Raw genomic sequence first — 72,089 nt, 5'->3', positions numbered from 1 at the left:
TCAGTGATTTTCAGGCTCAGTCAATTAGCGGGAGCAGCGGAAGCAGCGGCAGAATTTGAGAGCGACATCATAGTAAAGAAAATGACGCCACAGCAAAGAGCGTGAAGCCAGTGCAGGGGAAGAGGCTGATTGCTGAATACTGGGTGAGTGCTTTTTTTTCAATTTTCAATTTATTTCTTTTGAGGTATTTCATAGTTAAGTTCGTTCTGGAGAGCAATAATCCGAGAGTTTAAATTTGAGGTAAGTGTTTTTAATTGAAATATGGCAGGGGACCTCAGTCCCATGCATTGCACGGCCTGCAGCCTGTGGGAATTCCTAGACACTTCTTGCCGTCAGGATGACCACATGTGCAGTAAGTGCCAACGGTTTGGCCCACTTGAGATCCGGTTTTCGGAGCTCGAGCGTCAGCTGGAGGCAATGCTGTGTATCCACGAGGCTGAGAGTTACATGGATAGCACGTTTTTAGACGTGGTCATCCCGCAGCATAAGAAAGTGCAGTCAGAGAGGGAATAGGAGACCACCAATCAGAAGAAGGTGGGCAGGCAGGTAGTCAGGAAAGCCCCAGAGTGCATCTCACTCAACAACCATTTTTCTGTGTTGGAAAACGGTGAAAGTGACTGTTGCTCTTGGGATTGCAGCCAGAGTCAAGTTCATGGCACTGTGGGTGGCTCAGCTGCACAAGGCAGGAGGAGTAAGCGTGGAAGGGCAATAGTGGTAGGAGACTCAATAGGGAGGGGTGCAGGCAGGCGTTTCTGCGGCCGCAGAAGTGTCTCCACGATGGTATGTTGCCTGCCTGGTGCCAGGGTCAAGGATATCATTGAATGGCTACAGGGCATTCTGAAGGGGGAGGGCGAACAGTCAGAGATCGTAGTTCACATTCGTACCAACGATATAGATAGAAAGATGGATGAGGTCCTGCTACAAAATTTAGGGAGCTATGTAGCAGATTAAAAGCAGGCCCTCAAAGGTTGTAATGTCTGGATTACTCCCGGTGCCACATGCTAGTGAATACAGGAATAGGAGGATAGAGCAGATGAATGCGTGGCTAAAGAGTTGGTGCAGAATGGAGGATCTGTTTCTGGGGAAGGTGGGACCTATACAAGTCAGACGGGTTGCACCTGAACCGGAACAGGACCATCATCCTTGTGGGGAGGTTTGCTAGTGCTGTTCGTGTGGGGTTTAAATTAACTTGGCAGGTGGATGGGATAAGGACTGGAGCTATAATAGACAGTGATGCACAGCCAAATATAGACGAAAAAACAAGTCAGTCTGGAAGGCAGAGCAAATATGTAACGGCACTATGGTGTATGGCAAGGCTGGATGCCATTTATTTTATTGCAAGGATACTTACGAGTAAGGCAGATGAATTGAAGGTGTTGATGAACACATGGGAGTATGATATTGATGCTGTCACAGAGACATGGTTAGGGGAGGGGCAGGACTGGCAGCTCAATATTCCGGGGTGTAGAATCTTTAGGCGAGACAGAGGGCGTGTAAAAGAGGAGGAAGTGTCGCAATATTAATCAAGGAGTCAATTAATGCAGTAAGGAGGGTTGATATCTTAGCAGGTCCCTCTAATGAGGCCATATGGGTTGAACTTAAAAACAAAAATGGGTCAAGCACTTTGCTGGGAGTGTACTATAGGCCCCAAACAGTCAGGGGAGGTAGAACATAGGATATGTAGGCTAATCTCAGAGAAGTGTTGAAATAATTGCATAATAATAGTAGAGGATTTCAAATTTCCCAATATTAACTGGGATAGTCAGAATGCGAAAGGCTTAGAGCCTGCTGTATTCTTAAAGTACAACCAGGAGTACTTTTTGAGCCAGCATGTAGAAAGTTCGACAAGAGAGGGGGCGGTTCTGGACCTAATTCTCGCGAATGTAGCCAGGCAATTGATAGAAGTATCAGTAGGAGAACATTTTCGTGACAGTGATCATAAATCGGTGAGATTTAAGGTAGTCATGGAAAAGGAAAAAGATGGACCAGAAACAAAGGTTCCAAATTGGGTGAAGGCCGATTTCAATATTGTTGTGTATGTAACTGTTCTACCTTTAAGAGAACTATTGTATGTAACCGTCCCCCTTTAAGAGAACTATTTTAGGTGTGGCACTATTTGATCTTGGCTGATGTATACTGTAATACCGTCGGTGACCACACCGGTATATAAGTGCAGTGTCAGTATTTATTGGGCAGATTCGCCCTGACCTTCGAATAGTAAAGTCCTGTTAAAGTTACTCTTGTAGTCTGTGTATTATTTCGCCATAATATCTACAGACTTTACAGTGGCGACGAGTTCGATCTTACCCTGCGGCAACAATACTTCCGAAGCAGTTAACGAGCGTCGAGAAGAGGCACCCGCCCTCGTCGTTCTGCTGAGAGAAAACTCGAGTCTGCAGAGCAAGGAAAAAAGAAGAATTCAGACACGAAGCCTTCCATCAGCAACAGGCACTGATTGTCCCTTCTGCCACGGTGGTGAGTGAGCTGATCAGCACGAGAAGCAAGTCGGCCACGGTAACTGTGAGTAAAGGGAAAATAAAAAAATAAACGGAGGATAAGGGCGGTGAACTCGACCACGGTCGGGGGGGAAAGGAGCCAGAGGGAAGCCGGGCCCAGAGGCGCTGAGACTGGGGCAGCGTGGAGCACAGAAGCCGTGGTACAAGCGGGCTGGGAGATGCAACGGCGTCGTGAGACAGCTAGACCGTGACCGGCGAAAAAGGCCGGGCAGCGACCGAGGCCACGGAGCGCTGCGACCGGGATCGTAAGGCGCGGGAAGATATAAAAATAAATAAATTGCGGAGAACTCAGCCGCAGCCGGGGAGGAAAGCACCAGACTGCGAGAGGGCTGGGAGGCGCGATTGGAAGCCGCTGAGGGAGAGACAGAGCCTGAGCGAGCGGGAGAGACAGAGCCCGAGCGAGGGAGACTGAGCGAGATCCAGCCCAGCGGCTGAAACTGTTCGCCGTCAACGGGTTGTACCCAGCACCAGTTGCCCTGCCGAGAAAAGGGAACAAGGAACGCTCTGAAGCCGACGCGCAGGCTGCGAACCCCGAAAGCCAGCGGTCGTCGCCCGAGGGAAAAGCTTACCCCTCCCGCCAGAGGAAGAAACGCGGGAAGCCGCCAGTAGGCGGGGAAGAAGACAGAAGCGGGAAACCGCCATTTTGAAAGTGGGCGGGGAAAGAAGACAAGCGCAGGAAACCGCCATTTTGGAAAAAAAAAGTTAAAGAAATATTTCGTTGTTGTTTCTCAGGAAGAGTGTGAAGATGCCTAAGCGTAGTAACATCAACGGTTTCGATTCCGATGTGGAAGATTGGGCCACGTATGTAGAACGCATCGAGATATATTGTAAGGTCAATAAGATAGCAAATTATGACAAAGCTCTAACCTTACTAAACTCAATGGGTGCGAAGACATACGGGTTATTGAAGCATCTTCTATCACCAGCTAAACCGGCAGATCAGTCTTTCGCTTATATTGTTGCTGTCCTGAAGGATCATTTGAACCCCGCACCGCTGATGTTAGCGGAACGATCTAAATTTTACGTGAGAACGCAACTAAAAGAGGAAAGCAACGCAGAGTACCTGGTTGAACTGCATAGACTAGCAAAATACTGCCAGTTTGGGGTAAATCTGTCAGAGGCACTGAGAGACAAGTTCGTGTGCGGGTTGTCGAAGGAAGGAACACAAAAGCGTCTGCTCGAAGAGAACGATCTTACACTTGATAGGGCTGTCCTTATTGCAGCATCGCATGAAGCCGCAGCGAGAGGCACAGCGGAAATGCAGCTGAAGGCAGCAGTACTCAGTGTGGATCAAATTACTTCGGGTACATCGAAATGTTATCGTTCTGGGAAGACAACACACGACCAGAACCAATGCTGGTTTAAAAACCAGGAATGTAGAAAATGTGGCAAGCTTGGTCACATAGCTAAGGTATGCCGGTCAGGGAAGAAGACCAACAACAACAAAAAAAAGTTACCGCAGGAAAAGTACAACAAGGTACACAAGGTGGCTGAGAAGAGTTCAGATGAACAGAATTTGGATTCAGACCCAAACGGCCAGGAACTGGGTAGTCTGAGAATTCACAATGTGAGTAAAGAAACCGACCTACAAACTATATGGGTCATGCTAAAAATAGCCGGAGTCCGAGTGAAAATGGAATTGGACACAGGATCAGCCCTATCAGTCATAAATCGAAAGGATTACAACCGGCTATTCTCACATATACCCTTGAGAGATACTAAGTTTGAATTGCAGACATACACGGGGCATAAAGTATACCCCATGGGAAAGATAAGAGTCAAGGTGAGAGACAGGGGCAAAGAACACCCAGGAATGGATTTATATGTACTACCTGAGGGAGGAGCACCACTTCTAGGACTGGAGTGGATCAAGAAAATAAACATGGAATGGCACTACCTAAAAGCAATAACGAGTGAGGACTCGGTGCAGACAATCAGCTCAGACTCTGAAACGGATGACGATAAGACCAGCCCAAGTACGAAAGACAAGTCTAAAATGGACTTGCTGACTAAGGTTGGAAAAACGAAGGCGTGCATAAATGCTTATGCTCCAGAGGAGAACAAAGTTGCAGAACAGAATTCCACTGAACAGCAACAACATAGTTTGACAGCGAATTCTGAGTCTGTCCAGGTTACAGACATATACATTACTGAGGAACACCGAGCTCGAACTCAACTCCATTGCAAATTACGACAGCAATTAGAACAATTGAGTTGCCGTCTCGAGCAAGAGATGAAAGCAATGCAAAAGTTCTTGGACACCGAATGGGAGATTCTGGAAAGACAACAGAAGCAGCTGAGGGAGAAAAGGGAGCAGGAGCACACAAACCATCTGCGCGAGGAGGCCAAACGAATCAAAGCTGATTCGGGTTCTGAAGGTGCGTGCTCTAATCTGGTGGAACATGATGTTCAGCAACTGAAGGCGCATGTTAGCAGGTTGCAGGCAGAAAAGGCTGAGTTGGTCGACATGACTTCCGAGCTCCTACTGAAGTTGGGTGCAGCATCACCGGACGATTCAATTGTGGAAATTCGAATGGTGGAGGCTGCGGATGATGGCGAAGTAGAAACAGCAAAGGAGCCCCAGGGCAAGGTTATAAACAGCCCTGCAGCTAATGGGAAACGGATGATGGCAGAAGAATTAACAGTCAGCCAACTCCTTCATATGCTGAGGGACAAGACTCTAAAATGGAAAAAACTTGAACACGAGCCTCAATCTTCAAAGGAAATGGGTTCGGAGCTCTCAAAAGTTATTGAAATAGCTGAGGTGGCAACACAGACTGAGAAGACTGCAGCAGAGCAGCCCTTGGATGCCAAAAGTACGCTGACTCGCGTCAATGTAGAACAACGGAATGCTGAAACAGCTACTTCAGTAGAAGGATTGAATAGTCCGATCAATCAATCTCCGAATGAAGTTGAAGTATTGAAATCACAAATGAGGTCATTAGTAAAAGACTTGCAGGAAGCCCAGGAAAAGCGGGATGAAGCTGAACGCATGAAGAAGTCTCTTCAGGAAAGATATCTGGATTTGGAACAAAAGTTGGCTAACGTCCAGCTGGGTAAGGAGGAAATAGAAGACCCTCTCGCTGGTCTAGCTCAGGACGACACCAAATATTACCATGACCTGTTGAGCGACACTGAATATTACGATGACCTGGTCTGCCCAGCTTGTGCTGAAAACTCCCAAAGTGCCGAAACCATGATGAATCACCTAAAGTCTAAGGAATATCGGGAGATGGTGGCGCTACTACGGGAAAAGGAGGATGAGAGGGAGGAACTGTGCATGCAGCTGGCAGCTGACAGTGGAGCCCAGAGAGTCTCCAGGAAGCAGAAAAGGAAAAGACGAAGCAGAAGATGATGACCATCTGAACCATTATCACCTCTACCAGATCACGCACGTGGTCCCTCCGAATGGAGCCAAATCAGTTGGGAAGTAGAGAAACTTCCCAAGGCAATCTAGCTGTTTGTAAAAGTCAACAATGCTGGTTCAGAAGTGACGGAAGTTCAAGCTGTTAAGTTAGGGAAGGACTATTGGATGAGTCACTCCAGCAACGTGAACCGACTACACCACAAGGAACTGCTACACCACGGAGGCGTTGTCCGGACCGAGTCAAGAAGCACAGGAGACGCCTCCACAGAGACTGAATCTGTGAACTGTTTCCTGCAGAGGCTGAATCTGTGAATTGTTTTCCGCAGAGACTAAATCTGTGAACTGTTTTCCGCAGCGACTATATCTGTGAACTGTTTTTACATGAAGTGAATATATGTTATGTTTAATGGGAAATAAGTATGTTGTAAGCTAAAAAGGGAGGATTGTAGTGTATGTAACTGTTCTACCTTTAAGAGAACTATTGTATGTAACCGTCCCCCTTTAAGAGAACTATTTTAGGTGCGGCACTATTTGATCTTGGCTGCTGTATACTGTAATACCGACGGTGACCACACCGGTATATAAGTGCTGTGTCAGGATTTATTGGGCAGATTCGCCCTGACCTTCGAATAGTAAAGTCCTGTTAAAGTTACTCTTGTAGTCTGTGTATTAATTCGCCATAATACCTACAGACTTTACAAATATGATAAGGCAGGATCTGGCCAAAGTGGACTTGGATCAGGTACATGTAGGAAAATCCACATCAGAGCAGTGAGAGTCATTCAGAAAGGAAATAGAGAGACTGCAGCGCAAACATATTTCTGTAAAGGTCAAGGGTGGGACCAACAAGTCCAGGGAACACCGGATGTCAAGGGATATACAAGAATGGATCAGGAAAAAAAGGGAGGCTTTTGGCAGATACAAAGGACTAAACACAGTGGAAGCCCGAGAGGAGTATAGAAAGTGCAGGGGGATATTAAAACAGAATTTAGGAGAGCGAAGAGGCAGCATGAAAAAAGCACTGGCAGGCAAAATAAAGGAAAATCACAAGGCCTTTTATAAGTATATTAAGTGCAAGAGGATTACCAGCGAAAGAGTAGGGCCCATTAGGGACCCAAGTGGCAATCTGTGTTTAGAGCTGGAAGATGTAGGTGAGGTTTTAAATGGATATTTTGCATCTGTGTTCACTATGGAGAAGGAAGATGTAGGCATATAAATCAGGCAGGGGGATTGTGATATAGTTGAACAAATTAGCATTGAGAGGGAGGAGGTACAACCGGCTTTAGCAGGCTTAATATTGGATAATTCCCCAGGCCCAGACGAGATGTATCATAGGCTGCGGTGTGAGCAAAGGGAGGAGATTGCTGGGGCTCTGACACAAATTTTCAGAACCTCTCTGGCCACAGTGGAGGTGCCAGAGGACTGGAGGACAGCTAATATAGTACCATTATTCTAGAAGGTTAGTAGGGATAAACCAGGGATTTACAGGCCAGTGAGCCTAACATCAGTGGTAGGGAAATTATTTGAAAAAATTCTGAGGACAGAATTAGTCTCCACTTGGAGACGCAAGGATTAATCAAGGATGGTTAGCATGGTTTTGTCAGGGGGAGATCATGTCTAACCAATTTGATTGAATTTTTCGAGGGGGTGACTAGGTGAGTGAATGAGGGTAGTGCAGTTGATGTAGTCTACATGGACTTCAGTAAGGCTTTTGACAAAGTGCAGCATGGGAGACTGGTAAAGAAGACAAGTGCCCATGGGATCCAGGGCAATTTGGCACATTGGATCCAAAGTTGGCATTGTGGCAGGAGGCAGAGGGTGATGGTCGAAGGTTGTTTTTGTGACTGGAAGCCTGTGTCCAGTGGTGTATCACAGGGATCGGTGCTGGGTTCCTTGCTGTTGGTAGTGTACATTAATGATTTAGATCTGAATGTAGATGTTATGATCAGTAAGTCCAACACCGCCTTCAGTGTGCCATTGCAGCCTTCCGTCGCCTGAGGAAGAGACTATTTGAAGACTAGGGCCTCAAACCCAGCACAAAGCTCATGGTCTACAGAGCAGCAGTGATACGTGCCCTGTTGTATTCTTCAGAGACATGGACGATGTACAGCAGGCACCTCAAAACACTGGAGAGGTACCACCAAAGCTGCGTCTGCAAGGTCCAGCATATACATTGGCAGGAGAGGCACACCAATGTCAGTGCTCTCAGTCAGGCCAACATCCCCAGCATCGAAGTTTTGACCACGCTCGATCAACTCCGATTGATGAGCCGCATTGTCCGCATGCCCGATACGAGACTCCCAAAACAAGCGCTCTACTTGGAGCTTCGACACAGCAAGAGAGCCCCAGGTTGGCCGAGGAAACGGTTCAAGGACACCCTCAAAGCCTCCTTAAAAAAGGGCAACATCCCCACCGACAACTGGGAATCCCTGGCCCAAGACCGCACAAAGTGGAGGAGAAGCATCCGGAAAGACACCGAACACCTCGAGTGCATTCACTGGGATCAAGCGGAAGCGAAGCGCAAAATGCGAAGGAGCGCATGTCAAGCCAAGCACACCAGCCACCCGCGCCTTCGACCATCGTAAATAAGGAGAATACTTTCCAGCGGCAGAAGTGTTTCTCACCAGAAAACACATATTAAAGTGATTGGATAAAGTATCAGTAATAAGTTTCTCTCGGGCTTTTGTTGGCCGATTTACTGGTAAACCTGGGAATTGAGGGGAAACTGGTTCATGGTTTGTAACACAAGCAGTGCGCGGGGTCAGACCGGCCCGGCTAGCTCAGTCGGTAGAGCCTGAGACTCTTAATCTCAGGGGCGGTTTGTGTTTCAAATTATTGGGCTGGTTTCATAGGCGATCCCCAGCTTTAAATCCCCCGGCACCTCTCATAGATACATAGATACATAGAAGATAGGAGCAGGAGTAGGCCATTCGGCCCTTCGTGCCTGCTCCGCCATTTAATGAGATCATGGCTGATCCTTTAATTCAGTATCCCGTCCCCGCCTTCTCTCCATAACCCTTAACCCCTTTTGCCCGTAAAAATATATCTAATTCCCTCTTAAATATATTTAATGAGTTGGTGTACACTGCCCTCTGTGGCAATGAGTTCCACAGGTTCACCACTCTCTGAGTGAAGAAATTCCCCCTCATCTCTGTCCTAAATGGTTTAGCCCTTATCCTTAAATTATGTCCTCTAGTTCTGTTCTCACCCGCCAAGGGAAACATTCCTTCTGCATCCAGTCTGTCTAGACCTGTCAGAATTTTATACACTTCTATGAGGTCCCCTCTCAATCTTCTAAACTCCAGTGTGTACATCCCTAAACTACATAGTCTCTCCTCATAGGTCATTCCCGCCATTCCTGGTATCAGCCTGGTGAATCGCCGCTGCACCCCCTCCATGGCAAGAACATCCTTCCTCAGATGAGGCGACCAAAACTGTACACAGTACTCGAGGTGTGGTCTCACCAGTGCCCTGTACAGCTGCAGCAAGGTATCCCTGTTCCTGTATTCTAACCCTTTTGCTATGAAGGCCAGCATACCGTTTGCCTTCTTGACCGCCTGTTGCACCTGCATGCTCGCCTTCAGTGACTGGTGTACAAGAACACCCAGGTCTCTCTGTACTTCCCCCTCTCCCAATCTATTGCCATTTAAATAATAATTTGCCCTCCCGTTCCTGCACCCAAGGTGGATAACTTCGCACTTGTCCACATTATAGTGCATCTGCCATTTATCCGCCCAATCGCCCAGTCTGTCCAAATCGCTCTGGAGCTTCCTGGTCTCTTCCTCTGAGCCCACCCCACCTCCTAGTTTAGTGTCGTCTGCAAATTTGGAAATGCTGCATCCGACTCCCTGATCCAGGTCATTAATGTAAATTGTGAACAGCTGGGGGCCCAGGACAGATCCCTGTGGTACCCCACTTGTTACTGCCTGCCATTCAGAAAATGAGCCGTTTATTCCAACTCTCTGTTTTCTATCTGACAGCCAGTTCCCTATCCACGCCAAAACTTTCCCCTTTATCCCATGAGCCTCAATTTTCCATGCTAATCTTTTATGTGGGACCTTATCGAAGGCCTTTTGGAAGTCCAGGTACACCACATCTACTGGCTCTCCCCCATCTATTCTACCAGTTACTCCCTCAAAAAATTCCAATAGATTAGTCAAGCACGATTTACCCTTTGTAAATCCATGTTGACTCTGTCCTATCCTGTCCCCATTTGCTAAGTGCTCCGCTATTTCATCCTTAATGATGGACTCCAGCATTTTGCCCACAACTGATGTAAGGCTTACAGGTCTGTAATTACCTGCTTTTTCCCTACCCCCCTTTTTGAATAGTGGGGTAACGTTAGCTACCCTCCAATCCATCGGCACTGTTCCCGAGTCTAATGAATTCTGAAAAATCATCCTTAGTGCATCCGCTATCTCTAGGGCCACCTCCTTCAGTACCCTAGGATGCATGTTATCAGGCCCTGGGGATTTGTCCACCTTCAATCCCTTTAGCTTCCTTAACACCATATCCTTAGAGATATTGATTTGCGTCAGTTCCTCCTTTGCCAATGTCCCTATTTTTCCCGATATCCCAGGGAGGTTTTTTGTGTCTTCCTTCGTAAAGACTGACCCAAAGTATGCATTTAGTTGATCTGCCATTTCCTTATTTCCCATTATATATTCCCCCGTATCTGACTGCAATGGACCAACTTTGGTTTTCACCAGTCTTTTCCTTTTGATATATTTATAAAAGCTTTTGGAGTTAGTTTTTATATTTTCCGCCAGCTTATTTTCGTAAGCTATTTTGCCCCTCTTGATCATGCCCTTTGCCCTCCTTTGCTCTATCTTAAACTGTTCCCAATCTTCCGCTCTGGCGCTTTTTTTGGCTATTTTATACGCCCTATCTTTGGATTTTATGCTGTCTCTAATTTCCCCTGTTATCCACGGTTGAGTCACCTTTTTAGATTTCCTTTTATGCCAGATTGGTATAAACAATTTTTGCAATTTTGTCATTCTATCTTTAAATGTTTGCCATTGTTTATCTACCTCCAGTCCTCTCAGGAACGTTGTCCAATCAGACCTACTCAGTTCCCGTCTCATGGCATCATAATTCCCCTTGTTTAAATTCAGGACCTTAGTCTCTGAGTCAATTTCTTCGCTCTCCATTTCGAGTGAGAAATCGATCATGTTATGATCGCTCTGACCCAAGGGTCCCCGTACAACAAGATTACTGATTAGTCCCTTCTCATTGCACAGTACCCAGTCCAATATAGCCTGTTCCCGAGTTGGTTCCTCGACATATTGATCCAGATAACCATCCCTTAAACACTCAAGGAATTCCTCCTCCTCATTATTTTTACTGATTAGGCTAGTCCAATCTATATGTAAGTTAAAGTCACCTATGATGACAGCTGTGCTCTTATTGCACGCTTCTCTAATTTCCCTCGTGATGCCCTCCCTAACCTCTATTTTACTATTTGGAGGCCTATATACCACTCCTATTAATGTTTTTCGCCCCTCGCTATTTCTTAGCTCCACCCATATAGATTCTGTATTAACTGAGTTAATATCCTTCCTTTCAATTGCATTTATCCCCTCTTTTACTAGCAATGCTACCCCTCCTCCCTTTCTTTTTTGTCGATCCTTCCTAAATACTGAATACCCCTGTATGTTAAGCTCCCAGCCCTGCTCACCCTGCAACCATGTTTCCGTAATCCCAATTAGATCATAATTATTAACCTCTATTTCCACAGCTAATTCATCTACCTTGTTCCTGATGCTTCTCGCATTAAGGTATAAAACCCTCAGGCTTTTTTTATGCTCACATTTTTTATGAATTAGTTTGGCCCTTTGTTTTTTGTTCCTCACCCTTTTACCATTTATTTCTGTCTGCCTTTCACTTTCCTCTATTTCACTACATAGGTTTCTAGCCCCCTGCCATACTAGTTTAAATGCTCCCGAACTGCTTTATCAAAAATTACCCCGAGAACATCAGTTCCATCTCTCGGTCAATGACTCTTTCAAAAAATGCGATTCAACAACATTATCAGGAAATCTGAAGTGTTTATAAACACCGGAAGCTGACACACCAGGGAAGACCTCACAGTGTTGGTCACAGAGTGAAATACACTGAAGTGTTTATAAAAAGTTACAGAACACAACGCGTGTGTAAAATTCCCCGTTGTTTTCTCGGCCCTGATGAGTTGTGAAGGGAGAGACGGACCGAAGTCTCACTGAGCCGCACTGACCCCGAGCCAAGGTGAAATTAAAGTCAGTTCAAGCTTTACCAGCGAGCAGCTGGAGAGAGACAAGATTCCGGAATCAAGGAGAAGTTTTCTTATTTTGTTGAACAGCATTTACAAGAAACATTCTTTGACCAAGCTGGGAATCGCCTATAAAATCAGCCCAAAAATTTAAAAGGCAAACTCCCCACCGTGGGGATGAAGTATCCGACACTCCACCGACTGGGCTAGCCGGACTGGTCTGTCACAAGGACCCTGCCTGTGCTCCAGTTTCCTCTCAATTCCCCGGTTTATCAGTAAATCCACCAGCAAAACACGAGGGAACCTTATTACTGGTACTTTTGCCAAATACTTGAATAGAAAGCGAGCGGAGGAGAAGGAATGAGAGCTTTTAGTGTGGGACAGAAGTGACATTGTTTGATGGAGAAGTGACACAATCTCAATCAGTGCAGAGAGAGGTGAGTCAGCGGGTCACCTTCTCCCTTAACACATCCTTCTGACTTGCGGCTGAAAATCTGAACAGAGGTTTCGAGACTGTAGCTCGCTTGCTTTGTATGTGAAACGCTTCCGGTTAGGATCCCGGGTGGAAAGAATGATTTTGGAACTTGCTCCAGGTGAACCTCCAGGGGCGAGTTTCCTCCCCTGTGTAAAAGCGGCGACAATTGTCGATTCCTGTTAAATGGAACAACGGCTGCAGCAGATTCCCGGTGTGACAAACACTGAACATTTTAACCAACTCCTCAAATGCCGCCTGTATGAGAACTGGTGAAAATTCATCACAAGCAAAAGAAAAAAGAGATATGAACATGCTGCCTTTCATTCGGTGATCATGTTAAGATTTCCTTTAGTCTGAAACAGAAAGTTGAATCATCAGTTAGAACAATTTTTCAGCATTTTACAGAGTTTACTGAATTTTGTGAAATTCAGATAGTAAAGTGTATAAATAGAGAAGTTAATCCCAGACCTGCACTTCTAGGCCGCAGTCCTCTTCAGTGATGTTCCTGAAGCTCTCTGCAGAGCTGAGCTTTCCGAGTGTAGCGGTTATCACTTTCACCCAACGCGAAAAGTCCTTGGTTTGGAACCAAGCGGCAACATTTTGAAAACCTTGCCCATTAAAATTGAATGAATGTAAAAAAGATGGTAGAATTTATTCGTGGTTAATTATCATTAAAGTTATAAATCTCAAAGAACCCGTTTATTTTCTCTGTACTATTCTGCACAGACTCACACTCAGCACAGATACCGACAGTATCCCTCCCTCACTCCCGCTTCCTGCCCTGACGGTGCAGAAAGCCCCTCTCAAAGCTGCACATTTGACTGGTTTCAGTGGATCCAAAGGAGATCTTTAAAGGATCCTGCAGTGTCACCTCGGCTAATAACCATAGATCGTCACCATATTTCACCCACCGCAGCAACCCCGTCCATTTCAGTCTATGTCCTTTTTTAACGGTATTAATAAGTCTCAATTACTGCCAGCAACCTCTCTGGCACTGAAAATGAACTTTTACAAGCTCGGAGTCTCATTCATTCCGATTTTAATTGTTGCTGGTGATTTTTTAAATAAACAAATGTTCTTTTTACTTTTTTCAGATTTTCCTGTCTCCCTCCCTTAATCCAGTCTTTCTTTTCCATTCTTTATTTTGCTTTATCTGCCTGATTTGACATTGAATTCACTCTTTGAGCTGATATGGTATGGCATCATTGTGGTTATGTTACTGGACTATTAGTGATCCATTAATGATTTAAGACGTGTGAGTTCAAATCTCACCACGGCAGCTGAGGAATTTAAATTCAATTAAATAAATCTGGAGTTCTGACCATGAAAAAACACATCTGGTTCACTAATGCCCTTCAGGGAAGGAAATCTGCCATCCTTACCCAGTCTGGCCCATATGTGACTCCCGACACGTAGCACCATGCTGAGTCTTAATGTTTCTCTGAAATGGCCCTGCAAGATACTCAGTTGCCTCAAACCACTCAGAAAAACATTAATAAGAATAAAACTGAATGGACCCCCCAGCATTGGCCTAGGTACCAGATTCGGCATTTCAACGGTCCACCCAGCCGACCGTGCAAATTCCTCATCATTAACATCTGCGGACTTGTGTCAAAATCGAAAGAGCCTGATATTGTCATACTCACAGAATCTATTTCCCTCGTGTTGGTTCACTCACCACCTGCCAGAGAACCAGTGTGGCAGCTCTGTCCTTCAGGACTCAGCCAGCTCGATCAGCAGTGGTGCTACCGAGCCCACACGGGGTAATTGACATTGTAGTCCGCTACCCAGAGTACATTGTGCACCCTTGCTATGCTCAGTGCTTCTTTCAAGTGATGTTCAACATGGAGGGACACTGATTCATCAGCTGAGGGGAGGACGGTATATGATAATCAGCAGGAGGGTGCTTGCCCATGTTTGACCTGATGCCATAAGACGATGGTCTGGAGTTAATGTTAAGGTCTCCCAGGGCCACTGCTCTCCCACTGGATACCGATGTGTAGGCACATCTGGTGGGTCTGTCCTGTCGATGGGTCAGGAAAAACCAGCGATGGTGATGGAAGGGCCTGGGACGTTAACGGAAATTTATGCCTCTGTGAGTTTGACAAGGTCAGACTGATAGCTCTTCCAATTTGGGCACATGTCCGCAGATATTAGTGACGAGGACTTTGCAGGGTCGACTGGGCGGGCCGTTGTAATGCCGAATCTGGTACCTAGGCCAATGATGGGGGGTCCATTCAGTTTTATTCATATTAATGTCTGTGGTAGCGGTTTGATGCAATTGAATTGTGCAGCACCAGCACCGGGTTCAATGAGAGAGATGCGGAACTGATCTAGCAGCTTTAAAACCGGATATCCATGAGGTGCTGTGGGCCATCAGCAGCAGCAGAATTGTATTCCAGCACAATCTGTAACCTCATGCATGGCACATCACTCACTCTACAATTATCATCAAGGCTGGGGACCAACCATAGAAACATAGAAATATAGAAACGTTGAAGATAGGAGGAGCAGGAGTAGGCCATTCGGCCCCTCGAGCCTGCTCCACCATTCAATGCGATCATGGCTGATCATCCAATTCAGTACCCGGTCCCTGCTTTCTCCACATACCCCTTGATCCCCTTAGTTTAAGAAAAATATCCAAATCCTGCTTGTATATATTTATTGTATTGGCCTCTACTGCCTTCCGTGATACAGAATTCCACAGGTTCACCACTCTCTGGGTGAAGTGATTCCTCCTCATTTCTGTCCTATATGGCCTATCCCTTATCCTTAGAATGTGACCCCTGGTTCTAGACTCCCCGACCATCGGGAACATCCTTCCTGCATCTAGTCTGTTCAGTCCTGTCAGAATTTAATACCTTTCAGTGAGATCGCCTCTCATTCTTCTAAACTCCAGCGAGTAAAAGCCCAATCGACCCAATATCTCCTCATACATCATTCCTGCCATCACAGGTATCAGCCTGGTGAATCTTCGCTGAACTCCTTCCATGGCAAGCCATCCTTCCTCAGATAAGGCGATCAAAGCTGCACACAATACTCAAGATTTTGTCTCACCAAGGCCCGTGTACAGCTGCAGCAGGACATCCTTGTTCCTGTACTCAAACCCTCTCGCTATGAAGGCCAACATACCATTTGCCTTCTTAACCGCCTGCTGCACCTGCATGCTTACCTTCAGGGACTGGTGCACAAGAACACTCAGATCGCGTTGCACTTCCCCTTCTCCCAATCTATTGCCATTCAGATGATAATCTGTCTTCCTGTTTTTGCACCAAAGTGGATAAGCTCACATGTATCCACGTTATATTGCATCTGCCATGCTTCTTCCCAATCACCCAACCTGTCCAAATCAACCTGTATTTTCTCGGCATCATCCTCACAGCACACACACCCACCCAGCTTTGCGTCGTCTGCAAATTAGGAGATATTACATCTAGGTCATTACTATATATTGTGAACAGCTGGGGTCCAAGTTCTGATTCCTGCGGTACCCCACTAGTCACAGCCTGCCACTCGGAGAAAGGCCCGTTCATTCCAACTCTTTGCTTTCTGTCTGCCAACCAGTTCTCTATCCAAGTCAATACCTTGCCCCAATCCCATGTGCCTTATGCGGCACCTTATCGAAAGCCTTCTGAAAATCCAAATACACCACATCCACTGGTTCTCCCTTATGTATTTTACCAGTTGCATCCACAAAAAATTCCAGTAGATTAGTCAAGCACGACTTACCTTTCTACATCCATGTTGACTTTGTCCGATCCTGTCACTGTTTTCCAAGTGCTCTGCTATTACATCTTTTATAATGGACTCTAGCATTTTCCCTACTACCGATGTCAGGCTTACCAGTCTGTAATTCCCCCTTTTCTCTCTACCAACTTTTTTGAATAGTGGGGTAACATTAGCTGCCATCCAATCCATGGGTACTGTTCCACATTCCATTGAATGTTGGAAGATGATCAGCAATGCATCTACTATTTCTAGGGCCACTTCCTTAAGTACCCTTGGATGTAGATTATCAGGCCCTGGGTATTTGTCGGCATTCAATCCCATCAATTTCCCTAACACCATTTCCCTACAAATACTGATTTCTTTCAGTTCCTCCCTTTCATCACACCCTATGTTTCCCAACATCTCTGGGAGGTTATTTGTGTCCTCCTTTGTGAAGACAGAACCCAAATATGTATTTAATTGGTCGCCCATTTCTTTGTTCCCCATTATAAATTCCCCTGATTCTGACTGCAAGGGACCTACGCTTGACTTCACCAATCCTTTTCTCTTCACATATCTATAAAAGCTTTTACAGTCAGCTTTTATGTTCCCTGAAAGCTTACTCTCATATTCTATTTTCCCTTTCTTAATTAATCCCTTTGTCCTCCTTTGTTGAATCCTAAACTACTCCCAATCCTCAGGTTTACTGCTTTTTCTGGCCAATTTATATGTCCTCTCCTTGGATCTTATGCTATCCATAATTTCCCTTATTAGCCACGGTTGAGTCACCTTTTTTGTTTTATTTGTATGCCAAACTGGGATGAACAAATTCTGTAGTTCATCCATGCGGTCTTTGAATGTTTGCCATTGCCTATCCACCGTCAACTCTTTGAGTGACATTCCCCAATCAATCCTACCCAACTCGCACCTCAGACCATCGTAGGTTCCTTTATTTAAATTAAGGACCCTAGTCTCTGAGTCAACTCCTACATTCTCCATCTTAATGAAGAATTCTATCATATTATGATCGCTGTGACCCAAGGGGCCTCGTACAACAAGATTGCTAATTAATCCTTTCTCGTTACAAATTACCCAGTCTAAGATGGCCTGATCTCTACCAGGAAAATGTCCCGTAAACACTCCAGGAATTCCTCCTCCACAGTATTGTGCTAATTTGGTTAGCCCAATCTATATGTAGATTAAATTAATCCATGATGACTGCTGTGCCGTAATTGCAGACTTCTCTAATTTCCCTTTTAATGTCATCCCCAACCTTTGCATTACTGGTTCAAAGAAGCGTGTAGAAGCACATGCCAGATGCAGCATTAGCTGGACATAAAATGAGGTGCCTACGTGGTGCAGCTGCAACAAAGGACTACATACATGGTAAACAGCTGAAGTAACATGCTATAGACAGCAGAAGCAACATGCGAAGCGATCACAAAACAAATGCATCAGATCAAAGGTCTGCAGTGCTCCACATCCAGTCGTGGAGAAAATGCTAGAATCGATTATAAAAGATGTAATAGCAGAGCACTTGGTAAGCAGTGACAGGATCGGACAAAGTCAACATGGATTTGCAAAAGGTAAATCATGCTAGACTAATCTACTGGAATTTTTGAGGATGTAATTGGTAAAATAGATAAGGGATGTGGTGTATTTCGACTTTCAGAAGGCTTTCGATAAGGTCCCACATAAGAAATTAGCGTGCAAAATTAAGGCACAAGGTATTGACTAGGATAGAGAACTGCTTGGCGGACAGAAAGCAAAGAGTTGGAATAAACGGGTCGTTTTCCAAGTGGCAGGCAGTGACAAGTGGGGTACCGCAAGGATCGGTCCTAGGACCCCAGCTGTTCACAATATATATTAATGATCTGGACGAGGGAATTGGATGTAATATCTCCAAATTTGCAGGCGATACAAAGCTGGGTGGGAGGGTAAGCTGTGAGGAGGATGTCGTGAAACTCCAGCACGATTTGGACAGATTGGGTGATTGGGCAGAAACATGGCAAATGTACTATAATGTGGATAAATGCGAAGTTATCCACTTTGGTGGCAAAAATAGGAAGGCAGATTATTATTTGAATGGCAATAGATTGGGAGAAGGGAAAGTGCAAATAGACCTGGGTGTTCTTGTGCACCAGTCGCTGAAGGTAAGCATGCAGGTGCAGCAGGTGGTTAAGAAGGCAAATGGTATGTTGGCCTTCGTAGCAAGAGGGTTCGAGTACAGGAACAAGGATGTCTTGCTACAGTTGTACAGGGACTTGGTGAGACCGCACCTTGAGTATTGTGTGCAGTTTTGGTCGCCTTATCTGAGGAAGGACGTGTGATGAAATATTCCATTCATCACTGCCTGTGACTGTGGTTGGTTTCAGGTTCCCCCTTACCATTGTATTGCCTGTGACTGTGGTTGGTTTCAGGTTTCTCCTCACCATTGTATTGTGTATTGGAATGTATGGAATGTGTTGTGTGTAGGGCTCCGCCCATACCTGGCCTCTATGTAAGCCAGCTCAGTCTGGCCTCACAGCCAGTACTGCAGACCTCCAGGGAAGATACCTCTCTCCACTGCGTGTCATCTTCTAAGTTAATAAAAGCCTTGTTTTGTTTCGCTAACATCGAGTCTCAGGATTATTGAGGCACATCAATTTTATTAATTATTTTTCAACACAATGGATCAACTCCTGAAACCCGAACGTTTGGATTTGGATCAGCATGCTCCGGACGCATCAGCACACTTTGGACACTGGTTTATGTGTATGGAATTCTTCCTGGACAATTCTGCAGCCGTCAAAGACGCTACGGACGCTGCGACTATGAAACTCGGAATTCTGCAGAATTGGGTAAGCCATCGGGTTTACCCCCTCATCCAAGACGCCGACACGTACCTAGCCGCCTGCGACATCTTAAAGGTGCATTACCAGCAGCCTATGAATGAGGTGTATGCTAGGCATCTGCTCGCCACTCGCGCACAGCGACCTGGGGAATCGGTGGAGGAGTTCCTAGGCACCCTGAAAATGCTTGGCAAAGACTGCAAGTGCCGAGATGTAAAAGCCGCAGTGTACACCGACGAGCTTGTTCGCGATGCCTTTATCACAGGCCTCAGCTCCACTTACATCCGGCAAAGACTGCTGGAAAAAACGGGATTGGACCTGAAACAGGCTGCGGACACCGCACGATCCCTGGATGTGGCCCAGAGAAACTCAGACGCCTACTCTTCAGCCCGCGCCGTCCACGCCGCCACGTGTGCACCAAGGGCGCCGCCATCTTGGAAGGTATCTTCCCCGCCCGGCAGCCCGACACCGTCGGGGCCCCGCTCTCCCCCCAGAAGCCCTACGACAGCCGCGATGCATCGGGGACCCAACTGCTACTTCTGTGGGCAGCCAAAGCACACCAGAAACCTGTGCCCGGCGAAAGGCACCACCTGCTTTAAGTGCAGTAAGAAGGGGCACTTTGGGAAGGTGTGCAGAGGGAACCCCGCTGGAAAACCAAAACCCGCCACCGCCGCGTGTGCGCTGTGGGAGCGGCCATCTTGGACGCCATCTTGCCCGACCTCATGGGGTCCGCCATCTTGTGAGCAGACAGCGTGGACGCCATCTTGTCTCGATCAGGGCGCTACAGTGGCATCGGTCACAGTGGACCAGACCAGGCCCCACCCGCTATCCAAATCAATGGTGGACATCGAGGTAAACGGGTGCGGGGTTAAATGTTTAATTGACAGTGGAAGCATGGAGAGTTTTATCCACCCGGAACTGGCACGACAACTCTCCCTAAAGGTGGTCCCTACTCGGGGTACCATCTCTATGGCTGATAAAACCCAGACATCGACCATTCTGGGTTACTGCACGGTACAATTGTCCGTTAACGGGACTATATACGATAATTTTAAAGTATTAATCATGAAGAATCTATGCGCGAGCGTGATCTTGGGCCTGGATTTCCAGTGCAACCACCAAAGCATCACGCTCAAGTACGGTGGGTCCCAGCCGCCCCTCACAGTGTGCGGCCTGGCTACCCTGAAGGTAAAACCGCCTTCGCTATTCGCGAACCTTACGCCTAACTGCCGGCCAATAGCGACCAAAAGCAGGAGGTACAGCTGGGAGGACAGGCGGTTTATCGCAACCGAGGTAGACAGGCTCCTGAAAGAGCGCATTATTGAATGCAGCAATAGCCCGTGGCGCGCCCAAGTGGTGGTGGTAAGGGGTAGCGAGAAGAAACGGATGGTGATCAACTATAGCCAAACGATCAACAGGTACACCCAACTAGGCGCCTACCCGCTACCCCGCATATCAGAAATGGTGAACAAAATCGCCCAATACCGGGTGTTCTCCACCATCGACTTCAAGTCAGCGTACCACCAGCTCCCTATCAGACCAGAGGACCGCCCGTACACCGCCTTCAAGGCGAACGGACGCCTCTACCAATTCCTCAGAGTCCCCTTTGGGGTGACGAATGGTGTCTCGGTCTTCCAGAGGGAGATGGATCGCATGGTCGATGACCACCACTTGCAGGCAACCTTCCCCTACCTCGACAACGTCACCATCTGTGGTCACAACCAGCAGGACCACGACTCGAACCTCGAGAGGTTCCTGAAAACCGCACAAAAACTCAACCTCACCTACAACGAGGACAAGTGCACTTTCAACACCACGCTCCTCTGCATACTAGGCAGCGGGGTGGAGAATGGGGAAATCGGACCAGACCCCGACCGATTGCGCCCCCTACGGGAGCTGCCCCTGCCCAACACTCCCAAAGCCCTGAAAAGGTGCCTGGGGTTATTTTCTTATTATTCCCAATGGGTCCCCAACTACTCAGCCAAAGCCCGCCCCCTCTTGAAAGCATCCTCTTTTCCGCTCTCTGCTGAGACCCACGCTGCCTTCAAAAGCATTAAGCAGGATATTGAGCGGGCCACGCTACAGGCAGTGGACGAGAACACTCCATTTCAAATGGAAAGTGATGCGTCTGGCTTTGCCTTGGCGGCCACCCTCAACCAGGCGGGGCGGCCTGTAGCTTTCTTCTCGAGGACCCTCCAAGGGCCCGAGATCAGACACTCCTCCGTGGAAAAGGAGGCCCAAGCCATCGTGGAGGCAGTGCGCCACTGGCGCCACTACCTAGCTGGCAAACGCTTCACCCTACTTACTGACCAGCGGTCGGTAGCGTTTATGTTCAATAATAAACAGAGGGGGAAGATCAAAAATGATAAGATTCTTAGGTGGCGGATCGAGCTCTCCACCTTCGAGTATGACATCATTTACCGGCCAGGGGCCCTTAACGAATCCCCAGATGCCCTCTCACGAGGGATGTGTGCCAGCGCCACCGGGGATCGGCTACAGACCCTCCACAACGACCTCTGCCACCCAGGGGTCACGCGGTTGTTCCACTTCATAATGTCCCGCAACTTACCCTACTCAATTGAGGAAGTTCGGTCTCTGACCAGGAACTGCCGCACTTGCGCTGAGTGCAAGCCTCGGTTCTACCACCCTGATAGAGCCCACTTAATCAAAGCTACACGGCCCTTTGAGTGGCTCAGCTTAGATTTCAAGGGCCCCCTCCCGTCCGTCGACCGCAATGTTTACTTCCTGAACATTGTGGACGAATACTCCCGGTTCCCATTCGCCTTCCCCTGCCCAGACATGACCAGCGCCTCGGTCATTAAATGCCTCAACAGCCTGTTCTGCCTGTTCGGTATGCCGAGCTACATCCACACGGATAGGGGGGCGTCCTTCATGAGTGAAGAGCTACGCCAGTGCATGCTGTCCAGGGGTATCGCCACGAGCCGTACCACCAGCTACAACCCCCGGGGTAACGGTCAAGTGGAGCGAGAGAACGGGACAGTATGGAAAGCAGTCACTCTAGCTCTAAGGACCAAGGGCTTCCCTATCTCCCACTGGCAGGAAGTCCTCTCAGATGTGCTCCATTCGATATGGTCGCTATTGTGTACTGCCACTAATGCCACGCCTCATGAACGAATGTTTAGCTTCCCCCGGAAATCCACCTCAGGCGTATCCATGCGGTCATGGCTCTCCACCCCGGGTCCGGTATTCGTGCGAAGGCATGTGAGGGGCCATAAGATGGACCCTCTTGTGGAGCCAGTGCACCTACTCCACGCCAACCCCCAATATGCGTATGTCCGGCACGCCGACGGAAGGGAGGACACCATGTCAATAAAAGACGTCGCCCCGGCCGGTAACGACAACAACCACGGCAATAGCAGCAACAACGACCACTGCAACTCTTACCCACCCACTACTCTTTCATCACCCCCGGAAGAACATCGACCAACGGCACCCCCACCAACTACCCCTTCAACAACCCTGGCGGCACCCCCGACAGAGATCCAGGAGGCCACCGGGGACACCCAGCCGACACCCGCGACTCCACAACAGCCACGTCGGTCGCAGAGGACTACCAAACCCCCGAACAGACTAAATCTATAGAAGGGGTGAATGTGATGAAATATTCCATTCATCACTCCCTGTGACTGTGGTTGGTTTCAGGTTCCCCCTTACCATTGTATTGCCTGTGACTGTGGTTGGTTTCAGGTTTCTCCTCACCATTGTATTGTGTATTGGAATGTATGGAATGTGTTGTGTGTAGGGCTCCGCCCATACCTGGCCTCTATGTAAGCCAGCTCAGTCTGGCCTCACAGCCAGTACTGCAGACCTCCAGGGAAGATACCTCTCTCCACTGCGTGTTATCTTCTAAGTTAATAAAAGCCTTGTTTTGTTTCGCTAACATCGAGTCTCGGGATTATTGAGGCACATCAGGACGTTCGTGCCATGGAAGGAGTGCAGCGAAGATTCACGAGGCTGACACCTGGAATGGCAGGAATGATGTATGAGGAGAGATTGTGTCGATTGGGCTTATACTCACTGGAGTTTAGAAGATTGAGAGGGGATCTCATCGAAACCTATAAAATTCTGTCAGGCCTGGACAGACTAGATGAAGGAAGGATGTTTCTGATGGCCGGGGAGTCCGGAACCAGGGGTCATAGTCTAAGGATAATGGGTAAGCCATTTAGGACTGAAGTGAGGAAGAATTTCTTCACCCAGAGAGTGGTGAACCTGTGGAATTCTCTGCCACAGAGGGCGGTGGAGGCCAGTTCATTAAATATATTCAAAAAAGAGTTGGATATATTTCTTAAGGCTAAAGGGATCAAGGGATATGGGGAGAAGGCGGGGACAGGGTACTGAATTTGGATGATCAGCATGATCTCATTGAATGGCGGAGCAGGCTCGAAGGGCCGAATGGCCTACTCCTGCTCCTATCTTCTATGTTTCTATGTTTCTATGTTTCTAATGATGGTGGACAATTATACAACTACCGAGTGGAGGAGGCTCCATTAACATCCCCATCCTTAATGATGGCAGAACGCAGCATGAAGCACCGCGTGGATGATCCATCTCGGCCTCCTTCTGAGGTCCACACCATCACAGAAGCCAATCTTCAGCCAATTCGAATCACCCCACGTGATATCAAGAAACGACTGAGCACACTGGATAAATCAAAGACTGTGGGACCCGAAAACATCCCATCTGTAATCCTGAAGAATTATGTTGCATACATAGCCTTGCCTCTAGCCAAGCTGTTCCAGCACAGCTACAACACTGGCATCGGCACGACCAAGTGGTAAACTGCCCAGGTATGGCTCGTTCATAAAAATCAGAACAAATCAAATCTAGCCAATTATCGCCTCATTTGTCTATTAGAATCATCAGCAAAGTGATGGAAGGTGTCATCAACCGTGCTATCAAGCGGCTCTTACTCACCAATAACCTGCTCACTGATGCTCAGTTTCAGTTCCGCCAGGACCGCACTGCTCCAGACCTCATTACAGCCTTGGTCCAAAGATACACCAGAGCACAGGCCGCTGATGGGACTCTGCCCTTTCTGCTATTTATGGGTCTGTAGCACACCGAATGAGAACAACAAAGCTACCACAGGCCTGCAATGGAACCTTGGATTTCCAGCTCTGCGCCGGGCTCAGTGTCACACTGGGTGAGATCAACAAACTCAACGCCGGCAGAAGCCTGACCACACCCTGCTCTGAGTGGCTCCACTGGGTGAGAACATCGGCACAGGCCAGATATGAAGCCTGGGCCCTTCCTACTCTGTGGGGCTCAGTAACACACTGCATGAGATGGAGTAACACACCACAGGCCGGGGATGTAGCCTGGACCCTTCCTACTCTGTGGGGCTCAGTACCACACTGCTTGAGATGGAGTAACACACCACAGGCCGGGGATGGAGCCTGGGCTCTTCCTACTCTGTGGGGCTCAGTAACACACTGCTTGAGATGGAGTAACACACCACAGGCCGGGGATGGAGCCTGGGCTTTCCCTGTTCTATGTGGGGCTCAGTACCACACCGCCTGCAATAAACTAACAGGCCTAAGGCCGAGCAATGGAACTGATCACATTCTGTTGTGTGGGGCTCAGTACCGCACCGGTTGACATCTGCAAACTCTGCACACAAGCTGAGCCCCTGAGAGGGAGCCATCAGCTGCCAGCCAGCAATAACAGACAGGGAGGAGAGACTGAGGTTGTTGTTTCAATGTTTTTAAGCTGATTTCACAGGCAATCCCCAGCTCTGAATCCCCCAGCTGGGAATTCAAGGGGTCTTTGATATAAATGTGATTCAACATCAGTATCAGAACATTACTCCTTGATTCGGAACTATTGCCTCTCTCCAGCATCTCGCTGCTGAATATTGAACTTGATATAATTTCAGAAAATTCTGGATATACTCAGCCGTTCAGGTAGAATCTTTAGAGAGAGAAACAGAGTTAACAATTCAGGTTATGACCCTTCGTCAGCACTGGAAAAAGTTGGAGATGTAACTGTTTTTTAAGCAAGTGTAGGGGCAGAGAGAGTGCTGAGTGGAGGAAAGAACAAAAGGGAGGATCTGCGATAGCAAGGCAGGAAATATTAAGAGAGATCAGTGGTAATGTGGCAAGGCAAAAGGAAATGGTAATGGGACAAGTTAAGATACAAAAGTTGACTCTTGATGAGGTGTCAATGGCAATGACAGGATGATCAACAGCTGCCAAGTGAGAGAGAGAAAAACAAGATAGGGGCAGGGATTATGATCTAACATTATTCAACTCGATGTTGAGATCCGGAAGGCTGTAAAGTGCCTAATCGAAAGATGAGGTGCTGTTCCTCGAGCTAACATTGAGCTTCATTGGAACAGTGTAAGAGGCCGAGGACGGAGAGGTCTGAGTGGGAGTGGAGCGGAGAATTAAAGTGACAGGCGACCGGAAGATCTGGGTCACCCTTGCGGACTGAATGGAGGTGTTCCACAAAGCGCTCACCCAATCTGCGTTTGGACTCCCCAGTGTAGAGGAGACTGCATCGTGAGCAGCGAATACAGTATACTAAATTGCAAGAAGTAAAGTTTTTAAAATTCACTTAGGGGATCTGGGCGTCGCTGGTAAGGCCCACACTTATTGCCCACCCCTAGTTGCCATTGAGAAGGTGGTGGTGAGCAGCCTTCTTGGAATGCTGTTGTCTGTGTGGTGCTGGTACTCCCACAGTGCTCTTAAGGAGGGATTTACAGGATTTTGACCCAGCGATGATGAAGGGTCAGTGATATATTTCTAAGTCAGGATGGTGTGTGATTTGGAGGGGAACTTGGAGCTGGTGGTGTTCCCATGCGCCTGCTGCCCTTGTCCTTGTAGGTGGAAGAGGTCACTGGTTTGGGAGGTGCTGCCGAAGAAGCCTTGTCGAGTTGCTGCCTTGCAACTTGTAGATGGCACACACTGCAGCCATGTTACGCTCGTGGTGGAGGGAGTGAATGTTGAACGTAATGGATGGGGTGCCAATCAATCGGAATGCTTTCACCTGGAGAGTGTCGAGGTTCCTGCATATTGCTGGAGTGCATTCCAATACACTCCTTACTTGTGCCTTGTAGATGGTGGTATTGCTTTGGACAGTCAAGAGGTGACACACTCGCCGCAGAATACCTAGCATCTGACCTGCACTTATTGCCACAGTAATTATGTGGCTGGTCCAGTTAAGTTCCTGGTTAATGGTGACCCCCACGATGTTGATATTTTCTGTCTGTTAACCATTCCTCAATCCATGCTAGTATATTGCACATGTTGTGTCCGTGTGTTAATAGAGACACTGAAGACAGGAGTTGGTTTCACAGGTGTTTACTGAACAAAGTCTGGAGGGGAACTAACTGATACAACACAATATACAGGCCCGAGTGGCCATTACCAGCATCACAGTACACATGGGGCTCTTAAAGTCACATACACTACAATTCCTCCCCTTTTAGCCAACCAGTACATAATATTTTAAGTAATCATTAATTACATGTTACAAGAAAAATAACCTACACATTGCTGCAGTTAATTAATTATAAGTCAGTCTCTCTGGAGGCTTCCTGACTCGGTCCGGATAATGCCTCGGTGGTGTAGTAGTTTCTGGTGGTGTAGTACGTTCTTTTGGCAAGGCTGATTCGGTTTGAATGCCAGTGTCGGGTTCATCGGGTTCCAGTATCACCAGATCGGAGGTAGATATGGGTATCTCTACTTCACCATTAGGCGTATAGAGTTGTGGTGTAGGTTGTCCCTTTTCAGATGACTGTATGATTTGGTCAGCATGGCGCCTTATTATGCTTTCTCCGATGTCCACGGTATACATCAGCGGTCCTAGTCGTGTGCAGATAGTTCCAGGCTGCCATTTCTCGGTACGGTAGTCACGGCCCAAAACTTGTTGACCTATCTGGAAGGTTCTAGTTGGCCTTTCATTCATGCCTTGAAATTGCCAGTTCTCCACGTCCCTTCTGATGTTTGGCTTGATCAAATCCAGCCGGCATCTTAGGCTTCTATTGAAGAACATCATGGCGGGAGTTTGGTTTGTAACCATATGTGTTGCATTCCTGTATGCGAACAAGAAGTTATCCACCTTGTGCTGAAGTTTTATGTCTTCATTACCGATGGCCTTTATGGCCTTCTTGAAGGTCTGGACAAACCTTTCAGCCAATCCATTGGTGGCGGGATGGTATGGGGCGGACATGTAGTGCTTAGTCCCATTGTTTATTAAGAACGTCCTGAATTCTTCGGACACAAATTGCGGTCCATTATCAGAACAGATCTGTTCCGGCAGCCCATTCCTTGCAAATATGGTCCTTAATACTGTGATGGTTTTTGCCGTGGTGGTGGAGGACATCTTTATTACCTCCGGCCACTTGGAGTGTGCATCAATCGCGATTAAGAACATTGAGTCCATAAATGGACCAGCAAATTCGATGTGTGCCCTTTGCCAGGGAGATGAGGGCCACTCCCATGGATGTAGAGGGGCTTGTGGTGGAGCGTTTTGGACCTTCTGGCATCCTAGGCAGCTCTTGGTCATTTCTTCGATGTCTCCATCGATACCTGGCCACCATACAAACGCCCTGGCTAGGTTCTTCATTTTCACTCCACCCAGATGCCCCTCGTGAAGCTGCTTTAGAACTTTATCCTGGAGTTTGTGTGGAATCACCACTCTGGATCCACACATCAAGGTTCCTCAGCACACTGACAGCTGTTCTCTTCTTTGCGAGAATACTGGCAACAATGGTTCGCCATGTGCTGGCCATCCCTTCACTGTTAAATCGTAGACTCGTGAGAGAGTCGGATCATTTCTAGTTTCCCTTTCAATGGCAGAATTTGTTACTGGTAGACATTCGACTATGGTAGAGTGGAAAATCTCCACTGGGTCTATGGTAGGTGCTTCTTCTACCATTTGCAATGGTAGGCGCGATAACCCGTCAGCATTTCCATGCTGTTTTGATCCTTTGTATTCTATGTTGTATTGGTGTGCCCCTAGAAAAAGGGTCCACCTCTGTAGCCTTTGCGCTGTCATAATGGGAACACCATTTTTAGGGTTGAATATGGAGATGAGGGGTTGATGGTCAGTCAACAAGGTAAGTTTTTGTCCGTGTAGGTAATGGTTGACTTTCTTCACTCCCTATACCAGGCTGAGTGCTTCCCTGTCGATTTGGGCATCGTTACGCTCAGCTGAGTTCAATGAGCGTGACGCAAAAGCTGTCGGCCGTTCCGAGCCATCAGGGAATTTATGCGATAATACTGCTCCTACGCCATAAGGGGATGCATTGCACGCCAATCTGATTGGCAGTGGTGGGTTGTAATGAGCCAAAACTTCTTTGGACGTGATTAAGCCTTAAGGCACGTTTACAGTCTTTGCTCCATTTCCAAATTACTCCTATTTGTAGCAGTTCATTAAGAGGGTGCAGAAGAGTTGATAAGTTCGGTAAAAATTTATGATAGTAATTTATTAATCCCAGGAACGACCTTAATTGTGAAACATTTTCAGGTGCTGCGGCTTTTATGACCGCTTCAATTTTTTCAGGTGACTTATGCAACCCTTCCTTATTAATTATGTGGCCACAATATGATATTTGATTTTGGAAAAATTCGCACTTGGGGCGATTTGCTCGTAGGCCCCGTTCTCTCAGCCTAGTGAACACCTGCTCCAAATTGGCAAGGTGCTCGTTGTCGTTTCCTCCTGTTACAAGGGTGTCGTCTAGGTAGCATTGAGTCCCCGGAATCCCTTGGAGGACTTGCTCCATAGCTCTTTGCCAGATAGCTGGAGCGGATGCTACTCCGAAAACCAGTCGATTGTACTGGTACAGACCTTTGTGTGTATTTATCGTGAGATATTTTTTAGAGGCCTCTTCAACCTCCATCTGCAGATATGCCAGTGCCAAGTCAATCTTGGTGAAACGTTTCCCTCCGGATAGTGAGGCGAAAATATCTTCTATCCTCGGAAGAGGATACTGTACCGTGTGAATGACCCGGTTTACAGTCACCTTGAAGTCTCCACAGATGCGAATTTTTCTCTGTTCTTCAGATTTATCATTATTCAATGCTTTCTTCATGACTGGGATGATGGGTGTTGCCCACTCGCTCCAATCTATTTTGGATAATACGCCTGCCTTTTCCAAATTCTCCAGCTCTGCCTCGACTGCTGGACGAATTGTGTATGGCACCGGTCTTGCCTTAAGAAACTTGGGAATTGCCGCATCTTCCACTTTTATTGAGGCGGTGATGCCTTTCAAGGTTCCGAGTTTCTCTTGAAACACTTCTTTGGCGTTGGCCAAGATGTCTTTTAATCGTTCAGGTATGACGTCATTATCGTTTTTTTTCTTACTGGTCACTGTCAGTGCCTGAATGGAGTGCCAGTCTAAACGTATTTTCCTGATCCATTCACGTCCCAACAGCAGTGGACCACCATCTTGTAGAACGTATAAATACAACTTTTGTATTTCCTTGCTGTTGTATACAACAGGCACCCTTATTTTTCCTTTGGGGTATACTTTCTGCCCCGTATATGTTTTTAATATAATGGATGTGTCTTTTAAAGGTATATGCGGAAAGAGCCGCTCGTAATCCCATCGATTTATGACGGTCAGAGCTGGTCCTGTATCTAGCTCCATTTTAACTGGGGACCCTGCTATCGGGAGGGTAACCCAAATGGTCTGGTCATCACCTTTGGCAATTACATTATGTAATTTGAGAAAGCTTAGTCTCTTGTTTTCGGAGTCGCTATCGCTCTTCTGGTCTTCGGAGCTACTGTCCGTCATCATTTGTACCTTTCTGTACTTTTCTTGATTGATTTTTTTTTCCTGTCCGTGGATTTTTTTTGCTCAGATCAGCATACCCGTGCAATGTGTCCAATCTTTCCGCATTGTGGTCCAATCCTCTATCTCGTTATCAAAAGCATCAATATTGTCAGACTTAGGCATCCTAGAAAAAAAATGGCGCTTCCCGCGCTTTTCTTTCTTTTCTGCAGAAAAGATATGGCACTTCCGCGCTTCCCGCCGCTGTTGCCGATGACAACGCTGTTTCCCGCGGTTTCCGTTCTTTTTATTTATTTATTTACAGTTGGAGACTCGTTCCCGCCGGACTCTCTCTCTAGGTCTGAACGCCAACCTGCTTGCAGCGCCGGCCGTCTCCCGAGTGCTCCCTCCCCGCCTGTTACTGCTTGCCTCCGCTTTCGCTGCTTGGCCTAGCTGCAGAGCCAGCCGCTGGAGCCCCAGCCCGACGCCCAGGAAGGATTATTGCAGTACCTGCCACCAGCTTGGCTAGCTGGTGAAACCACAGCTTTTTCTTTTTCTTGATTTCCTTTCAACTTTGGACGCCAGAGGAATCGATGTCCTTGAGGTGCTGCCGAATTGCAGGTAAGTCCGTTTCCAATTCATCACCACTGTTGTGTCCATGTGTTAATAGAGACACTGAAGACAGGAGTTGGTTTCACAGGTGTTTACTGAACAAAGTCTGGAGGGGAACTAACTGATACAACACAATATACAGGCTTATATAGCCCGAGTGGCCATTACCGGCATCACAGTACACATGGGGCTCTTAAAGGCACATACACTACAGCACCCATCCCAAGTGCCCTAATTTTGTTCAATATCCTCTTGTGTGGTATCTTAACCAATGCCTTCTGAAAATGCAATACACCAGCTCCACTGGTTCCCCCGTATCTATTCTGCTAGTTACAAACTCAACAATCTCATTGAGCTGGCAAATACGATTAACGTTTCATAAATCCGTGTTAGCTCTGCCCAACCCTATTATTATTTTCTAAGTGCCCTGTTAGCACGTCATTAATAAAACTTTCTAGCATTTTCCCTACTACTGATATCAGGCAAACTGTTCTCTATTTCCCCGTTTTGGCTCTCCCTCCTTTCTGAAATAGTAGGATTACATTTGCAGATACATTTGCGCTCCTCTAATTCCCGAATTCCCTCCCTAAACCTCTCCATCTTTCTCTCCTCCTTTAAGGCGCTCCTTAAAACCCAGCTCTTTGACCAAGCATTTGCCCATCTGCCCTAATTTCTCCTCATGTGGCTCGGTGTCAAACTTTGTTTGAAAACACTGCTGTGAAGCGCCTTGGGACGTTTTACTACGTTAAAGGCGCAATATAAATGCACGTTGTTGTTTTTGTTGCCTCTCTTTCGCTGTAACTATTGGTGTTTTTACCTCTGTCTCGCTCTCTCTTTCTCTCTCTCTGTTCAAGTTCTCTCTCACAATGTCCAAGTTATTAGCTCGCTCTCCTTGTCTCTCCCATTCTCTCATTCTTCCTCTTTCTCTATCTGTGTGTCCCAGGTTTTCCTTTCGCCCTTGTCAATGGCAACTACGGACTGCCATTAAATATTTTCTCCATTCCATTGTGTTACTTATATTGAATTTAATAAGTTCCTCCACTGGATTTATTTCAAGTTTCCTTTGATTACTGTTATTTTGTCCTCTTCCTGTACTACGAAAACGGATGCATGGGGCTCCTTTATAATTCTGCCATTTGATAGTTGTTTATTAGAGGATCACAAGTGTCTGTCTGTAATGGATGCATATCTCCCTTAGTTACTCTGTTACTCTTAACCTACTTGTAAAAACTATTACTATTGGTCTTTTTATTACTTGAAGTTTAGAGCATAACTTAGCAATGTAAAAAATTGGAGCATGAGTAGGCCTTTTGATCCTTCTTGCCTGCTCCGCCATTCAATAAGATCATGGCTGATCTTCTACCTCAATCCACTTCCCTGTACTATCAGTATAGTCCTAGATTCACTTAATATCCAACAATCTATTGATCTGTGTCTTGAATATGATCAACGACTGAGCCTCCTGTGCTCTCTGGGGTAGAGAATTCCAAAGATTTACCTCGCTCTGAGCGAATAGAATTCTCCTCATCTCAGTCCTAAATGATCGACCCCCTTACTCTGAGATTGTGAACACTGGTTCGAGACTCGTCATAGGACAATCCCCCCATCCCGGTAAATAGACTGGTTAGGGAAAATGGTCTGTAGATCGCCGTTTTCTCTCTCGCTCCTTTCCTAAATAGTGGGGTTACATTTGCTACCTTCCAATCTGCGGGAACTGTTCTAGAATCTATGGAATTTTGGAAAATAACAAACAATGCATCCACTAACTCTATAGTCAACTCTTTCAAAACCCCAGGATGTAGGCTATCAGGTCGAGGGGATTTATTGTATTTCAGTACTATTAATTTCTCCAGTATTATTTTCTTACTAATACTAACTTTTTCCATTCCTCGTTCTCGCTAGAGCCCTGTTTCACCACTATTTCCAGGAAGTTTTCCGTGAAGACAGATAAAAAGCATGTGTTTAATTTCTCTGCCATTTCCTTACTCCCCATTATAATATATCCTATCTCATCCTTTAAGGAACCCACAATTACTTTCACTAATCTTTTCCTGTTTATTTATCTATAGTAGCTTTTTCTGTATGTTTTTATGTTTCTCGCTAGTTTAATCCCATTTTCTATTTTCCCGGTCTTTTATCAATTTCTTGGTCCTCCTTTGCTGAATTCTAAAATACCCCCAACGCTCAGGCTTATGACCGTTTTGGCAACATTATAAGCCTCTTCCTTTGATCGAATACTATCTTTAACTTGTCTTGTTAGCCACGGTTGGACCACTTTTCCTGTGGGGTTTATGTACCATAACGGAATATATTTATTATAAATGATGTATTAATTATTTAAATGCTAGCCATTGATAGTCTGCCATCATATCTTTTAATGTAATTTCCCAATCTACCCTAGCCAACTCGCCCCTCATATATCCATAGTAGCTTTGTTTAGAATTAAGACCTAGTTTTGGATGTAAATAAACCGCTTTGAAACTCAAAATAAAATTCTATTATATTATGTTTACTCTTCCCTAAAGGCCACTTTACTGCAAGATTGGCCCTATCGCATTACACAATACTAGATCTAAAATAGCCTACTCCCCAGTTGGTTCTGCAACATACGGATCCAAAAATCTATCTTGCATACATTCCAAGAATTCATACTCCATATTATTACTGCAAATTTGGTTTGCCCAATCTATATGTAGATTAAAGTCCCATATGGTTACTCTATTACCCTTGTTACATGTGCCTCTAATTTCCTCACGTATACACTGCCCTACATTACAAATACTGTTTGGGGGACTATAAACAACTCCCACCAATGTTCTCTGCTCCTTGCTGTTTCTTAGCTCCAACCAAACTGATTCTACTTCTTGATTTTCGGAGCTAAGGTCTGACGTAAAAAGACTACTGCGCACTTGGGTTGAATATAAAACAAGGCGCAGTAGTCTTTTTACATCAATTTAATCAACTGTTTCAAAACCATGAGATTTCTAGTTGCATCACTAGTTCCTGGTTACAGAAACATCCTCAGCAAGCTGGGCCCACGCCCGAGTATTTATACTCCTTGGACGGCGCCACCAGCTGGTCACCCAGTGTTACTTTATGAGTCATGATAAGATTCATGACAAGGTCCTTTATCTGTAATATCTTTATTCAATTCTTTATTATCAGGGCTACCCCTCATCCTTTTCCATTTTGCCCATCTCTTCTAAAGATTAAGTATTCTGGAATATTTGTTACCCTACCTTGGCCACTTTGCAACCATTCTCCATTATGGCTATCACATCAAACCTATCAATATCTAAGGCGCTATTAATTCATCTGTTTTGTTGAAAGTGCTTCGTGCTTTCAGATACAGTGTCTTCAGCTTTGACTTTTTTCTGTTTCTCCCTGATGTCATCTCAGTCACTGATGCCTTATTACATTTGTTACTCTCTCTATCATTTCCTGACCAACGCTACTTATTTATACACAAAACTCTACTCTGCGCTAGAGCCTTGATGTTTCTCTCGCTACTTTTAAATTCAGTCTTTCCTGAATCTTCCTACCATCACTGCATCGCCCCCCCCCACCTTCATTTGTTTAAAGCCCTGTCTACTGCCCTAGTTATTCGGTTTGCCAGGACACTGGGCCCTGTCTGGTTTAATTGGAATCCGTCCCAATGGAACAGCTCCCTGTTGTTGCATTACTGCTGCCAGTGCCCCATCAACTGAAACCCTTTCCTCCCACACCATTCTTTGAGACACGGATTTAAACCTCTAATCTGTTTGTCCCTATGTCAATGTTTGCGTCTCTCAAGTAGCAATCCAGAGATGGATACCTTTGTGATTCTACTTTTGAATTTGAAACCTAGCTCCTCAGCATAACCTCATTCCTAGTTCTAACTATGTTGTTTGTTCCTACGTGAATCACGACAGCTGGTCCTCCCTCTCACACTCCAAGTTCTACTCCAACCACGAGGAGGTTTCCTTAACCCTGGCATCGGGCAGGCAACACCACTTTTGGAACTCATGGTTGTGGCTGCAGAGAACAGAATCTATCCCCCTGAATATAGTGGCCCATACCACAGCTAAAATCCTTTTCACTGCCCCCACTTGAATGGCCTCCTGCACCACGGTGCCATGGCCAGCCTGCTCATTCATACTGCAGGCTTTCCCCTCCATCACACTGGCAGTAAGAAACAAGGGCAAAGGCTGAGCTTCATCCAGCACTGCACCTGGTGTCACCTTACCCGCCTGAATTTCAGTCAAACCCTCCTGTCCCTGACCACAAACCAGATCTGTACCACTATCTAATGTAAGCGTTGTGACTGCCGCCTGAATCAAATTGTCCAGGTCACTCTCCCAATCACTGATGCCCCGCAATGTCTGCACCTCAGGCTCCAGCTCAAAAACTCTGAGCTGAATTTGGTCAAGATGCAATCACTTACTGAAAATGTGGATGACCGGGATCACTATGCGCTCCACAAACTCCGACATGCTGAAACAAATCCTTTCCCTTCTACTCCGAATTCCATTCTTTCCAAATAAACCACAATGTTCAAATCTATTCCGTTTAATCCCGCTCTTTGCAAACCGCTTCACCCTACCTTTTTTTATTTTTGCATGTCTTAATATTTTATTTGTGTCCCTTTGTTGCTCTTTATATTTCTGCCAGGCCGCTGCAGTACCACTTTTCTCTACAGTTAGGAACATGGGAAAAGGAGCAGCGCCATTCAACACCACGAGGCCGTTCAATAATATCATGGCTCATCCGTAACTTAACCCCGTCTACCCGCCTGGGTTCCACATCCCTTAATGCCATTACAGAAGCATTTTGGAAATATTTAATTGAACGAACATCATCACCTTTTGGGGGAGAAAATTCCATATTCCCATTATCCTTTGTGACAAGATTACATTATCCTCCCTCGGTGAACAAAAATAAAAATGTACATCCAAAAACAACTTCTGTATTTATTACTGGACAATTGAGACTTACAAGAGAAAACACACAGCCATACAACCAATTCTAAACAGTTCAAAATTGAGCAAGTTTCTCAGTTCTTTGGGATAATATTCCGGACCATCGAAAGAAATTGCAAAAGCCATGACCATAAACTGTAGTGACAGAATTTCCTTCAGGCCATCGCTCGGATGGAATATTTCCGACAGATCCCACTTCTCGGGCTGATTGAGAACAGTTAACCGGGCAGATGCAAATGTGAAAAGATGCTGCAGTGTCTTATCGAATCCATAAAGTGAGAGAGAGATAACTGGCACGTTCACAAAATAAAACGGTAAAATCATAGCACTTTCAAATTGAAAATATCGGGTTTTTATTTGATCAGCTGTAACCATGGAAACATTTGGTGAAGTCTAATAAGTTAATTCAATTTTAAAAGCGAGCGGTTCCATTGTGAGGTGAAAAGGCCCCTGATGCTTCTCATGAAAGGATAGATTGTGCTTACAACTCCCGCAACCGGGGGGGAACTAATATCGATTTCCCAGTGCTCGTGCTCAAGATCCTTGATTAATCAGAGTCACCCGTCCACCTGAGAAGACACGTGTAGGAATAGTAGAAAGAGAGGATTTCCTCAGGTCCTTGGAAACAATTGGCCAGCCAGCCGAGCACCGAGTGCGGCAGTGAAATGTCTCTGGAGCAGCACGTCTGTTGCCCGGGACAAACACTGGAGTTTCTGTGCAATGTGTCTGTGTCTTTCTCCACAAAACAAATCTATTTAAAGCCTGCCAGCGGCAGGGTGTCATGGGTTAAATTGTGCGACTACTGCAATAGCTCGAGTTGGTCAGTTGTTGTATCAGGCCGTCAGTATACTGTTTTAATTTGTTCAAACACCGTTCCTCCTCCCGGCAATGCTACCTTCAATTTTCCTTTCGTTAACCATGTCATCCTCTCTAAGACCCTCGATCACCATGCCGATGACCATCTCTCACCACTCGCACAAATCGCTATTCATGTCACTTGGGTCTGGCTCCTGCCGTGAGCACAGCACCAGGTCTATGATTTCAACGTCAATAACGATGTCGTCTATTACCAGGACAATAGTGCAACATCCTTTTGGCCCTCATTGATCACTCTGAAATTCTACCTGGAGTCGCGCTCCATCATTCCCGAATCTCCCTCTTCTATGAACAAACACAACCAGCACATCGTCAACTTGAGATTCATCCCCACCCTGCACGGGCACTATCAATTCTCCTCATTTTGCCCATTGACATGTTGCCCCTGTTTATCATCAAACAGTGATATGGATCAATTTAAAGATGGAGTCTCAAGACACCCAGATCCACGTCTTCTGTGCTTGACTGTGTACGCTGAGTAATAAGCGAGACTCCAGCAGGGTGAGATAGATTGAGATGTAACTGAGTACACGGAGTAAAATCTAGACACAGCAGCAGAGAGAAATAGGGCAACGTGTGACTGGGCACAGATAATCAGAATATCGTGCAGCACAGAAGGAGGCCATTGGACTCAACGTCCATCTTGCTGGCTCTTTGATAAACATTTTGATGTGATATAGCGGAACATCTGCCGAGGCTGATTGATAAAGCTGAAGGCACAGTATTTGAGACAGGGAGAGGCTAGCAGTGGAATTCATTAAAAGGTTTGACTGTCTACAGTGAGAGATACAGTGTCCCACCAACAGACGAGAGACAGAGCGTGATGTAACTGAGAACTGTCACACAAAGCGGCACCAGCAGAGGGAGATAGAGATAAGTATAACTGCGTATAAAGGATTAAACAGAGAGATACCAGAAAAGGAATAGAGATAAAGCTGTGACAGCGTACTGAAATAGAGAAGGGCACCAGCAGAGGGATATAGATTAAGGCAAAATTGATTACAGTGATTTACACAGAGTTACGGCAACAGGGTGATATAGATTAAGGTGTAAGTAAGTACAGAGTGATACAAAGTAGTACCAGCAGAGGGAGATAGAGAAAATTGTTAATTGAGTTTAGTGATTAGAGTCATAGAGTCATAGAGTCATAGAGTTTTACAGCACAGAAAGAGGCCCTTCGGCCCATCGTGTCTGCGCCGCCCATCCATCCCTGTCCAGTCTAATCCCATTTTCCAGCATTTGGTCCATAGCCTTGTATGCAATGGCATTTCAATTGCTCATCCAAATGCTTCTTGAATGTTGTGAGGGTTCCTGCCTCCACCACCCTTTCAGGCATTGAGTTCCACATTCCAACCACCCTCTGGGTGAAAAAGTTCCTCCTCAAATCCCCTCTAAATCTCCTGCCCCTTACCCTGAATCTATGCCCCCTTGTTATTGACCCCCCCACTAAGGGGAAAAGTTCCTCTTTATCTACCCTATCTATGCCCCTCATTATTTTGTACACCTCAATCAGGTCCCCCCTCAGCCTTCTCTGCTCCAAGGAAAACAACTCCAGCCTGTCCAACCTCTCTTCATAGCTGAGGCGCTCCATCCCAGGTAACATCCTGGTGAATCTTCTCTGCACCCTCTCCAAAGCAATCACATCCTTCCTATAGTGAGGCGACCAGAACTGGACACAGTACTCCAGCTGTGTCCTCACCAGCGTTTTGTACAGCTCCATCATAACCTCCCTGCTCTTATATTCTATGCCTCGGCTAATGAAGGCAAGTGTCCCATATGCCTTTTTAACCACCTTATCTACCTGCTCCGCTGCCTTCAGGGATCTATGTACATGTACACCAAGGTCCCTCTGACCCTCTGTACTTCCGAGGGTCCTACCACTCATTGTGTATTCCCTTGCCTTATTTGTCCGTCCAAAATGCATCACCTCGCACTTTTCAGGGTTAAATTCCATTTGCCACTTTTCCGCCCATCTGACCAACCCGTTTATATCTTCCTGTAGCCGGAGGCTTTCCTCCTCGCAATTCACCACCCCACCAATTTTCGTGTCATCTCCGAACTTACTGATCATACCTTTTACATTTTCATCCAAATCATTTATGTAGATCACAAACAATAAGGGACCCAGCACCGATCCCTGAGGTACCCCACTGGACACAGGCTTCCAGTCACAAAAGCAACCTTCGACCATCACCCTCTGCCTCCTGCCACTCAGCCAGTTTAGGATCCAACACGCCAAGGCACCCTGGATCCCATGGGCTCTTACCTTCTTGACCAGTCTCCTATGCGGGACTTTGTCAAAAGCTTTACTGAAGTCCATGTACACCACATCCACAGCATTTCCCTCATCCACCCCACTAGTCACCCCCTCGAAAAATTCGATCAGATTTGTTAGACATGATTTACCCTTGACAAAGCCATGCTGACTATCCCCGATTAATCCTTGCCTCTCCAAGTGGAGATTAATTTTGTCCCTCAGAATTTTTTCCAATAATTTCCCCACCACAGATGTTAGACTCACTGGCCTGTAATTCCCTGGTTTATCCCTGCTACCCTTCTTGAATAATGGTACTACGTCAGCTGTTCTCCAGTCCTCTGGTACATCCCCTGTGGCCAGAGAGGTTCTGAAAATTAGTGTCAGAGCCCCTGCAATCTCCTCCCTTGCCTCCCACAGCAGCCTGGGATACATCTCGTCCGGGCCTGGGGATTTATGCACTTTTTGGCCCGCTAAAACCGCTAGCACCTCCTCCCTCTCGATGCTAATATGTTCAAGTATGTCACAGTCCCCTTGCCCGATTTCTATGTCTGCATCGTCTTTCTCCATAGTGAACACAGATGCAAAAAATTCATTTAAAACCCCGCCTACATCCTCTGGCTCTACACACAGATTGCCACTTTGGTCCCTAATGGGCCCTACCCTTTCCCTGGTTATCCTCTTGCCCTTAATATACTTATAAAACATCTTAGGATTTTCCTTTATTTTGCTCGCCAGTGTTATTTCATGGCCCCTCCTCGCCCTCTTAATTTCTTTTTTAAGTATGCCCCTGCACTTTTTATACTCCTCTAGGGCTTCTTCTGTCTTTAGTCTTTTGTAACTGCCAAAAGCCCCCCTCTTATTTCTAATGCATTTTTGTATATCCCTTGTCATCCAAGGTTCCCTTTGCTTGTTGGTCCCACCCTTGACCTTTACAGGAATATGTTGGCGTTGTACTCTCTCTATTTCCCTTCTGAAAGTCTCCCACTGTTTTGATGTGGATTTTCCTATAAGCAGCTGCTCCCAGTCCACTTTGGCCAGATCCTGCCTTATCATATTAAAATCGGCCTTCCCCCAATTTAGAACCCTTATTTCCGGGCCGTCTTTGTCTTTTTCCATGACCACCTTAAATCTCACCGAATTATGGTCACTGTCGCCAAAATGCTCTCCTACTGACACTTCCACCACTTGCCCGGCTACATTCCCCAGAATTAGGTCCAGTACCGACCCCTCTCTTGTAGGACTTTCTACATGTTGGCTCAAAAAGCTCTCCTGGATGCACTTTAAGAATTTTGCACCCTCTAAGCCTTTCACACTCTGACTGTCCCAATTTATATTGGGGAAGTTGAAATCCCCCACTATTATTACCCTATTATTTTCGCACTTCTCGGAGATTTGCCTACATATCTGTTCCTCTATCTCCCCCTGACTGTTTGGGGGCCTATAGTACACTCCCAGCAAAGTGCTTGCCCCTTTTTGTTTTTAAGTTCTACCCATATGGCCTCATTAGAGGAACCCGCTAATATATCATCCCTCCTTACAGCAGTAATTGACTCCTTAATTAATATTGCAACACCCCCTCCCCTTTTACACCCCCCTCTGTCTCGCCTGAAGATTCTATACCCCGGAATATTGAGCTGCCAGTCCTGACCCTCCCTCAACCATGTCTCCGTGATAGCAACAATATCGTACTCCCATGTGTTCAACAACAACTTCAGTTCATCCACCTTATTTGCAAGACTCCTTGCATTAAAATAAATGCCTTCCAGCCCTGCCATATTCTCTTTTGCCTTCACATATTTGCTCTGCCTTCCCAGCTGACTTGTTTTTCCCTCTGTATTTGGCCGTAAATCACCCCCTACTATAGCTCCACTCTGTACCCCAACCCCCTGCCAAGTTAGTTTAAACCCTCCCCAGCAGTGCTAGCAAACCTCCCCGCAAGGATATTGGTTCCCCCCTGGTTCAGGTGTAAACCGTCCGACTTGTGCAAGTCCCACCTTTCCCAGAAGCAGACCCAGTGATCCAGGAAACTAAAGCCCTCCCCCTTGCACCATCCCTTTAGCCACGCATTCATCTGTTCTATCTTCCTATTCCTATACTTACTAGCACGTGGCACCGGGAGTAATCCAGAGATTACAACCTTTGAGGTCCTGCTCCTTAATCCTTCACCTAGCTCACTAAATTCTTGCTGCAGGACCTCATCCCTCTTTTTACCTATGTCGTTGGTACCAATGTGGACCACGACCACTGGCTGTTCTCCCTCCCCCTCCAGAATGCCCTGCAGCCGCTCAGTGACATCCTTGACCCTGGCACCAGGGAGGCAACAAACCATCCTGGATTCACGTCTACGGCCACAGAAACGCCTATCTGTTCCCCTTACTATAGAATCCCCTACCACTATTGCTCTCCCACTCTTTTTCCCCCCTTCCTGGGCAGCAGGAGCACCCCCAGTGCCAGGAAGTTGGCCGCTGCTGCCTTCCCCTGGTGAGTCATCCCCCTCAACAGTATCCAAAGCGGTATACTTGTTTGAAAGGGGGATGTCCGCAGGGGTTCCCTGCACTACCTGCCTGCCTTTGTTGCTCCGCCTGATGGTCACCCCCTGTGCTGCCCTACCCTGAGGCGTGCACAACTCGCTAAACGTGTTATCCACGAGCCTTTCAGCATCGCGCATGCTCCAAAATTCATCCACCCGCAGCTCGAGCGCCGCAATGCGGTCTACAAGTAGCTGCAGCTGGATGCATTTCCTGCACACATGGTCATCAGGGACACTGGCAGCATCCCTGACTTCCCACATAGAGCAGGAGGAGCAGAGCACGGGTCTGAACTCTCCTGCCATGACTTACCCCTTTAATTACTTTAAAAGTTTATTCAATACCCCAGTTACAGGTATGCTCTAGGGCTCTTTATTTACCAGCTATCCCCACTACACCACAGACATTTAACACCACAGAATTTCATCTTTCGGCATTGATGGAAATGACGCTTTTGTCGGGCATTTAATGAGTGGCTCAAAAGATATCGCATATTTTACACTATTGTAAAACAGTTAAAATTATCCCCACCGATTTAAGTGAAAAACAATATCGGGACAAGTGTAAAACAGGAATCGGTGTCACTGTCGCCCAAGTGTTTTATATTGTAGACTTGATGCGCTGGTGTGAAACTGATGTTGCAGATCGGCCGCCCTGATAGAAAGCGTCCGCTTGTGACTGCCCTAGATTAAACTCAAAATGGAAAGCCGGCTGATTTCAGCAAGGAGTAGTGGATCCACAACGCCAGTATTATGCGTGACCAATAAATTAATGCCTATCCCGAAGAACGACAATAAAGGAATTTCCAGGATGCGTGCTGTCCCCTGTTGCTCAGTCCCTTTGCTAAATGTAGGTGATGGCTGTGAATTGAAATTGAAATGCGAAGTTAGGGAAGTCAGTTCTGCCATTTGCATAATTTAAGTAATTTATGAATTAGATTAAAGGGATGTTTGAGCGCTTTGAGCAGCTCCTCTCTGAACTTACTCTGGGTCACTGTGTAAATAGCCGTGTTGGTGCAGGAACTCAGGAGCTGAAGCTTAATTCCTGCTTGTTGAAATATTCCAAACGCAATGAGCAAAGATCTGCGGTGAAAGGCGCCAACAATTCGATAAGATAAGAAATAGGCTACCGTGGTCATCCAGAGCAGGATAAAACTGCCGGATATAGCAAAAAGTAAAACGATAGACCTTCTGCGGTTCCTTCTCTCAGGGTCCTTGTCATTCTCACCATTGCTAAGGTTCCGGAGGCTCGTCCGCGCCCGATTGGCCTCTAAAATGCGTCTGACGGTGAGAGCGTTAAATAGCAAGATTAAACAAAATGGAAGCAATGGGGTCAACAGCTGCTCAATCCAAGAAAAAGCTATCCATGTGGGTAGAGTATAAAACTGTGACGGTACAAGGCATCCCCGCCGTATATTGTTAATTATCACATTATGAAGATAAACAAAGGGCCAGGGGATGTTCTTCAAACAGAACAGCGCGCCCAAAGTCACTATAACCACACTAGCGATTTTCTCGGTGCAATATTTTGTTTTCAGCTTCTGGCAACAAATGGCTACAGACCGATCAAAGGAAAAAGCAACCGTTAACCAAACAGAACTGTCAATGGCAGTAGGAGACAGGTAGAGAATGATTCTACACACAGGAGTGTAGTACAGGAAAGAGTACCACCAATAAAGCTCAGCGATCCGATGTAATATCACATTACAGACAATCACCATGAGATCCGCCGTCGCCATGGCCACCAGGTAGCGAGTGATGCATTTGGAGAGACCGCACTTTCCACGGGACAGGATCACAATAGCCGCCAAGTTTACTGTGGGTATAGGAACAAAACATTACAATCATTAACCAGTGCAAAATGTGAAATATAAACTGGTCTCACGTGCATGCGATATTGAATAATTCCCCATGGCGTTTCCTCTCCTTTCCTGACGGAGCGGCTCATGCCGCTGGATAGTGTTGCGACGTCGTAGGCCAATTACACTTCATCAATCAGAAGATTCGTTTTCTGTGAGCTATCACGTTCAGTTTCCACTGGCAATTCTAAACTAGAACGGTCCATAAAATAAGCCAATGCTGAAGATAAAAGGATCCAGGGGAAATCGCAACAGCAAGGAAAAAGTGGAGAAGTGGGAGGGCAACACCAAGGATAATAGGGACCAGGACAGAAGAGAGCACGAAAGATAAAAGACAATACGAGAGAAGTAAACATCAAGAATAAGAGGGGCAGGAGAGAAGAGAACACCACAGAAGAAAGAGCGGAATTGGAGAGAACAACAAAGACAGACGGAGCAGGAGAGGCAGCAACAACAAGGATTATAGGAGCAAGAATGAAGACAAAACCAAGAATATAAGGGAGCAGGATGCAAAATAACATGACTGATAAAAGGAGAAACAAGTACTATGATACTTAGAACAAAGTGAGTAGGAGAGAAGTGACTGCCAAGGATAAAATTGAGAAGCAGGAAAGAAAACATCAAGGATAAAAGAGAGTAGGCGGAGCAAACAAATTCAACCTGTAAATAGTGAGTACAAAACAGCAAATTGGGGTTAAATTGTGAAAAAATAATGGCGAAAATAACATAATACCTGTATTGAGTTGTCTCCCGTTATCATTTGATTTAACCAATCTGACAAGCATTGATATTCCTAACTCAGTGCATGACAAAGACTTGAAGAACAATCTATTTTTTTTACCAGGCACTGTCTGTCAATAGCAACACGGTGCGTTAAACAGCGAATCCGACACACTACATTCTGAAAATCACTTACCAGGTACCCCAATTGCCGCGAGAACGGGGTAGTATACGACCTCTATCCAATAAAGCAATACAAAATTCATCTTCTGTGTGAAGAGGATGCCTACTGGTGTTGGAAGCGATCACTCCAACTACACTAATGAAGAAACTAAGATAAGGTAGTGGCATATTTATAATGCAGTGAATCCCTACTGGTGCTATTAGATTGTATCCCTACTGTAATTAGTTACAGGATGCTGAATAAACATGGTGTTGGCACCATCTGGCTTTTCAAAGTCAAACTCCTAAGTCAAGGACCCATTTCTTATGAACCAGATGGTGTTCACCGTTAGGAACAAGGACTAAAAGATCCAAGTAGAACATGATATATTATTTTAATTCCAAGCATAATAAATTAAAGAAAGTTACACGTTTATCATATTAATGTGAATTGTACTTTATAAACATTCTGGAATGCGGTCTTTCAGTCTTTCTCTTTTCCAATCATACCTCCTCTCTCACATTTCCCTTTACACAGTCTGTCATATTTTACTCTCTTGCCCTCTCTTCTATCTGATTGTCACAAATCCAGTTTTGCAATCCCTCTCAGTTCAAATGTAACATCTTGCTTCCCCTCTCCCTTTCACTCTCTCTCATTTCTTCCTGTCATTCTCTTCCCCTGTTCTCTCTTTCACTCTCGATCACTCTCACTTTCCATTTCATTGCTTCTGCAATGCTGACACCATCATCCCCTTTATTGGGAGGAGATGGCCGACATCTCATAGGCTGCAGAAAGGTCATGCAGGGCAAAGAGGGATAATGCACCGTGATCACAATCATAGATGATATTATTTGTGATTTTAATACAGGGCTGTGAGAGGGGCTGAATGGTGATTGGATAGATTCAAGGATAGAGTTTCTGGAAAGAATGGCAACAACACATTCAATTCAAGACATTTGAGGAGGACATGGTTTGTGCAAGGACACGCCGCTCCAGGGTGCCCTTTCAGCGGAGGGGGTTCATGATAGCTGATTTGAAAAGAAAGCGGCATTACCTGAAGAGATGGAAAGAGCAACTGTGTCAATTAGCAATAGGGACACGGAGGGATTTTCCATTGTCAGCAGTTTAGTGAGAATGGGGTCAAGGAGGAAGATGTAAGTTTCTTGACAAAGATGAGCTTGGAGAGGGCGTTAAATGAGATAGGTGAGCAACTACATTAGGATGTGGATTGAACGTTATAACAAGGGGAGATCATTGGCAAATATGGATTAAATGGGACAGGAGAACGTGCAGAAGCTTCAAAAAAAACTAAATTGGCGGTGGGAATGGTATTGATCAAGAGGTCCATGAGCTTCTGGTAATGGTGTTCGAGGGGGCGGGGGAGCGAGGTTTGACGAGGAGGCTGGCACTGCATAAATTATACTGGCGGTGATAGTTCCTCTTTAATATAAAGCTAGAGAAATGGACGATTTTGGCAAAGTAGAATAAGGCCAACAAGTGATTCATGTGTCCCAGGCAGATCTGTCGAAGGAGAGCTGAAACTGTTGAGTAGCAGGATATTTTTGTATTCGTTTTTGTGATGTGGGCATCGCTGGCAAGGCCAGCATTTATTGCTCATCTCTAATTTCCCTTGAGAAGGTGGTGGTGAGCCACCTTCTTGAACTGCTGCAGTCTGTATGGTGAATGTACTCCCACAGTGCTGTTAGGGAGGGAGTTCCAGGATTTTGACCCAACGACGATGAAGGTTCAGCGATATACTTCAAATCAGGATGGTGTGGGTTCCCATGCCCCTGCTGCCCTTGTACTTCTAGGTGGATGAGTTCGCGGGTTTGGGTGGTGCCGCTGAAGGAGCCTTGGTGAGTTGCTGCAGTGCATCTTGTAGATGTTACACACTGCAGGCATTGTACGCCACTGGTGGAGGGAGTGAATGTTTAACTTGGTGGATAGGATGCCAATCAAGTGGGATGATTTGTCCTGGATGGTGTCGAGCTTCTTGGGTTTTGCTGGAGCTGCACTTATCCAGCCAAGTGGAGAGTGCACCAACTCTATCCTTACGTGTGCCTTGTAAATTGTGGAAATGACTTGGGGAGTCAGGAGGTGAGACAAGCGCCACAGAATACCTAGCCTCTGACCTGCTCTTGTTGCAACATTATTTATGTGGCTGGTCCAGTTAAGCTTCTTGTCAACGGTGAACCCCTAGGATGTTGATGGTGTGGGGTTCGGCGTTGTTAATTCCATTGAAATTCAAAGTGCAGTGTTTAGACTCTTGCTTGTTGGAGATAGTCATCGCATGGCAGATGTGTGGTGCAAAATTTACCTGCCACTTATCAGCCCAAGCCTTAAAGTCGTCCAGGCCTTGCTGCATGCGGACACGGATTGCTTCATTGTCTGAATGAATGGAACGGAACACTGTGCAGTCATCAGCGAACATCCTCATTTCTAAACATATGTTAGAGGGAAGGTCATTGATGTAGCATGTCAGTATGTTTGGGCCTAGGACACTACCCTGAGGAACATCTGCAGCGATGCCCTGCACTTGCGATGATTGAACACCAACCACCACAACCATCATCCTTTTTGTGAGGTACGACTCCAACCAGTGGAGCGTTTTGCCCCTGATTCCCATTAACTTCAGTTACGACGTGATCCTTGATGCCACACTCGGTCAAATGCTGACTTAATATCAAGGGCAGTCACTCTCACCTCACCTCTGGAATTCCGCTTCTTTGTCCATGTTTGGACAAAGTCTGTAATGAGGTCTGGAGCCGAGTGGGCATGACGGACCATCAGTGAGGCAGCAGTGAGCTGGTTATTCATGAGTAAGTAACACTTAATTTCACTATTGGCGACATCTTCCTTCACTTTGCCGATGATCAAGATTAGACTGATGGGGCGGTAATTGGCCAGATTGTATTTGTCCTGCTTTTCGTGGACAGGACATTCCTGGGCAGTTTTCCAAATTGTCGGATAGATGCCAGTGTTGTAGCTGCACTAGAACAGCTTGGGTAGAGGAGCGGCTAGTTCTAGAGCACAGGTCTTCAGCACGACAGCCGGGATTTTTTCGGGGCCCATATCCATTGCTCTATGCAGCGTGCTTAGTCATTTCTTGCTATCACGGGAGTGAATCGAATTGGCTGAAGACTGGCTTCTATGGAAGTGGGGACTTCAGGAGGAGGCCTATATGGATCATCTACTTGGCTGAAGTTGGTTGCAAACGCTTCAGCCTTGTCTTTAGCACTCACGAGCTGTGCTCCACCATCATTGAGGATGGGGATATTCAAGGAGCCTCCTCCTCCCATTAGTTGTTTAATGATCCACACCATTCACGAATGGATGTGGCAGGAGTTCAGAGCTTTTAACTGCTCCGTTGATTTGGGATCGCTTAGCCCTTTCTATAGCATGCTGCATCCGCTTTTTAGCATGCATGTAGTCTTGTGTTACAGCTTCCCCAGGTAGGCACCGCATTTTTAGGTACACCTGATGCTGCTTCTGGCATGCTCTTCTACACTCCTTGTTGAACCAGAATTGGTTCCCTGGCTTGATGGTAATGGTAGAGTGAAGGATATGCCGGGTCATGATGTTACAGATTGTGGAGGAATGCAATTGTGTTGCTGCTGATGGCCCACAACGCCTCATGATGCCCAGATTTGTGTTGCTCTATCAGTACTGAATGTATCGCATTTATCACGGTGGTCCTCCCAAACAAAACGATGGATGGGTGTCTTGAGTGGGAAAGCGAGACTTTGTATCCTCAATTACTGTGCGTTGGTTACATCATACAATGCTGTTATGGACGGATGTATCTGCGACAAGTAGATTGGTGAGGACGAGGAAACGTCGGTTTTTTTCCCCCATGCTGAATCTCTAACCATCTGTCGCAGGCCCAGACTAGCAGCTGCTTCCTTCAAAGAGAGAGTCCGAGTCAGACAGAGAGAGAGGTTCTGGCAGAGGAGGTGCAAGACAAAAGGGGGTGGCAATGGGACAAGGAAAGATTGAATTACACCCTTACCCCGAGAGGAGGTCGAACCCAAGAGAAACACCATAGGATTTGAAATCCAACAGTCTTAACCACTCGGTCATCCAATTACATAAAGCACTTGCTGAGAAATTTGAAATTAATGTGATCTGGGTGTAAGTAACGGGTCTGCTTCTGCATAGACTCATGGAATCATGGAATGACAGAGCACGGAATGAGGCCATTCAGATCATCGTGCCTGTGCTGACTTTTTGAAAGAGCAATCCAATTAACCCCACTCCACGCTGCTCTTTCCCAATAGCCCTGCTAATATTCACTTTTCAAGTATATATCCGCTTCCCTTTTGTAAGTTGCGATTGAAACTGCTTCCATCGCCTTTCCAGTGAATCCACTCACCAAACAGTCTCCGTTCAATACAATCCTGTAAGATTGTGTATTGTCTTATATTTTTCTCTGTAGACTTCTACTGCACAGAGAGAGGCAGATAAAAAGAGAGAGAAACTGGATCCTTCAATGGATTGGGAAAATCGATGTACTGTAAGCATCAATGCTTTGGGAAAATCAATGGATAGGAACCCGCAACGGATTGGAAAAATCAATGGACTGGAACCATCAATGGATTGGGAAAAACAATGGACTGGAACCATCAATGGATTGGGAAAAACAATGGACTGGAACCATCAATGGATTGGGAAAAACAATGGACTGGAACCATCAATGGATTGGGAAAAACAATGGACTGGAACCATCAATGGATTGGGAAAAACAATGGACTGGAACCATCAATGGATTGGGAAAAACAATGGACTGGAACCATCAATGGATTGGGAAAAACAATGGACTGGAATCATCAATGGATTGGGAAAAACAATGGACTGGAACCATCAATGGATTGGGAAAAACAATGGACTGGAACCATCAATGGATTGGGAAAAACAATGGACTGGAACCATCAATGGATTGGGAAAAACAATGAACTGGAACCATCAATGGATTGGGAAAAACAATGGACTGGAACCATCAATGGATTGGGAAAAACAATGGACTGGAACCATCAATGGATTGGGAAAAACAATGGACTGGAACCATCAATGGATTGGGAAAAACAATGGACTGGAACCATCAATGGATTGGGAAAAACAATGAACTGGAACCATCAATGGATTGGGAAAAACAATGGACTGGAACCATCAATGGATTGGGAAAAACAATGGACTGGAACCATCAATGGATTGGGAAAAACAATGGACTGGAACCATCAATGGATTGGGAAAAACAATGAACGGGTATCCTCAATGAATAAAAATGGAACAAAATACAAAATCTGACAGGAGATTGTCACTTTTTGAATTTTCTGCAGCGTGTAGTGTTAGACGATTGAATCCTAAATGCTCGGCTGCTGTAGAATGTTGCATCGTTACGATTTTAACTGAGTAGCATTGACTCGCACTGGTGAAAGGTAATCGTGGCCATGTGGGTAAGGCGATAAACAAGTTAAACCACATTTGGTTGTTTTCCTCGCCCAGGTTCGAATCCTATCGAGTTCAGGTCCGGTTATTCCTAACTGTCTTGGAAAAAGGAATATTGAATTACGACGTTTAAATTCGACATTATAACACCCCGACTGTTTTTCCTATTTTACTTGATCTGCATCATTTCATGCAATCTACCGACTAAAATAGCTCAAGCATCAGCGCGACAAAGGTTGCACTTTCCAGGGATTCTGCACACTCCCTTCTGGCCTTCAGCCTGCGGCCCTTCTATTAGAAATTGGTGTCCCCTGTTCTGGGTATTTAAAATGTGGAAAATTCATCAATTTCCCGAGAGTTACTCTCTATTTTTTTCTGCCACTCTGCACGTTTAACATAGAAACATAGTAAAATAGGAGCAGGAGTAGGCCATTCGGCCCTTCAATATGATCATGGCTGATCATCTCTCTCAGTACAATATTCCCGCTCTCTCACCATACCCCGATGCCTTTTGTGTCTAGCAATCTAGCTATCAGATTCGTCATTACATTCAGTGAGTTGGAATCCACAGCCTCCTGTGGTAGAGAATTCCATAGGTTCAGCACCCTCTGAGTGAAGAAATGTCTCCTCACCTCAGTCCTAAAAATCCTATCCTGTATCCTGGGACTGTCACCCATCGTTACGACCGCCCAGCAAGGGGAAACACCCTCCCTGCATCCAGTCTATCTAGCTCCTGTCAGAATTGTGTACGTTTCAATGAGATCCCATCTTATTCTTCTGAACTCTCGTGAATACAGGTCTAGTCGACCCAATCTCTCCTCATATGACAGTCCCGCCATCCCAGGAATCAGTCTTGTGAACCATCGCTGTACTCCCTCTATGGCAAGTATATCCTTTCTTAGTTAATGCGACCAAATCTGCACACAGTACTCCAGGTGTGGTCTCACCAAGGCCCTGTATAGCTGTAATGATAGCAAAATACTGCAGATGCTGGAAATCCGAAATAACAACAGAAAATGCTGGAAAAGCTCAGCAGACCAGGCAACATCCGTGGAGAGAAAACAGAGTCAACGTTCCAGGTCAAACCCTTTGTCCAGACTGGAAAAGCACAGGAAATGAAATAGATTAAGAGGTCAGGCTGGGAGTGAACAATTGAGAAGTAAAGAGACATTAAGAGGTATTAAAAACGAGACGAGACGGTGATAGGACAAGTGGAGACAAAAGAGGGCTCTGGATTAGGTGTGAAATGCGGTGGCAGAATGGGAGACAGCTGCCATGTGGAAGAGAAATAAAGGGGGGGAAGGGCCAAAGCAAAGGTATGGATAAAAAATAAGTAAAAATGTATTGGGGGCCGAGGTTATGATCTGAAATTGTTGAACTCGATATTGAGTCCAGAAGGTTGTAAAGTGCCTAATCGGAAGATGAGGTGCTGTTCCTCGAGCTTACGCTGAGCCTCCGTGGAACAATGCAAGAGCCCGAGTACAGGGAGCTCTGAGTTGGAATGGGGCGGTGAGTTAAAATGACAGGCGACCAAAAGCTCGGGGCCATCCGTACGAACTTCTCTTTTGTTCTCTCCCAGCCTGGTCTCTCAATCTATTTAATTTCCTTTGCTTTTCCAGTCTTGACAATGGGTTTGACCCGAAGCGTTGACTCTATTTTCTCTCCACGGATGTTGCCTGGCCTGCTGAGTTTTTCCAGCATTTTCTGTTGTTATTCCCTGCATAACTGTTGTAAGACATCCTTACTCCTGTACTCAAATCCTCTTGCAATGGAGGCCAACATGCAATTTGCCTTCCTAACTGCTTGCTGCACCTGCATGTTTGATTTCAGTGACTGGTGTTCACGGACAAACTGGTCGCTTTGCACATCAACATTTCCCAATATATCACCATGTCATTAATACTCTGCCTTTATTTTCTTCCTACCGAAGTGGATAACTTCACATTTAGCCTCGTTATGCTGCATCTGCCTTGTATTTGCCCACTCACACAACTTGAATAAATCCCCTTGAAGCCTCCTTGCTTCCTCCTCACAACTCACATTCCCACCAAGTTTCCTGCCGTCAGCAAACTTGGAAATATTACATTTGGTTCCTTCATCCAAATCATTGATATATATTGTGAATAGTTGGGGCCCAAACACTGATACTTGCACTACTCCACTAGTCACTGCCTGCCACCCCAGAAACTACCCATTTATTCCTACTCTCTGTTTCCTGTCTGTTAACCAAGTTTCAATCCATGCCAATATATTACCCCCAATCCCATGTGTTTTACTTTTGCACACTAATCTCTTATGTGGGACTTTATCAAAAGCCTTCTGTAAATCCAAATACACCAAATCCACTTGTTCTCCCTTATCTATTCTACAAGTTACATCCTCAAAAATCTCTAGTAGCTTTGCCAAACACGAATTCACTTTCATAAATCCATGTTTACTTTATCTAATCCCGTTGATATTTTCTAAGTGTCCTGATATCACATCCTTTATAATAGACTCTAGCATTTTCCCTACTACTGATGTTAGGCTAACCAGTCTGTACTCCGTTTTCTCTCGCCCTCCTTTATTAAATAGTGGGGTTACATTTGCCACCCGCTAATCTGCAGGCAGTGTTTCATAATCTATAGAATTTTGGAAGATGACAACCAATGCACCCAGTATTTCCATGGCTACCTCTGTAATACTCTGGGATGCAGATTAACAGGCCCTGGGGGTTTTATCTGCTTTCAGTCCTATAAAATTCTCCAGCACTATTTTTTTACTATTACTAATTTCCTTTAATTCCTCCTTCTGACTAGACACTTGGCTCCCTAGCATTCCTGGGAAGTCATTTGTGTCCTCTTCCGTGAAGCAGAACCACAGTATTTGTTTAATTGCTCAGCCATTTCCTTGCACCCCAATATAAATTCTCACGTTTCTGACGGTAAGGGTACTACATTTTTCTTCACTAATATATTTCTTTTTACATACTTGTAGAAGCCTTTATAGTTCGCTTTTATATTACTTGCAAGTTTTCTCTCATACTCTATTTTGCCCCTCTAAATCAATTTCCTGGTCATTTTTTGCTGAACTCTACACTGCTTCCAATCCTCAGGCTTGCTACTTTTTCTGGCAACTTTATATGCCTCCTCTTTGGATCTAACACTACCATTAATTTCTTTTGTTCCCCATAGTTGCGCTGCTTTTCCTTTTGTGTTTTTGCACCAGAAAGAAATCTGTAACTGTTGCAATTCATGCATTTGTTCCTTCAATATTAGCGATTGCACATCCACCATCATGCATTTTAATGAAGCTCCCCAATCTATCATAGCCAACGCACTGCTCATACCTTCGTAGTTTCCTTTGATTAGATTTAGGGCCCTATTTTCTAATTGGATACCTTCACTTTCCATATAAATGAAGAATTCCATCATGTTATGACTGCTCTTACCTAAAAGACCCCGCACAACAAGATTATAATTAACCCCTTTCTCATTGCACAATACCCAATCTATGATAGACTTTCCCCTCGTTGGCTGCTCAATGTACTGGACTAAAAAAGCATCTGGTACAAGCTCCAGGAATTCATCCTCCACAGTATTATTGCTAATTTGGTTTGGCCAGTTTATAAGTAGATTAAAGTCGCTCATGATTACTGTAGTGCCCTTGTTATATGCATCTCTAATTTTCTGTTAATGCCATCCCCTACATTACCACTTTCATTTGGTCACCTATAGACAACTCCCACCAATGTTTTCTACCCCTTGGAGCTTCTTGGCTCCACCCAGACTGATTCTACATATTGATTTTCTGAGCCTATATCCTTTCTCATTATTGCTCTGGATTCATCCTTCATAAACAACGGCACCACGCCTCCTTTACCTTTTCGCCTGTCCTTCCAAAATTTTGAATATCCTTGTATATTCAGCTTCCAACTTTGGTCACACTGCAGCCATGTTTCTGTAATCACAATTATATCGTATCCATTTATACCTATTTGTGCTGTTAATTCATCTACCTTATTATGAATGCTTCTTGCATTCAGATGCAGTGCATTTAGAATTGTCTTTTTATCATTTTTAGAAATCGTAACTTTTTTTTGTATTTTGGCCCTATTTGTTATAATATCATTTTTTTTTTACCTGGATCCTACTTGTTTGTGCACTACATGGTTTGTACACTCTCTCCCTTTCTGACACAATCTGGTTATGCTTATCCTACTCACTTTCCTGCACTGCTTCCTGGTCTTTTCTCTTTATCATTCTACATTTCCCTGCACCGGGACTCTCCCCCCATCCACCCAGCTGGTTTAGTATTACACCCTATCTACCTCCCTAGTTATTCGATTCGCTAGAACTCTGGTCCCAGCCTGGTTCATGTGTAGTCCATCCCAAAGGAACATTTATCTCTGTCCCCAGTACTGGTGTCCCATGAATCGAAATCCACTTCTCACACACCAATCCTTGAGCCACGCATTCATCTCACTGATCCTATTGCCCCGATGCCCATTTGCTCGCGGCTCTGGTAATAATCCAGAGATGATGACCTTTGTGGTTCTGCTTTTTAATTTATTCCATAGCTGCTCAAAATCTCTCTGCAGAGCCTCTTTCTTTGACCTACCTATGTCGTTGGTAACTACTTGATCCTCGACAACTGGTTCATCCCCTTCCCAATCCAAGTTCTTCTCCATCCCGGAGGAAATGTCCTTTACTCTGGCACAGGGTAGGCAACATGGGCTTCGGGGCTAACGCTCCTGTCTGCAGAGAACAGTGTCTAACCCCTATCTATACTGTCAATTATTACAACCACCTTCTTTTTACTCCCCCCACTTGAACGGCTTCCTGTACCATGGTGCCGTGGTCAGTTTACTGGTCCTCCCCACAGTCCCCGCACCTGTTCACAAGGGTTGCAAGAGCCTCGAATCTATTGAACAAGTGCAGGGACTGAGGCTCAATCAATACTACCTCCTGAATCCCGGTACCTGCCTCACTCGCAGTCACACCCTCCTTTTGTGACCACCTGTCAATTCTAAAATATTTAATCTAAGGGGTGCGGCTACCTCCTGGACCAAAAGGTGAGGTAACTTTCTCCCTCCCTGATGTCTCGCAATGTCTGCAGCTCGGACTCCAGCTCCCCAACTCGAAGCCGAAGTTCCTAAAGCCGCAGACACTTACCACAGATGTAGTCACCCTGGGCAAAAATGTCCACCAGCTCCCAAATATTGCAGCAGCAACACATCTCCTGCGCTCCCGCTATTTCATTTATTCATTTAATTAATTAATTAGTTTAGTGTTAGGTCTCTCTATTACACAGAACGTACAACACAGAAACAGATCATTCGCCCCAAGTTGTCCATGCAGGTCTAATACTCCACACGATTCTCATCCAAGACCATCTACCCCTTTTAGTGCATGAAGTGGTATTGTTTTCTTTTGAAGATAACTAAGCTTGTTTCCTCAACCAGTGACTGTGAGAGCGAGTTCCACATTCTTACCACTCAACGAGAAAAAAATGTCTCCTTATTTTCCCATTGGATTTATTGGTAAATATCTTGTGTTGATGGTCCCTTGTTTTGGATTCTCCCACAAGTGGAAACATTCTCTTCTCATCTACCCTGTACAACGCATTCATAATTTAAAGACTTCTATCAGGTCACCTCAAAGTCATCAATTTCTAAAGAAAACAACACCAATTTGTTAAATCTTTTTTCCAATTGTTGTAATTTCTCAGTTCTGGTACCATCCTTATTATACTTTCTTTCACTTCTCTCCAGTGATTTTTATGTCCTTTTTATAGCATCATTCTATGGTTCTAACATTTAGAGAGAGTGCGGGACACAGAGAGAGGTGAAAGGAATGCAGACGAGTGAAGGTTTCAGATGTGAAGGTGCGAGACATAATAGAATATGAAATGGGAGAGAGGGAAAGAGTGATTAAATAACAGGGTACAATATAAATGTGGGTGGCAACGTGACCAGTGAAGATTGAACATGACCCTTACCAGGAGTGGGGTCCGAACGCACATGGACATGAATACGTTGGATATTAAGTTCAACGAATTAACCACTCAGACATCCTGACACAGGAGCACAGAAGCAAAGTGGTAATGTGGAGCTGGAAAATGATCAGCATCATTTACATCGCTCGCAGAATCATAGAATAATACAGCATGTTAAACTGACTGAGAGATTCCCTGTCTCCCAATACCCAGGATATAGTCTCAGCTCCTGCATCAGCATGTCGTAAAAAATGAAAAGTTACTTGGACTTTAAAATAGACAAAGAAGCTGAGACAGAAGGAGACAGAAGAGAGCAGATATAGTGAGAGGCAGACTGAGCGAGACACAGTCCTGCCGGGAGAGAGAGAAGAGCAGGGGTGTTCTCACCAGCTTGCTGGCCAAAGTATATCCCTCAACCAGCATCACTAAAAAACAGATTGTCTGGTCATTATCATATTACTGTTTGTGGGAACTTGCTGTGTGCAAATTGACGTCGCGTTTCTTATTTACAACAGCGACTGCAATTCAAAAACTTACTTCATTGGTTTAAAAGCGAATGGGAAAGAACAGCCGTGGGTGTGTGGCAATAGTTGGATATCTCTTTCAAATAATTGACACAGGCTCGATGGGCCGAATGGCCTCCTTCTGTGCTGTTTATTTCTTTGTCGTTCACCTAAATCTCATGAAAGTCTTATGATTTGCCAGTCTCAGCTTGGTTTCTGAAATTTCCACCTTTCCTAAAGACGATTACATTTAATGAAATCAGTAAACCAACTGTTTCCTCAGATCTCTCAATGCGAGTTACTGTTGCTGTCTGGCTGAACATTGCCAGGGAAGGATCCACCCAAAGATCTCTCCATCCTTCCTCTGTGGTTAAAGTTGAACCACCTCGGGCCTTCACAATGACTCAACTTTTGTGAGCTGTGTTGTCAATCGTTTGGATACTGGGAACATATATTTACAAATTCCTCTTCTCTGCTTGCTCAGATTCTCTTCATTTACCGTCCATCCATTCTTTCGTATTCTTCCTGGCTGCTCTTCTATCTTCCTTTGCTTTGCTTATATTTTCCTTTTGCCACCATCCCTGGGCTGTGCTGTTAGTTGACCTTAGCCAGTGCATTATAGGGGCTACACAAACAGCAGCAGGAGCCCAGGCGCAATCCATGGCCTGTGCTGATTAGTAGGCTTCACCCTCTGTGGAACAGAGTCCATAGAGAGTTCAAAGGTTCTAGGATGCATTCCTGGCCTGTGCTGACTTATTTAATCTCACCCTTTATGACACGGAGCCTTTCACAGAGCAGGAGGTGCCCAGGCTCCATCCCCAGTCTGTGCTGTTAGCTCTCTATTCCAGTGTGGTCCTAAGGCCCATAAAGTGAAGTAAAGATCCAGGCTCCATCCCCAGCCTGTGCTGATAGCTCCTCTATTCCAGTGTGATCCTAAGCCTCTTAAATGTCTTGGTTCCATCCACAATCTGTGCTGAGTTACCGGATCTCACTCACTGAGGTACTGATGCCCACACAGAGCAGGAAGGGCCATGTTCCACCCTTGGCCTGTGCTGAGTTACCGGATCTCAGTCAGTGAGGAGCTGATGCCCAGACAGAGCAGGAAGACCCGTGTTCCACCCTCGGCCTGTGATAAGTTACCGGATCTCATTCAGTGAGGGTCTGATGACCAGACAGAGCAGGAAGAGCCATGTTCCTCCCTCGGCCTGTGCTGAATTACCGGATCTCGCTCAGTGAGGTTCTGATGCCCAGACAGAGCAGCAAGAGCCATGTTCCACCCTCGGCCTGTGCTGATTTACCAGATCTCAGCTAGTGAGGTGCTGATGCCCACATAGAGCAGGAAGGGCCATGTTCCTCCCTCGGCCTGTGCTGAGTTATCAGATCTCACTCAGTGAGGTTCTGATGCCCACACAGAGCAGGAAGAGCCATGTTCCACCCTCGGCCGGTGCTGAATTACTGGATCTCACTCACTGAGGTTCTGATGCCCACACAGAGCAGGAAGGGCCATGTTCCTCCCTCGGCCTGTGCTGAGTTACCGGATCTCAGTCAGTGAGGTTCTGATGCCAAGACAGAGCAGGAAGAGCCATGTTCCTCCCTCGGCCTGTGCTGAGTTACCGGCTCTGTCAGTGAGATTCTGATGCCAAGACAGAGCAGGAAGAGCCATGTTTCACCCTCGGACTGTGCTGAGTTACCGGATCTCACTCAGTGAGGTTCTGATGCCAAGACAGAGCAGGAAGAGCCATTATTCCACCCTTCGTCTGTGCTGAATTACCGGATCTCAATCAGTGAGTTTCTGAGGCTAAGACAGGGCATGAAGAGCCATGATACACCCTCGGCCTGTGCTGAGTTTCCGGATCTCACCAAGTGTGTTACTGGGCTGCAAATAGAGCAGGAAGGGCCCATGGTGAGTTTGCTCAGGTAGAAACGGCGTGGCTCCAATCCTCCGCCGGTTTTACACCACACCAGATTTCACTTTCAGTAGGTCAATGGATAATAAAATCAGGCAGTGTGTAAAGCGGACGGCTGAGTCAATCCCGTCAGCTTCCCGTGGAGTGGGTTAAATTTAAATTACCTCTATTACTATCAGGCTTTTTGGTCTGTGTGGAGCTTTTGACGACAGTCAAAAATGGTCTATATCACCTATCCGATCTTCCTTTCCATTGCCCGCAATATATAGCAATTTCGGGCGGGATGTGTAAGGAGCAATTACCCCCATAGACTATTTATTTGAATTTTTCAGTTCTTGTGAATTAGTTTTGGAAGGAAAGAGGAATCCGAGCAGAGGTTCGATAAATGCACTGAACTGAAATTCGCAACACCGTTACTTCCACCTTCTATCTCTACTTATAAAAGAGCTTTCCGTAGATGTAAATGAACGTTGAATCATATCTATCACCGCTTTGCTGTTGGAATTCCCATGCTAACTGTCGCAAGAAAAGGTTGCTAGTTCGACGCCAATTAATCCGCTCAGATTCAGACCCGAGTAATATTTTATACAACAAGCTTTACTATACATTGACTCATTATAGTACTGGTTTTATATAACTGTTCTACAATATTACATTAATTGACAAGATGACATGAAAATAATGTGCCTGGTTACAAGGCCCAGAGTGAAAGGTTCCGGTTATGTAGGCTGCTGCGTGGTTGTGGGCTTCCAATACACTGAGAACGCTCCAATCCCCAGGAGAAAAACACTGCCTAGTTCCCAGGCCTGGAGCGACCAGCTGCGGCCCTCCAGGTGTTCCACGCACCAGCGTGGCTCCTCAGCACCCAGAGAATGCTCTAACCTTTAAGAGAAAAATTTCCCATTCTTTTATAAGTCGGCTAACTTGGGCTGCGTCTCCGCACAGCAGCGTAGCTGCACGTTTGCTGAGGCCACATATTTCGGTGTTTAACCCGCTTCTAATCTTTCGGCCTTCATCTCAGTTCTGTTTAATTTTTACTGCCTTGTAAAACTCTAACTGTGTTCTGTGGTCTCTCAGCAACTGCCTCATTATCTCAGTGCCTGATTCTCATGGCTCAGCTCACTTCTGTTCACAGAGAAATAAAAATCTTCTACTCTTTTCTCCACATTCGCTCTCTGGCTAAAAATGCTAAAACAATGCATGCTCCCATTATATGATATTCGAACACCCCTAATATTAGCTCTGAATTGAGTCAGGAGCCGAGTTTGCAGCTGGCTGTGCTGCCGGTGACTGAGTTGTTGATCTGCAGCTGATACAAAACATATCACCAATGGGCCCTTGTGGAGGAGGCTGAGCCTGGAGTATCCGCTAATCAAAGTAACGCAGTGCATTTCAATAACAAATTAATTTTAAAAAGCGAATATCTGAGCGACAGCAACCGAAAGAGAAGATGCCCATTAACGTGGCGATATGCAGCTATTTTAACATGGTTGATAGAGACATTCGAATTTACTAATCTTCCAGACATTCTCTCCATTAAACTAAACTGCGACATAACGGAAAACAAACAGCAGTGTTTAATTTACAATAGAATCAATCAGTACTTTAAACTCGATGGGAAAGTAACAAAAAAATCTCCAAAAACCTCCACACTGCCCCATCAAATATTCCCAGGTCAGGTTCAGCTCAGGTTAGTTACCTTCATTATGTACAATAGATAGAGATCCGTTACACGTCTCCATGTCAAATATGTCATGTGTTATAGAATTATTAAAGGTTTCTTGACTATCCCAAGAATATTTCGGTAGGCAAATTGAAATAATATTCTAGAGCACAAAGTGTTTTTATTCATTCTCGGTGTGTGACCATTGCCAGCAAGACAAGCATTCAATGCGCATTGCCAATGCATTTTCCCAGCTAGCAACCCAGATGTTGTCTTTCTATCTGATACTGGGTCACGAATAGAGAAATATAGCATCGTGCATATCAATTTATATATAGTTATCATCCCCAAACATTATATTAAATATCTGTATGCGTGTGCAAGCATATAGAACGTGCAGAACACAGTAGCTATAGATAATATATATAGCGACAGAGAGAGAAATGTATGAATTTATTAACTACGAAACATTATATATATATATACATATATATATATGTGTGTGTGTGTGTGTGTGTGTGTGTGTGTGTAATTATAATATTTAGAAATTGCTCGGCCATTGAAGTCAATGGCCCCGATATTTATGGGGAAGCGGGGAAGGTGGGGCTGGCTGGGGATGAAAAGAGAGCAAAGAACTTGGCTAGGTCGGGATTTGGAGCTCCTTCTGAACGTAACAGCAGGGCCTCATTAACATTTTTTTCTCCAGTTTCTCACCTGGCAAATGGTCAAATTCATATCATGGCAAGCTGACGGGCACGAAAAACCATTGGAAGGAGGGCACAGGCGTGGACCCTTACAGTCGCCCCCCCGGTAATCGGGGGGGGGAAGGTGAGTGATTGGGGCTTGAGGTGGGGGGAAGAGAGAATATCGTGCGAGTGGCGACAGTCACAAGTCAGTGCTTGTGGTGCAGAGAGAGGCCAATGCGGGAGGGGGTAAGTCGGCGATCGGGCCTCGTCGGGTCGTGGTGCTTGAACGAGTTGGGACATGATCGGCTGCAGGGAGAGAAATGCCATCGGGGCGGGAGTGGGGGGAAGGGTCAACAATCTCGGCAGGTGGAGAGAGAGGTTGCCAATGGCAAAGGGGAGGCGATGCTCATGCGCGGAAACCCAGAACTTGCGGTCTGTCAATTTTCAGCTTGAGGGATAGTTGGCATTCGTTTAAAATGGACATTCACTGGCACAGAGTTGCGTTGTTTGCCCAACTACAGCCCAAGCAATTGCCCGTGAAAGCCTTACGCCTGGTAAGAGCAGGCATAACTCCTTCCTTTATCATTGTAAGGGTTTAATTAACTATTAAAATCAAATCATTTAAACATTCCCTTACTTTTAAAGTTAGATTAGGTTATTTTTGTCATGTTAAAAAAAATTAAATTTATTTTTCAAAATATTCTATTTTTATTTTAATTTTTAATTAAATGGTATTTTAATTAATTTTGACGTTGCGATTATTTATTTTTATTTCAGTGCTGTGTAATTTTATTTTAAGGGGTGCCTATTCTAATGATGGGGATTCCGTACGTAAATGGAACCCACATAAGCACAATGGGAATCCCCCTTTATCATTGGCTGGGCTGGCCCACGTGTTGCCAGGTACACTTGCCAGCAGCAATGCGACCCTGGGGTATGTGGGTCTTTAGGCAGGCATATGCTGCAGGGCCAGGACTGCAAGAGACAGAATCTGCGGGAGCAGCAGGCAGGTGCATACTTTACTTGGGTTCCGGAGTCATTCGCCCGCGGGCAGCCTCCGACCGCAATTTCCAGCACATTAATGAAGAGCCCCGCCTCTCCACGCGGCTAAGATGTCACATAACCCGCCTCGCAAAAACTGCAATGATCTCCTTTTTACCATTGGCGCTCCCCTCCCCGCCCTGACCTCGCCCAATCCCAGACCCTCTCCCGCCCGCCCTGGGGGAGTAAACGTCGAGGTCAATGGAACTGAATATTGGGCAGTGCGCATAACGGGCCAGGGAAATGAGTCTGCCCCTTTGAACTACCGCCCGAGTGAATGTCTACACTTACAATGCATATACTGAAGTATAATCGAATACTTGTGCCATGTTCGGTTATAATTCAATTTAATAAAACAGATATCTTTTGCAACAGACGTGAGAGACGCTTGCAAAAGCTTCAACAACTGCATCACATCCTCAGCATAGGGAAAAAAGGAGAAGAAGTTGCGGACCCCGCCTCCGACAAACGGCACTGTTCCCTTTTACACCGCCCCTGACCAACACAGCTTCACTGCTCTGTGGAATGGCAGCTGATATCACTTATGCAGAACTGAAATTCTCGCAAACCTCTCGACAGCAACAACTTGCAGCGTCTCCGTCCAGCAATGCAGTCACAGGAGCCGTTTGTTCAGTAAATAACAACGTAACTTTAAGGTAACCAGGCAGTTATTGTAGTTGTTCTGTGGGGTTGTGCCGACAGGTACGTCCCAGTTTAATTATCACCTTAGAAATTTGAGTCAGATTAACTATTAGACACTTGGAGGTTTCGGAGTGGCACTGAAGCCATACAGTCCACAGGGGTTCCAGATAGGAAGCCTGTTCAGTTCAGTGTTTGCTGATTTGGAACAGGGTCCTGACAGCAGAATGTTAAGGATCCGAGGCCTTTCATTTTAAGGAGGTGGGTTATCGAGAATTCTAGCTGCAGATTGCCATCCAGTTACTCTGGCCGATAACAGTAGGCAAGAGGTCTTGCGGGAGCTGCAATGGACGGGGCCCCACCGTGCTTAAATAGCCAGTGAACTGGCCGGCTCCTGCTGGAAGAATGAGAGCTCGGGCCAGCGACCAGAAATGTTACCGATATCAGTAAAGTAAATGTGCAGCTCTTACTGATCTGAGCGTAACTAGTTTTATTTTTAATGGCGGGGGGGGCAGTATTTTAGGAACATCATGGATTTTTCTATCCGCAAATATTTTTATATGTACTGTAACTCAATCTCAAGCAGTGGAGATTCTCAGTGAGCCAAAATACACTGCTGTCCCCCGGCAGCCGACCATTGCAGTTGTTCATTTCTGCACCACCAGGAACAGCGGTAGGGGCCTTTAGTGACTGAAGTAAACCACATCTTGTTGAACATCTTGTTCTTGAACGTTATTTATGCGTAGACCCAAGCTATTGTGCCAATCGTGTGTCCCTTAACCGTTATGATCTACAGTAACTTCCTGATTTTGATTGCTTGCTCATCGTTTAGAGCAGATGTTTCCTGTTGATCTGGGGAACAGTGGGATGTCGCAACATTTTTACTGTGCATGCTTTATTTTTATCTAGCTACTTATTTCACAACAGGTTCATAAACAACCAATATTTTTCCAATAAGAATTAAAAACATTTATGCCCCATTATTATCAAGTATAGGCACTGTGTTGAAAAAATCCTGAATAATAAAGGTTACAAGTTGAACCATACAGAATAAAAATGGAACTAGACAAATAAGCAGGTGCCATAGACAGATGGAAGGATGGACTGCACAGATGAGAAAGTGAACTAGACATGAGAGAATCTGAAATGAAAAGGAAAGGAAAAATAGGGTATAGATGAAGGAAGCCAATCAAAAGGCAAACTGGACAGAAAGCGTGATCTATACAGGAGACACAGTGACATAGACAGCTGACATGGTGACACAAACAGGAGACGAATTTTGATGGACCGGTGACAAGGTGAACCAGTCATGTGACACAGTTACATACACAGGTGCCGCAGTCACCAGGAGCTGTAACACAATGACCTGGAGCTATGACATATTCACCTAGGCACGTGACTCAGTGACATAGACATGCGCACTCTGACCAAACAGGTGACATAGTGACCTCGGCAGGTGACATACTGACCTAGACTTGTGCACAGTGACCGAGGCAGGTGAAGCAGTGATCTGGACTTGTGCACAGTGATCTAGGAAGGTGAAAGAGTGAACTAGGCAGGTAAAACCGTGACCTAGGCAGGTGACATAGTGACGTAGATCTGTGCACAGTGAACGAGGCAGATGAAACAGTCACCATGGAAGTTTTCATAGTTATCTAGACCTGTGCACAGTGACCGGGTCTGGTGACACACTGAACTAGACCTGTGCACAGTGACCTACGCAGGTGACATAGTGACCTAGACCTGTGTACAGTGAATTGGAAGAGGTAACAGTGAACTAGGCATGTGGCACAGTTAGCTGGACCAGTGCACAGTGAACTAGGCAGGTGACACAGTGACCTAGATTTGTGCATAGTGAACTAAGCAGATGAACCAGTGACCAAGGCAGGTGACATAGTGACAGAGACTTGTGCACCATGAACTAGATAGAAGGAACAGTGATCTAGGAAGGTAACATAGTTACCTAGATTTGTGAAAGTTGCCCTAGCAAATGAAACAGTGACCTAGGCAGGTGACACCGTGACCTAGGCAGGTGACGTAGTGACCCAGACATGTGCACAGTGAACTAGACAGATGAAATATTGACCTAGGCAGGTGACATAATGACATAGATTTGAACACACTGATCTAGGCAGATGAAACAGTAACCTAAGCAGGTGATAGAGTGAACTAGACTTGTGCACAGTGACCTAGGTAGATGAAACAGTGTCCTCGGCAGGTGAAATAATGACCTAGAGCTGTGCACAGTGACCTCGGCTGATGAAACAATGACCTAGGCAGAAGATGCAGACACCTAGGCAGTTGACATAGTGACCTAGACCTGTGCTAAGTGATGTAGGCATATGACACAGTGACCTAGATTGTGCACAGTGACCTAGGCAGGTGATCGAATGACCTAGGCAGATGAAACAATGACCTAGCCAGCTGACATAGTGACCTAAACCTGTGCACAGTTAACAAGGCAGGTGACACGGTGACTTGAGTAGGTGGCACAGTGAACTAGACTTGTGCACAGTGACCTTGTTAGGTGAAACAGTGAGGTAGACCAGTGCCCAGTTACCAAGGCAAGAGGAACGGTGACCTAAGCAGGTGTCACAGTGACCTAGAACTGTGCATAGTGCCCTGGTCAGGTGAAAAAGTGACCTAGGCAGATGGTATAGTTATCCAGACCTGTGCACCGTGACCTAGGCAGGTGACACAGTTACCCAGGAAGTGGAGGCAGTGAACTAGGCAGGTGACACGGTGAATTAGACTTGTGCACAGTGACTTAGGCAGGTAACATAATGACTTAGGCAGGTGACACAGTGACCTAGGCAGTTGACACAGTGACCTAGACCTGTGCGCAATGACCTAGGCAGGTGAAACCGTGAACTAGGTAGGTGACATAGTGATCTAGACCTGTACACAGTGAACTACACAGATGAAATATTGACCTAGACAGCTGACATCGTGAACTACATTTGGACACAGTGACCTAGGCAGAAGAAACCGTAAGCTAGGCAGTTGATAGGGTGAACTAGACATGTGCACAGTGACCTAGGTAGATGAAGCAGAGTCCTAGGCAGATAAAATAATGACCTAGAGCTGTGCATAGTGACCTAAGCTGATGAAACCGTGACCTAGGCAGAAGAAGCAGATACATAGGCAGGTGACATAGTGACCGAGACCTGTGCACAGTGACATAGGCAGATGACACAGTGACATGATTGTGCACAGTGACCAAGGCAGGTGATACAATGACCTAGGCAGATGAAACAGTGATCTAGGCAGCTGGCATAATGACCTAGACCTGTGCACAGTTAACAAGCCAGGTGACACGGTGACCTAAGCAGGTGACACAGTGAACTAGACTTGTGCACAGTGACCAGGTCAGGTGAAACAATGACCTAGACCGATGAACAGTTACCTAGGTAGCCGACACGGTGACCTAAGCAGTTGTCACAGTGACCTAGAACTGTGCACAGTGACCTCGTCAGGTGAAACAGTGACCTACGCAGATGATATAATTATCCATACCTGTGCACCGTGAACTAGGCAGGTGACACAGTGACCTAGGAAGCTGAGGCAGTGAACTAGGCAGGTGACATGGTGAATTAGACTTGTGCACAGTGAACTAGGCAGGTGACATAATGACTTAGGCAGGTGAAACAGTGATCTAGGCAGGTGACAGAATGACTTAGGCAGGTGAAACAGTGACCTAGGCAGATGACACAGAGAACCTAGACTGGTGCGCAGTGATCTAGGCAGGTGAAATAGTGACCTAGGTAGGTGACATAGTGATCTAGACCTGTACAAAGTGATTTAGGCATGTGGACACAGTGACCAAGGCAGGTGAATCAGTGACCTAGACAGTTGAAAGAGTGAAATAGACCTGAGAACAGTGACCTTGGCAGGTGAAATAGTGACACAGGCAGGTGACATAGTGAACTTGACATGTGCACCGTTACCTAGGCAGATGGAACAGTGACCTAGGCAGGTGACATAGTTACCTAGATTTGACCACAGTGAACTAGGCAGATGAAAATGGCTAAAGGGATCAAGGGCTATGGGGAGAACACAGGGACCGGCTACTGAATTCGGATGATCAGCCGTGATGTCATTAAATGGTGGAACAAGCTCGAGGGGCCGAATGCCCTACTCATGCTCCTATCTTCTATATTTCTATGTTTCTATGAAACAGTGGCCTAGACAGGTGACAGATTGAACTAGACTTGTGCACAGTGATCTAGCTAGAAGGAACAGTTTCATAGGAAGGTGATATAGGGACGTAGACCTGTACACAGTGACCTGGGCTGATGAAACGGTGACCTTGGCAGAAGAAACAGACACTTAGGCAGTTGCCATAGTGACCTGGGCCAGTGCATCGTGAAATAGGCACAACACACAGTGACCTAGATTGTGCACAGTGGACGAGGCAGGGGATAGAATTACCTAGGCAGGTGAATCAGTGACCTAGGCTGGTGAGATAGTGACCTGGACCTGTGCACAGTGACCAAGGCAGATGAAACAGTGACCTAGGCAGGTGACAAAGTGATCTAGACATGTGCACAGTGACCTAGGCAGTTGCAACAGTGACCTAGGAAGGTGACACAGTGATCTAGACCTGTGCACAGTGACCTAAGCAGATGAAACAGTGACGTAGGCAGGAGACATAGTGACCTAGACCTGTGCAAAGTGACCTAGGCTGGTGACACAATGAACTCGGCAAGTAACATAGTGATCTATACCTGTGCACGTTTAACAAGGCATGGGAAACAGTGACCAATACGGATGACATAGTGATCGAGAACTGTGCACAGTACCTAGGCAAGTGACACAGTGACCTGGGAAGGTGAGACAGTGAAGTAGTCAGGTGACATGGTGAACAAGGCTTGTGCATAGTGAACTAAGCAGCTGACATAGTGACCTAGCAGGTGAAACACTGACCTTCGCAGCTAATACAGTGACCTAGGAAGTTGACACAGTGATCTAGACTCGTGCATGGTGAACTAGCCAGGTAAATCAGTGGCCTAAACTGGCGCAATAGTGACCTAGACCAGTGCACAGTGTCTTAGGCAGATGATACAGTGTCCTAGGCAGCTGACACAGTGACCTAGGCTTGTGCAGTTTTTAGGCAGATTAACCAGTTACCTCGGCAGGTGACATAGTGACCTAGATCAGTGCACAGTGACCTAGGCTGATTAAACCGTGTCTCAGGCGTGACACAGTGACATAGACCTGTGAACAGTGAAATGGGCAGATGACACAGTGACATAAGCAGATGAAACAGTGAACTCTAATTGTGCACAGTGAGCTAGGCAGATGAAAGAGTGACCTAGGCAGGTGACATAGTGACCTAGAAATGTGCACAGTGATAATGGCAGATGACACAGTGACCTAAGCAGGTGACACATTGATCTATGCATGTGCAGTGATCTAGTAAGGTGAAACTGTGTCCTAGGCAGATTAAACACTGACCTAAGCAGGGGAAAAAGTGACCTCGCCAGGTGACATAGTGACCTAGACTTGTGCACATTGACCTATGCTGATGGAACAGTGACATATCCAGCTGAAACGTTGAACAAGGCAGGTGAGCAGTGATCGAGGAAGATGAAATAGTGATCGAGACGTGTGCATAGAGACCTAGGCTGGTGTCACGGTGAACAAGACTTGTAACCAGTGACCTAGACAGATGAAACAGTGACCTAGGCAGGTGACATAGTGAGAAACACCTGTGCAGTGTTATAGGCAGATGATATAGTGACATAAGCAGGCGACACAGAGACCTATACTTGTGCGCAGAGACCTAGGCATGTGAATCAGTGAAATAAGCAGATTACCTACTGACCAAAGCAGGTGACTCAGTGACCTAGACCTGTGCACAATGAACTATGCAGGTGAAGCAGTGACCTCGGTAGATGACATAGTGATCTAGACCTGTACACAATGACCTAGGTAGGTGCAATAGTGACCTAGGCAGTTGACATAATGATCGAGACCTGTGTACAGTGACCTAGGCAGGTGACACAGTGACCTAGGCAGGTGAAACAATGAGCTAGACAGGTAACACAGTGAACTAGACCTCTGCACAGTGACCTAGACAGATGAAGCAGTGACTGAGGCAGGTGTCATAGAGTTCTAGACTTGGGCACAGTGATATAGGAAGATGAAACAGTGACCTAGGCAGGTGACCTAGTGACATAGACATATACACAGTGACCTAGGCAGGTGAAACTGTGACCTAGCCATGTGACCTAGTGACATAGACCTGTACACAGTGACCTAGGCAGGTGAAACTGTGACCTAGCCATGTGACCTAGTGACATAAACCTTTGCAAATTGATCTAGGCAGGTGAAACAGAGGCCTGGGCAGGTGACATATTGATCTAGACCTGTGCACAGTGACCTAGGCAGATGAATCAGTGAATAAGGCATGTGAAAATGTGACCTAGACAGATGGCATAGTGATCGAGAACTGTGCACAGTAGCTAGGCAAGCGACACAGTGACCTAGGAAGGTGAGACAGTGAACGAGGCAGGTGTCACGGTGAATTAAACTTGTGCACAATGACCTAGGCGGGTGAAATAGTAACGTAGGCTGGTGAAACAGTGACCTAGTCAGGTGAGATAGTGATTTACAACTATAAACAGTGACCTAAACAGGTGAGACAGTGACCTAGGCAGGTGACACAGTGACCTAGGCAGGTGACACAGTCCCCGAGACTTGTGCACAACGATCTAGGCAAATGAAAAAGTGACCTAGGCAGGTGACACAGCACAGTGACTTGGACCTGTGCACAGTGACCTAGGCAGATGAAGCAGTGAACTCGGTAGATGACATAATGATCTAGACCTGTACACAATGACCTAGGTAGGTGCAATAGTGACCTAGGCAGTTGACATAATGATCGAGACCTGTGTACAGTGACCTAGGCAGGTGACACAGTGACCTAGGCAGGTGACACAGCACAGTGACTTGGACCTGTGCACAGTGACCTAGGCAGATGAAGAAGTGAACTAGGTACGTGACACAGTGTCATAGACCTGTGCACAGTGACCTAGACAGATGAAACAGTGACCAAGGCAGGTGACACAGTGACCGAGACTTGTGCACAATGATCTAGGCAAATGAAAAAGTGACCTAGGCAGGTGACACAGCACAGTGACTTGGACCTGTGCACAGTGACCTAGGCAGATGAAGAAGTGAACTAGGTACGTGACACAGTGACATAGACCTGTGCACAGTGACCTAGACAGATGAAACAGTGACCAAGGCAGGAGACACAGTGAACTAGATGCCCGCACAGTGATCTAGGCAGATGAATCTGTGACCTACGCAGCTGAAACTGTGAACTAGGGAGGTGAAACAGTGAGCTAGACAGGTGACACACTGAACTAGATCTGTGCAGTGAACTAGACAGGTGAAAATGTGACTGAGGCAGGTATCATAATGTTGCAGACTTTTGCACAGTGACCTAGGAAGATGGAACAGTGACCTAGGCAGGTGACACTGTGAACTAGAACTGTGCACACTGACATAGGCAGGTGAAACAGTGGCATAGGCAGGTGACACAGTGACCTAGGCAGGTGACATAAGTGATGTAATAGCAGAGTGCTTGTAAAACTGACAGGATCGGACAAATTCAACATGGATTTACAAAAGGTAAATCATGCTTGGCTAAACTACTGGAATTATTTGAGAATGTAACTGGTAGAATAGATAAGGGAGAACCAATGGATCGGTGTATTGGACCTTAAGATGGCTTTCGATAAGGTCCCGAATAAGTGGTTGGCGTGCAAAGTTAAAGCACATGTGATTGGGGTAAGGTACTGATTACGATGGAGAACTGGTTGGCAGACAGGAAGCAAAGTTTTGGAATAATCGGGTCTTTTTCCGAGTGGCAGGCAGTGACTAGTGGGGTACCGCAGGGATCGGTGCTAGGACCCCAGCTATTCACAATATATATTAATGACCTAGACGAGGGAACAAGGTGTAATATCTCCAAGTCTGCAGACAACACAAAGCTGGGTGGGCATGCGTGCTGTGAGGAGTATGCAGATAAATTCCAGTATCATTTGGACAGGTTGGGTGATTGCGCAGATGCATGGCAGATGCATTATTATGTGGATACATGCGAGGTTATCCACTTTGATGGCAAAAACAGGAAGGCAGATTATTATCTGAATGGCAATAGATTGGGAGAAGGGGAAGTGCAATGAGGCCTGGGTGTCCTTGTGCACCAGTCGCTGAAGATAAGCATGCAGGTGCAGCAGGCGGTTAAAAAGGCAAAGGGTATGTTGGCCTTCATAGCAGAGGAGCAAGGATCAAGGATCTCTTGCTGCAGTTGTGCAGGGCCTTGGTGACACCACCCCTTGAGTATTGTGCGCAGTTTTGTTCGCCTTCTCTGAGGAAGGGTGTTCTTGCCATGGAGGGAGTGCAGCGAAGATTCACCAGACTGATACTTGGGATGGCAGGAATGACGGATGAAGACAGATTGGGTCGATCAGGCTTATATTCGCTACAGCTAAGAGGAATAAGAGGGGTTCTCATTGAAACTTATAAAATTCCCACAGAACTAGACAGACTAGATGCAGGAAGGATTTTCCCGATGGCTGGGGAGTCCAGAACCAAGGGTTACTGTCTAAAGATAAGGGGTAAGCCATTTAGGACAGATATGAGGAGGAATTTCTTCACCCAGAGAGTGGTGCACTTGTGGAATTCTCTACCACAGAAGGCAGTTGAGGCCAACTTATTAAATATATTCAAGAAGGAGTTAGACATATTCCTTAAGGCTAAAGGGATCAAGGGTTATGCGGAGAAAGCAGGGACAGGGTACTGAATTTGGATGATGTTCCATGATCTCATTAAATGGGGAAACAGGCACGAGGGGCCGAATGGCCTACACCTGCTCCTATCTTCTAAGTACTTTATTGGTCTTAAACATCGCAATTAGTTCACTCGCTAATTTCCTAAAATCAAATGAGACAAGCCTAGTCTGTGCAACCTGTCCTCTTAATTTAACCCTTTTAATGCCGGTTTAATTCTCGTGAAACTGCACTGCACCCCTTATTGAGGTGCTGTGACCAGAGCTGAATACATAACTCCAGATGGGATCTCACCAGATCTATGCACTGCTATAACATAACTTCCATCCCTTTACATTCCAGCCTTCTTTGGATAGGTTGGGTTTGTTTTCTTTGGAACAGGGGAGAGTTAATTGAGTTGTATTAAATTATGATGATCCTGGATAGCGTGGATAGTAAGGAGCTGTTTCCCTTAGCAAAGAGGTCAATAATCAGGGGGTGGAGATTTAAACTAATTGGTAGAATGATAAGGGGGGGTTTGAGTAGGAATTTTTGACCCAGAGGGCAGAGGTGGTCTGGAACTCACTGCCTGGAAGGTTGGTAGAGGCAGAAAAACTCATCGCATTTAAAAATTACTGGGATATGCACTTGAAGTGTTGTAACTTACAAGGCTACGGACCAACAGCTGGGAAATGGGATTAGGCTGGATAGCACTGTTTCGGCCGGCACAGGAATGATGCACCAAATGGCCTCCTTTTCTGCCATAAAGTTCCATGATTCTATAATTCTTGAGATAAAGATCAACAATCCATTAGCCCTTCCGATTATTTTTGGTATCTGCTAAGATATTTTAATGATTTCTGTACTTGGGCCACTTAAACTCTATGCTCATCGACTGTTCTTAGCTTCTCGCTATTTAATCTGTTCTCTGATCCATCTTTCTTTGGCCCAATGTGGATGAAGTCACACTATCTCACCTTAAACTCGATCTGCCCCAGTTTTCCCCATTCAATTAGTCTAACAATGTCAATTTGCAACGTTGTGCTCCCATCTACACTAATTACTGCGCCACCTAACATAGCATCGTCGATAAGCTTGGATATACGGCTCTCTATTCCTTCATCCAAGTCATTTATGAAATTAGTGAAAACCTGCGCCCCAGTAAAGATGCCTGAGGACACCACCAGTCTCATCCTGACAATTTAAGTAAATAGCCATTACCCCTATTCTCTGTCTCCTACCACCTAACTTATCCAATCCAGTAGGTTCCCTTCAATTCCATGCGCGCTAATGTTTCTTAACAATCTATTAATTGAAACATTGTCGAAAGCCTTCGAGAAGACCATATACATAACATCCATAGACAGTCCATTATCAACCACGTTAGTTACCGCCTCAATAAAATTAACTAGGTCCATTAGACAAAGCCAAATGCCCAGTCACTCTGTCCCTAATAACAGATTCTAGTAACTTCCCCAGAACTCATTATAGAGTAATGGGTCTATATTTTCCGAGTATATCTCTCTTACACTTCTTCAATTTTGGAGTGACATTGGCAAAGTTCCAAACCAAGGGGATACTTCCTGAATCCA

At 45.9% G+C, this 72,089-nt stretch overlaps 1 protein-coding gene across 1 annotated transcript; it reads right to left on the bottom strand.

Annotated features, from left to right (window-relative positions):
* Positions 1–41,479: 41,479 nt before the first annotated feature.
* Positions 41,480–53,968, bottom strand: LOC147089579 (putative G protein-coupled receptor 139). Its single transcript, XM_085977012.1, has 4 exons — positions 53,899–53,968; positions 52,628–52,729; positions 43,888–43,929; positions 41,480–42,928 (listed from the first exon to the last, which is right to left on the bottom strand). Exons 1-4 carry the CDS (start codon positions 53,966–53,968, stop codon positions 42,009–42,011), a joined length of 1,134 nt encoding a protein of 377 aa, XP_085833138.1. The 3' UTR covers positions 41,480–42,008.
* Between the last annotated feature and the right edge of the window lie 18,121 nt (positions 53,969–72,089).

Source organism: Somniosus microcephalus, unplaced genomic scaffold, assembly GCF_052327205.1.
Source record: "Somniosus microcephalus isolate GS21.2 unplaced genomic scaffold, FLI_Smic_1.0 unresolved_chr4, whole genome shotgun sequence".
Taxonomy (NCBI): domain Eukaryota; kingdom Metazoa; phylum Chordata; class Chondrichthyes; order Squaliformes; family Somniosidae; genus Somniosus; species Somniosus microcephalus.
This window is presented reverse-complemented; position numbering and strand designations above follow the sequence as displayed.

What these genes read in the sequence shown, in the direction of transcription:
- LOC147089579 (XM_085977012.1), bottom strand. Translation starts at nt 53,968, where the DNA reads ATGGAGAAGAACTTGGATTGGGAAGGGGATGAACCAGTTGTCGAGGAT. An exon ending in AATCAAAGGAAACTACGAAG is followed by an intron (nt 43,930 to 52,627) that starts GTATGAGCAGTG and finishes TTTATTGGATAG; the next exon opens with AGGTCGTATACTACCCCGTT. An exon ending in CGCGGCAATTGGGGTACCTG is followed by an intron (nt 42,929 to 43,887) that starts GTAAGTGATTTT and finishes CTATACCCACAG; the next exon opens with TAAACTTGGCGGCTATTGTG.